This window comes from Arvicola amphibius, chromosome X (assembly GCF_903992535.2).
Source record: "Arvicola amphibius chromosome X, mArvAmp1.2, whole genome shotgun sequence".
NCBI lineage: Eukaryota > Metazoa > Chordata > Mammalia > Rodentia > Cricetidae > Arvicola > Arvicola amphibius.
Window position 1 is genome coordinate 90,337,579 of NC_052065.1, and position 72,089 is coordinate 90,409,667.

The following is a 72,089-nucleotide window of genomic DNA, read 5'->3' on the forward strand; positions in this document are numbered from 1 at the left end:
CTGGAATTGGACCTATGTCATGGCCTATGAATCTAGATTTTTTTTTTACTTTTATACCTAACCCAAAACACCAACACACACCTGGCTTCATCTTATAGCCCCAGGTTGCAGGCTTACCCAACATATTGGTCTCTGGGAAGCCATATTTCCCAGGCAACGCCAGAACCTCTAAGTTCACGACCCTAGAAGCCTTAGTTGTCAGGCCATCCACAATATTAGGACAACATCCACAAGCACACTCATGCTGCAGTCTCTTGAAGGCCCAGACCATTTGTAGTGGATGTACCTACATAGTGTTTTGCTCTTTGGATCTGTAAAGGCCTGACTCATTTCCAGGCTGAATCATAGATGTGAGTCATCAGTCAGATACCTGGGAATGCAGAGTCTGGCTAGATCCAGTAGTTACACACTCTAACTAACACTACCAAGTCAGGCTATGACCCTGAGCTCTAGGTTAATCCCAGGGGTCAGTTTACACAGACCCATGCTTCAGGCCCACCCCTAATGACAGGTTTATTCCTCTGGTCTTAGACACAAACATACAAATATTAATAAGCAATATGTAAAAGATGCAATTGACAATAAAATTTAAAAATGCATTGGAAAAAATACAACTTATTTCCATTTGTCGGATTCAGGGAGAAACTAATAACTGTAAATAACCACATTTAAAAAGAAAACAACTCAATAATGATTATTCAAACAAATAGTATAACATTTGGAGCAAAGTGCAAAAATATACTTTTTTGCTTTTATAAAATATATTTTTAAATTTTCTCTCACTTATGATAAAATAATAAATACATTTCTATATTTAAAAAGTCAACAACTCCAGCTTTTCAAGGTATGCATGCCTGCAATCGCAACACTTAGGAGGTGAAGGTAGGAGGATCAGGAACTTAAGACTATCTTTTGCTATTTATGAGTATGAGGCCACTCTTAAGCTAATTGTAACCATGTTAAAAAGAGCGCATATGGGGGAGGGATATCTCCAAATCAATTCTTTAACTTAATTGAGAGATTAAAATAATAAGATGAGCTTGAAACTACCCAAAGGAGTAAAAGAAAAATATATTTGGAGGAGACTGCTCATTCGTTTTCCAGCCACCTAGACCCAAATAATAACACAGAAATTATATTAATTACAACACTGTTTGGCCTACTAGCTCAGGCTTCTTATTAACTACCTCATATCTTAAATTAACCCATTTCTATTAATCTGTGTCTCACCACATGGTCATCTGTCTCCTTCAGTAGCTATGTGGCATCTCTCTGACTCCATCTACTCTCTCTCCATATCTCTTCCAGCCTGGCTATATTCTGCCCTGCTATAGGCCGAAGCAGCTTCTTTATTATCTAATGGCAGTACAACATATTCATAGCATACAGAGCAGAATCCCACATCATCCCCCCTTTTCTGTCTAAATAAAAAGGAAGGTTTTAACTTTAACATAGTAAAATTACATATAACAAGACAGGTGTCAACCAAGAATTACAGTTACAACATTTATATTTACTTTATCTTTTATCATAACTAAGGAAAGCTATAATTATAACTATCTATTCTTCAACTCCATCAAAGACTCCAGAAGGATATAATATTACCTAAGTTAACAGGAAGTACATTATGAGCAACTTCCAAAACTCTAGAATTGACAGAGACAATGTGTTGTCTGGACAGTCACCCAAAGTTCTTCTGTAATATTCAGGTATCCATCTTCAGCCTATAGGCCCATATATCTAGCAGACTTTTAAGTGAAACAGGAAATTTGAAAGGCTGTTTTGCCTATGTTGGCAGTTTGTCAGTCACTTACTTCTGTATCCTGAAGAATGTCTGGAGTTTCTTCTGTAAAGCAGGAACCCTGAAGACTATCCATCTTTTGGAAAGTTTAGCAGTCACTTTTCTGAGGTTCCTGCATGTCCAGTTCATACAGCATACCATAAAACAGTCCAGGAAAGAGCAGTTTCTTGACCAAATGGCTAGCCTTGTCACACTAAAGGTAAATTCCATAATGAGTTTCTTCAATGCACATCAACCTCTCTGAAGTAACTGGTGCTGCCAGAAGCAGACATATCTCACTGTTCAAAAAAGTCTATGTTCTTAGAACATTTTAGATGCCATTCTGTAGGTCTTTGAAGTACTGAAGATTATCTATCTAACTGAAATATATTTCTGTATATCTAGAAAATCTAACTAATGACTACAAGTTTGACTTAAAAATGAGTATCTAAAGCAGGGCAGTGGCAGCACATGCATTTAATCCCAGCACTTGGGAGACAGAGGCAGGTGGATATCTGTGAGTTTGAGGCCAGCCTGGTCAATAGAGTGAGTTCCAGGACAGGCTCCAAAAGCTACAGAGAAACCCCATCTCGAAAAAAATGAGTATTTATTAATCTATAACTACATTACATTTTTAAATTAGCTATATAAACATAATACCTTAAAGAACAATAGAAATACACATATAACATTTTTACTCCTTTAATCTATTACTGTCTGTACTCTGTCTCTTTAAAGACTTTGCTTTATTTTTAATACTATTTATTTCTTTTTATAACTGTTTATACTATTTTTCTTCTATCTCTCAAGCCTACATACATTTTTTAAACACATACTGTGACCCGTTCAGAGGTTTGTTTCTGTCTGAATCTGTCTTTATTGTGTATCTGTAATCATTTTCTGACCAGGTGTGCTTTTAAAATGCTAAGTAGCTTGGTTGAAGCAACCTTGGATGGGGACTCTGCCACTCTTAGCCTTTCAATATGGTGGTTATGTACCTTTCCTCCCAGCTCTAGGACCCCTGGATGCGAGCTGTCCTCACCACCTCAACTGGGAAGAGTTGACCCATGCTGCCACCAAGTAACTTGCATCATGCTGCCCACAAACCCTATTCAAGTACTTGGCCTCCTGAAAGAGCCAGAGCTGTTTGTGCAACTAGTATGAACCAGGAAGCCTTCTTAAAGGAGCCGCACAGTTTTGGCTGATTGCTGGGTCAGGAAGCCTTCTCTTAAAAGAAAAAATGCCTCTGCTTGATTCTATCAAACAGAGCCCACCCAAGAAAATACTGCAACTGTGAAGCCGTGTTTAACTCTGTTTTGACTGTGTGTGTGTGTGTGTGTGTGTGTGTGTGTGTGTGTGTGTGTGTGTCTACAAATCCTTTCCAAGCTCTCTCAGGTTTTATGTGGATATAGCTGGCCCATGTTGGCCCATTTTGTAGGCGGAGACTGTTCCTTTGTGTCCAGGCCAACCAGACACAAATAATCACACAGAAACTATATTAATTACAACACTGTTTGGCCAATGGCTTAGGCTTCTTATTAATTAACCCTTACATCTTAAATTAATCCATGTCTTATTCTGTGTCTCACTACAAGGCTGTGGCTTACCAGGTAAAGTTCTAGCATCCTTTGGCAGCAAAAAGGGGAGGTGATGTAGGATTCCCCTCTGTATGCTGTGAATATGTTTTATCGCCACTCATTAATAAAGAAGCTGCTTTCGACTAATGGATTAACAGAGTAAAACCAGGTATAAAATTCAAACAGAGATGGGGGGGCAGAGTTGTGGAGATGCCACATAGCTGTTGAAGGAGACAGATGCCAGAACTTTACCTGGTAAGCCACAGCCTTGTGGCAATACACAGAACAATATAAACTGGTTAATTTAAGATGTATGAGTTAGTTAATAAGAAGCCTAAGCCATTGGCCAAACAGTGTTGTAATTAATAAAGTTTCTTTATGATTATTCATGTCCTCGAGGCCAGGAAACAAAAAAGCAGTCTCTGCCAACAAAATATCATAATGAAGATACATAAAACAGACACCAATGTAAGAGCAAACTCAGAAGTGGATCCCTTCAAATATCAACAAATTGATGTGGTTTTGTTTTGGTAAAGCATAGACCCTAAGGGTTAAAGATTCTTCAGAGATTGTGTGATAAACAATATTCCAGGGTTACCTTGGCATCAGAGAAGAGAAACCTTTTTCCTCTGGAGGAGAAGCCAGGTACCTCAGATTAGTGGTGAAATCCAAACACACACACACACACACACACACACATTTAAAATCCAGACACACACACACACACACATTTAAAATCTTGACAATGTGTTTGAGAGAAAACATGTTTATGTCTACTATATTAAACATAATACCTAATTAATATATAGTTTTTACACATTCGTGTAAGGTGAGAACACTTTTTAAAAGAAAGAATAGCTATCTGTCCTCCGACACTGACAATGTAAAAACAAACCCTTTAAGGCCATTTGTATCCTGGGAGCAAAATAGTCCATAATTTTAAATTTGACCTTGGCTTTTTAGTTCTCTTATTTAAAATTAGATCCCTTGACTGGAGCCCCTCCAACCAATGTCAATAACATGCTTCCACATGCAAATATGACAATCCCTTATTTTAGAGTCCCCTGGAGACTACTAGTATACAGAGACTTTTGCCACCCCTTCTTATGCCTCCTATAATCCTCTGACCTGAGTGTCTCTTCTGCATGACCCCATCCTATGTGGCCTGTATGGTGAAGCTGGTGGAGGTGAAGGGCGAGACTGAACCACAAATCCTTTGCAGCAGCCCTGGTGTCTCAAAAGTGGCAGGCCACGTTCAGCACCACAAGTTTTGCTGAGCGATGGCCAGGAGCATTTTTAATACCGCTAACTGTCCAAAAAGTCATTGAAATGTATTTGCAGCTGCCCAGCAGGCAGGGGGCCGCGGGTCCCGAGAGCAGCCAGCCCTAGGCAGGACCCGGGCGCACCACAAAGCAGATCTCCAAAGGTGGCTGGTCCCCTGGGCATCCCCAGTGGCTAGCCATGTGGGCGGCAGGTAGTCAAGTGGCAGACAGATAGGCACACCATGCAGACAGTCCCAAGTAGGGACGGTACAGGAGACCACGCGGCAGGTCTCCATGTGTCTGCGGCTGGCTGGCAAGAGAGATAAACATACAATACAGAGTAAAGTTAGACATTTATTAGATGGGTTATGGAGGGGAAGTAAAAAGGGGAGGGGGAGAGAGGGGGAGAGAGAAAGAGAGAGAGAGAGAGAGAGGGAGAGGGAGAGGGAGAGGGAGAGGGAGAGGGAGAGGGAGAGGAGGGAGAGAGGAAGAAAGTTGGGAGCCTCTCAGAGAGGAGACAGGAAGAGGAAGAGTGGGGCTCTGAGGCTGCAAGCAGGAAGGGAGTGGGCGTGGCTTGTCTCTTAAAGAGACAGGACAATCATTATATTCCCAGCTCTTTTTATAACAAAAAGCGAGGGATTAGGCACCCACAGGTTGAAGCATTTGGGGCAGCAGATTCTCAAGACTGCTTCTGGCTTATTTGTGGGCGTTGTCTTTGAGGGGGGACCTAAAAAGGCTGGGCGCTAGCCACATCCTGGCATAGCTGGTCTCTTTGTTCCTGTCGGATGTTTGTGGTATGGACATGTCTGGTATCTCTTACATCTGGTTAAGGTATTGCCAGAACAGAGGACAAAGTTAAATTAAGGGAAAAAATTAGGACCAGGGAATTGAGGGGGATATATCTGACGTGTTTAAGGTGGATCCTTTAATTCGGCTCTCTGGAACTCACAAGAATTTTCGGGCTTTGTGAAAACAGAAGTTTTAGACATATATATTGTATAATGACTGTGACATATTTTTGTGTGATGAAAAGGATTTTTAAGACTATGGAAGGCAGCATAAGAGAGAAATTTGATATGAAATTTGTTTGGTGAGATTTTTTTAAGTGACAAAACCTTTTAGCTATCAAACTGCATCAGAGATCTTTGAGAAGGATAAAATTTCACTTGAGTTACTGATTAAAAAATGACAGAGAACTTACTTGGTTGGCACCCAGAGCTATTCTTCAGGGTCCTCCATGGTTGCTGAAGGTCACATTTGCCTTTTGCTGTTTAGTGCAGGGCCTGCCAGGCTCCAGAAGATTCTGTGGGCTAAGAAATCTGTAGGAAGACAGGCCTACCTTGACCTGAGCAGCTAGGCTGTTGATTCCAGCGATTCTGTCCACGTCAGGAGATCTTCAGTTTAGATGAAAGGCAGCTTTGCCCAGTGGTCAGCACTTGGCAGTTGAAGCGAACTGCAGATGGACGTTCCTGTGTGTCCTTTTTTCTTTCGTCTTCTTTGGAGGAAGCAGAGTGCTGTTGCTAGCAGCCAACCTGTCTCTTTTTGTTATGAAAAGTTTTTTAATAATTAAATATTTAAATATCACATTCCCCAGATCTCTGAGCAGTTGAGGGCTATTTATCAGGTATAACTATAGTGTAGAATCTGTTTGGAGAGCTGGGTCTGAGTTTGACTGTGCTGGCTCTTAACAGGTAAGATTTACACTCGTAAAAAGGCAGAAAGAAGAAGAAACTGCATGCAATAGAAGGTTAATAGCCGAAGTGACAATAGTAGAGAACAGCTTAATATATTTTAAATGAGGGTTGGATTAAAAACAAAGTATTTTTGTGAGAGACTTAAAAGTACATACCAGTTTAAAACATGAGACTTACTGTTTTTGTTGTCTGAAATGAGATGAAATGAATAATTATAACATTTAATAGTAAACATGGGTGTATTTAAGTTACATGTACAAACACAAATACATAGAGTGAACAAGAATTGGGCAAAGTAGAAGCTCTTGGTAGGCCCTACCAAAGGCATGCCACTTCACAAAACATAAACCAGGACACAAGGGTATATACTTCAGTAAAGATGGGAGAACCTGGTCACCTGACCTGGCTTGGTGGTAAGGTCATCCATGTAACAAAGTTAACACTGGAGTACAAGACAGGGAATATCTCAGTAAAAATGGAACTTGGTCACCTGACCTGGCTGTCAGCCAAGATGGCTGCGAAGTCACCTGACCCCAATCAAAATGGCAGCAATCACAAGCTGTATGAAAGAGCCACCATTTTTGAGCTGTAAGGATTTTAAGCTTAATAAGAGAGACCTAGAGGTGTGATCCGCCCTGTGGCTGAGCCGCTATGTCACAAGCTGCAGTGGGGAGCAAAAGGCTGGAACTGAATAAAACTGCACCATGCTACGGTTAGAACTGAAAAAGCCGGGGGACGGACATGGATGGTTGCTATCCATAGCTGAAATTGTGAAAACCCACAAAACACACCTAGGCACACTGTGAGACGTCTCTTGACTGTGGCGGGGTGTGAATCAGCATGAATACCGCAGGGACCCATGGGCTGGGCGTCCCCTGACCCCAGGTGGGGTGCTATGGCCTGGCTGAATCTGGTCAGGGTGACTCAGAAGCCAGAGAGGCCAGAGGCCGCTCCTAATGCCCTTTTACAGTGAGAGAAAAAAAGAAAAGAGAAGAAATGGAAAAAAAGATAAAGAATCTGAGGGACCCTGGGTCCCCAGTTGAATGCACCGCACAGAGTTTGCAGTGCTAGAGCTGGATGACTGACCCCGGGTCAGTCCAAACACAATTTTAGTGAAGGGAAGCAACCATAGCAGAATGGGGGAGACTCACCAATCAAAGCCTGGAAGCCGGTGGTGGGAGTAGGACGAAAACCTGGTTCAGGAGCCTCTCACAGCACCAATGAAATGGATTTGCAGCTGCCCGGCAGGCAGGGGGCAGCAGGTCCGGAGAGCAGAGGGGGCAGTGCGTCCATGAGCAGCCAGTGCCGGGAACAGGGCCGCACCACGCAGCAGGTCTCCAAAGGTGGCTGGTCTCCTGGGCATCCATAAGCAGCTAGCCATGTGGGCAGCAGGTGGGCAAGGGGCAGACAGATAGTCATACCATGCAGATGGGTTTGCTGCAAGCTGCCGGGTCCTGAAAGCAGCCAGTCTGGAGCAGGGACAGCGCACGAGACCACGCGGCAGATCAGCGGCCAGCGGGCAAAAGAGACGGATAAACGTACCATACAGAATAAAGTTAAACATTTATTAGGTGGATTATGGAGGGGAAGGAAAAAGGGGATAAGGGGGAGAGGGGGAAGAGAGGGAGAGAGAGAGAAAGTTAGCAGCCTCTCCGGGAGAGGGGACAGGAAGAGGAAGAGTGGGGCTCTAAGGCTGCAAGATGGAAAAGAATGGGCGTGGCTTGTCTGTTAAAGAGACAGAACAATCATTATAGTCATTCTCTTTGGGGTATGAAGTTTGGGGACTGTTAGTAATATATAGCTGTTTCCTCATGTTAAAAGCCTGTATCCTTCCTGCTACAAGATGTCCAAAAGTGACTTGAGTACCCCAGTGTCTGTACAAAAGAACCTGGTATACAGAAACAATAAACAGCAGTTCTATTGTCATGGGAGAATAAAACGAACTCTTAGCTCCTAAAACACCAGAAGTGTGAAGATCCTGATCACTCTTTGGGTATGTGAACTTTGTGGAGGCTTATTTCTCAGCCAATGAGCTTAACGTTCTAACGGAACATTTTTGCAAGTCCCGCTTACAGCTCTAGCATATCTTTTCCTTCCTGCTTTGTACCCTCCCACCTGAGAAAGTAGTTCCTGTTTACTCTGTTCTCCCTGGTTCACCCTCTCCAGTTCACTCCGCCCACTCTGCCCTCTCTGCTGTCTCCACCCTCTCCGCTGTCTCCGCCCTCTCCACCATCTCTCTGAGCACTTAGAAATCTTCCTAGGAGGGAGGTCCTACTTTCCTCTCTCCCAGCATGCAATGTTTCAACCGCATAAACCTGTACAGATCTAAGAAGTGAACTGCCGAACTGCCGTCCTGTGACTCGCAGGAGTTATCTTCACTTAGGTTAGCTTCTTGCTGGTTTCTTTTGTGCCATGTTTGGTAACAAAAAGCCAGACCGAGGCCCTAGTGGCTAAGATGGTAAACGAGATGGAAATAGATGCCGTTTACTGGAGCGGTACTCCCTGGAAGAAATCCTGGTGTCTTTGGCAGGGTTGATCTTCATTGCTGCCACAGCAGGTTTTCTGGCGTTCCAGTTCATCGTAAATGCCATTTATGAGGAGGAGTATGAGAGAGATGTGGCCTGGATAGCCAAGCAAAGCAGGCTTTTGTCCCCTACCTATGAGGAGGATGAGGACACTGAGGATGAAGACATGGATGATGACATGGAGGATGAGGACCAGGAAGAATTGGAGAACCAGATGGAGGAGGCAGAGGAATACAGGGCAGAAGATGAGGTGCGCATGGAAGAGGGTGCCAGAGCTACCTTCCTCATTGACTTAGCAACCTTTACCTGTAAGTTACCCATGGCCCTTAATCTGGATTCAGGTTGGGTGTTTTCTTAACCACATCCAGAGTAAACACCACATCAGAGTTGGGCTCATTTCTCAGTACCATTCCTGACTCTTAACCCTCCCCCTCTCCACTCAGCTACCATCCTCCTCCCATTCCTCAAGCTGCACCCCCACCTTCCCTTTATGCACCTTTGCTCTATCTACTCAGCTTCCTTCCCTGCACCCCTTAAGCAACTTTCCACTCCCTGCACCCATCCCCCTCCATACTAGCCTTTTCTTACCATCCCTCTCCCAGCTCCCTCCCCCTGTCATTTTAGCTTGTTCTCCCTGCTACCATCCAGCTCCCTGTACCCATTTTGTATTTTTCTTCTCCCTGCCCCCATCCCCGACTGCTCCCTTTTTGCAACTTTCTTCTCCCTGCCCCCGCCCTTGCACCTGCTCCTGCCCCCCTTTTCGCGCCTTTCTTCTGCCTGCCCCATCCCCCTGCCTGCTCCACTTTTCACAACTTTCTTCTCCTTCCCCCATCCTCCTAGCATCTCCCCTTTTTGCACCTTTCTTCTTCCTGCCCCATCCTCCTCCCTGCCCCCATTTTTGCACCTTTCATCTTCCCGCACCCATCCCCCTCCCTGCTCCCGTTTTTTAGTTTCTTTCTTCTCCCTGAACCATCCCCCTCTCCTCTCCCTTTTTTCTGCCTTTCTTCTCCAAGCCCCCATCCCCCTCGCTGTTCCCCTCTTTCCTCTTTCTTCTCCTTGCCATATCTCCCTGACTTTTTCCCCTTTTGTCCCTTTCTTCTCCCTGCCCTGCTCCCCTTTTTGTACCTTTCTTCTCCCTGCCCCCATCCCCTGACTGCCCCCTTTATCTGCACCCGCCTTCTCCCTTCCCCCATCCTCCCCCACCTCCCCTTTTTGCTCTTTTCTCCTCCAAGCCCCACCCTCCCTACTCTTTTATGCCTTCCTTATCCTTGCTCCCATCCTTGTCTGCCCCCCTTTCCCGTACCCTCCTTCTCCCTTCTCCCTTCCCCCATCCTCCCAGCTCCCCTTTTTGCCCTTCTTCTCCAAGCCCCACCCTCCCCCACCTTTTTATCCCTTCCTTATCCCTGCCCCCATCCCTGTGTTTGTTCCTCTCTTTGCAACTTTCTTTTCTCTGTCCCCGCCCTTGCACCTGCTCTCCCTTTTGTCCCTTTCTTCTCCCTGTCCCCATCCCCCTGCCTGCATCCCCTTCTCGCGCCTTTTTCCCTCGCCATCCCCCTCCCCGCTCCGCATTTTAGTTCCTTTCTTCTCCCTGCCCCATCCCCCTGCCTGCTCCCCTTTTTGCAACTTTCTTCTACCTTACCCCATCCTCCTAGCATCTCCCCCTTTTGTGTCTTCCTTACCGCTGCACCCATCCCCCTGCCTGCTTCCCCTCCTCGCGCCTTTTTTCCCTGCCCATCCCCCTCCCCGCTCCGCATTTTAGTTTCTTTCTTCTCCCTGCCCCATCCCCCTGTATGCTCCCATTTTTACCCCTTTCTTCTCCAAGCCCCACCCTTTTATGCCTTCCTTATCCCTGCCCCCATCCCCGTGTTTGCTCCTCTTTTTGCAACTTTCTTTTCTCTGCCCCTGCCCTTGCACCTGCTCTCCTTTTTGTCCCTTTCTTCTCCCTGCACCCATCCCCCTCCCTGCCCCATTTTTACACCTTTCATCTTCCAACACCCATCCCCCTGCCTTTTTTCTCCCTCCCCATCCCCCTACCTGCTCCCTTTTTCCTCCATTTCTTCTCCCTGACCCAACCTGTGCCTACTACCCTTTTTGTGCCTTTCTTCTCTCTGCCCCTTCCTCCTGCATTCTCCCATTTTTGCACCTTCTCCCTTACCCCATCCTCCTCTTCAATCCCATTTTTGCATCTTTCTTCTCCAAGCCCCATCCCCCACCTGCTCCCCTTTTTGCGTGGTTTTTACCCCTGCACCCTTCCCCCTGCCTGTTCCACTTTTTTGTGCCTTTCTTTTCCCTGCCCCCATCCCCCTACCTGTACCTCTTTTTCTGTCTTTCTTCTTTCTCCCCCAACGCCCTGCCTGCTCCCCCTTTTCGGCATTTCTCCTCCTGGCCCCCATACCACCCTGCTCCACTTCTTGTGCCCTTTTTCTCCAAACCTCATCCCCCAACTGTTGCCTTTTGTGCCTTTCCTTTCTCCGCTCCCTCCCCCACAGCTCCCCCTCTGTGTGTCCCACCTCTCTTTCCATCCTCCTATCCCCTTCCCTGCTCCCTTTTTTTGTGACTTTCTCCTCTGCTCCCCACCCCCTTCTTGCTCCCATTTTTGCACCTTTTTGTCCCTCTCTTTTTCCCAGCTCCCCTCCCCATCACTGCTCCCCTTTTTGAGCCTTTTCTCTCCCTGCTCTGTCCTCCTTCCATTTTAGCTTCCTTTTCTACCTCCTAACATCCCCTCCCTGCTCCCCTTTTTTTTGTGCCTTTCCTCTCCAGCACCCATCCCCTTACCTCTTCCTCTTTTCCTGCCTTTTATCCCTGTGCTCCCATTCCAATCCCTACTCTCACCCCCTCCCTGATCCCCTTTTCCTGTCTCAACTCTTCCTTCTTCCCTCCCCCTTCCTGCTCATCTTTTTGCATAGTTCCTCTCCCAGTTCCCCTTAACCTTCCTGCTCCTCTTTTCCAGCCTTTCTTCTCCCTGCTCCCTCCCCTCCCTCGTCCAGTTTTCATACCTTAGTTCTTCCAGATCCCCTCCCCTTCCATGCTTCCATTTTTGCACTTTAATCCCCAGTTCCCCTCCCCCTCCCTGCTCTCCCTTTTTCGGCCTTTATTCCCCAGAGCCTCTCCCCTCCATACTCCCCTTTTTTGTGCTGTTCAGCTCCCTTCCCAGCTCCCCTGTTAGTGATTTCCCTTCCTTACCTCTCCCTGATCTCTCACTCCCCTGCTTCCCTTTTGGGCCTTCCTTTCCTTCATCTCTTCTACCTGTACCCCTTTTAGCCCCTTTCTTGTCCCCTCCCTGCCTTCATTTTTGCCCCCTTTTTTTTCCTGCTCCCTCCCTCCCCCTGCTCCCTCTTTCCATGCCTTTCCTCCCCTGGCTCCCATCTCCCCCTTTTTTACACACTTCTGCTCCCTGAGCCCTCTCTCTCATGGCTCCCTTTTCTGTGCCTTATCTCTCCCTGCTCCCCTCTTCTTGCCTTTCTTTTCCACATTTTGCTTCTTCACTTCCCTCCCTTCACTCACCTGTTTCCCTGCCCCCTTCTTGCTTCTCTTGTCTCCTAATTCCTTTACCCTTATCCCTCTCCTCTTCCTATCTCCCTCCCACTCCATACTACCCTGATTTCCCTGCCCCTTCCTGCTTCTCTTATCTCCTAAGTCCTTTGCCCCTATCCCTCTCCCCGTCCCATCTCCCTCCCTCTCCCTACTACCCTGATTTCCTCACCACCCTGCTCTCTGCCTCTTTTCTTTTCCTTTTCTATCATCTCCTCCTCCCCTGTCAATTCCCTCACTCCACTCTCCCTCTTACCTTCCCCTCCCCCTCCTTGTGCTCCCTTCCTGCCTCTGCTCCCTGTCCCATCTTACCACTCCAATTTATTAAGCCCTCTTCCTTTTTCTCTCCCCATCCCTCCCCCACCTCTGCTCTTCTCTCTTCCTGCCCTCCACCTCCTGCCTCTCCCCTAGACTCATTCCTTTTTTCCACCCTTCCCTCTTTTCCATCTTTCCCTCCCTGCTCCCTCACTTACTGCTCCTTCCTCCTTACATCTCTACTTTCTTGCTGCCTCTCCTCCTTTTCTCTGTCCTTCACCCCCTCTCTTCCCTCCCCCTCTCTGATGTCCTGCTTCCCTCTCTATCTGTGCTTCTACTTCCTGCCTCTCCTCCTCTTTGCTCCTCCCCTCTCCCACTCTCGGCTCTCCTTCACATCTTCCTTACCTCTCCTTATTCCCCCTCCTCTTCTTACACCTCCATATTTGTCCTTTCCATCCCCTTTCCCCATCCATCAATCATCCCCTCTCCCTCTATGCTCCCCTCCCTTTCCTGTTCCCTTTGCTGTCTCTCTTCCCCCTCTTCCCTTTCCTCTCCCATCCCTTGCCCCACTTTGTTTTTCCTACTGCCTGTTCCCCTCCTCCTGCCTCATTCCCTTACCTACTTCATGCCTCCTTCTGTGTATGTCTCCTCTCCTCCTTTCCCTCTCTCCACTTCCTTGTTACTCTCTGATCCTTCTTCCCTTCTGTCACCCACTTCCCTTATGCTCCATCTCCCCTGTTCATCACCCATTTCCTCCCTTCCCTCTCTCCTCTGCTTTTCCTTTCTCACTCCTCTTTCTTTTTCACCCTTTCCTCTCCCATTCCCCTCTATCTTCATCCACATCCCCTTTCCCCTCTGGATCCCCCTTTCCAGTGGTACTCCCTCCTCCCATTTCTCCCTTCCCTTTTCCCCTTTTGTTTCCCTCCGTCTTCCATCTCCCTTCTTCCCTTCTTCCCCTCTCCCTCCTCCCTTCACTCTCTCCTTCCCATCCCCTCTCCAAGTCCTCTTCTTTTTCTCTTCCACCCTCCTCTTTAAAGGGAGGTCCCATCTAGGAGGCAAGGAAAAGAGCAGAATGGGAAAGTCAGAGCTGTGGGCAGACAAAGCTGAATTCAGATAAGGCTAGGTATCTGAGGATCCTGGAATCCAGCCAACAGGGGCTTATGTAGCCCTAGGTAACCAGGAAGAACAAAGTGGTAGTGAAGTTCTTTGCCTCTGTTGGAGCATCTTTCTCAAATGCAGGCCGTGTCGAGAGCTTGCCTAACCTTGTTGAATAATAGTAGAGTCTGAAAAGTAGATGCCAGTGGTTTTTTATTTATTTTTTTAGACAGATTAGTACTTTGTTGGTTATATTCTGCTAAAAATACAAAAAATACAGACTGGAGATTTTGATACCCTTCTGTCCCATGGGTTATGAATAATGTATACAGGAAAAGCTGTCAACATGCATATTTATTTTAGGATGAAGACATGTTGGGACATAGACATGTTGCTAAATTGTTCTCTCTTGTTCATGTTTATGTTCTCCAGGTGTTCTTGACTGTAAACTAAGGAAGAATATAATCAGGTTTAATGTGTTTAATTTCTTCCGTGAGCGTAATTTCCTGGTGTCTATACCAGTAGAATCGGAAGAGCCAATTGAATGTGAGTGTGAAGATGCTGACGAAGAAGCTGCTGAAGCTGCCCAGGAGAAGGAAGAGGAAGGAGATGAAACTGCAAAACTGGAAGGGGAGTTGAAAGAGGACCTGGACTCCACAGAGGACTCCCTGCCTTAGGAACACAGGTACTGGCTGCTCCCACTAACCATTCCTAACATAGCTCTGGGACTAAGAGCTTCATGGTTTTTGAAATATGTTTTTGGCAAACAAAACAGTTGTTAAATATTCATATTATTAAATATTAAATGAAATATTAAATTTATTTAAGATTAAACTAAAATAGTTTACCATCCATAATGCGCTCATATGTTAAGCAGGAGTCAGTTGTTTGTAGATGCAAGTACTTTAGACTAACTAAGAGATTGCTTACTATGGATGGGAAATTTTAGACTTGGTAGTAAAAGAAAATGAAGAGAAATTCTGTCTGTTGTTCTTATGGTGCTGATAAAAGTTGGAAAAAAATTTAAGTGTTTCAAGTGAAATCGCATCTTACGATTCATTTGTAAATTCTCAGCCTAGTTTTGATTTTGATTTTACTATCTTAAATGACATAAAACTAAAAAATACATACAGTTTTTACTGAATTGGGAATTAGGCATTATATTTCCTGTGTTCATCTTTGACTCTTTTTGTCTTTCTGAATTTTCCCATTTCTAGGTCTGGCTTTAAAAAGATGAAATTTTGTATTAAAAAAATCTTTTTCAAATTTAATTTTTGATTTAAACTTTTGATTCAATTTTAGCTTAAAATATTTTATATTTATTTATTTATTATGTATACAATATTCTGTCTGTGTGTATGCCTGCAGGACAGAAGAGGGCACCAGACCTCATTACAGATGGCTGTGAGCCACCATGTGGTTGCTGGGAATTGAACTCAGGACCTTTGGAAGAGCAGGCAATGCTGAGCCAATGAGAGTTTTATTTTATTTTATTTTATTTTATTTTTGGTTTTTCGAGACGGTTTCTCTGTGGCTTTGGAGCCTGTCCTGGAACTAGCTCTTGTAGACCAGGCTGGTCTCGAACTCACAGTGATCCGTCTGCCTCTGCCTCCCGAGTGCTGGGATTAAAGGCGTGTGCCACCACCACCCAGCTAAATGAGAGTTTTAAAGAGATGAAAATCTCATTTTAAAGAGGTAACATCTAAGTAGCTGGGGGCCTAAGGAGTATGCAGGGCTGATATATAAACATATAAAGTTTTGTGCTCTGAGAAGCAATAAAGAGAAAGACAAAACAGGCCTTTACAGTGATTGACAGTAGGATAGTGAGGTTGATAGGACCAGATTACAGAAGCTATCAAACTTATGGGAACTCTGATAACTAAAGATTGGTTAGGGAAGAACAGAAAGGAAGTGTTTTAGTTTTTACTTGTTGAGAGACAATGGCAATTCATAGAATTGGAAGTCAGCAGTGCCTTTTAAAGGGATACAAATATTGCTTGTCTCTTACTTCCTCCTACAGTTGCAAAGCCCAGAAGAAAGAAATGGATGGAGGAAGAGGAAATGGTTTTTACTTGTTTTCTCAGTTTTAGTAGTCTAGACAACTGATTTTGTTCTAAAGTTTATTATGCCGATGTCATCAACAGACATCTGATCACACAGTAACCTTTTATAGATAAATAAGGCTATGTTTGTTCATGTTAAAAATAAAAGTTTGACTTGCATTAATTACAGTCCTTTTATGTTAATGTTAATTCACATTTTTAAAAAGCTATTCGGTTTTGCCCCATTTTGAAAAAGAAAAGCAATTAGCTTATCAGGATACTAAATAATACTGATGGGTCACTCTGAACCACCAGCAGCAGCAGCTGAAAACTTGCTAAGTATACATTCTCAGACTCTACTCCAGACTTACTGAATCCGAGATCCTTAAGGCAGACCTTCAGGCAAGAATTCCTAAGTCCTCTAATACTTCTGAGCACCTGACCCTCAGAGTACCACTGGCTTGCTGCAGTAGGGGAAAGACTTGGTAGAACAAGCCTTCCTTAGCTCCAGATGTAAGTAAGAAGTAAGTGGGAACATTTTTTGGAAAGATGTTAGTACTTTGGGGATGTGCCCTTAAAGGAGATATCAGGACCCTTCTGGCCTCTTATATTTTTGCTTCCTTACTGCCATAAGGCAAGGAGTTCAATCCATCACATCTTCCTTTGCTGGTATAAGTTGCTTGCCACCAGCGAAGACAGAGTTCATGAAAGAATGCACTTATTTCCCAAGGCAGCTGCAACAAAAGCACGAACTGTGTAGCTTTGAACAATAGTTCATTTGCTCATAGTTCTTACCACTGTAAATCTACAATAAAGTTGTTAGCAGAGTTATTCCTTCTGGGGAAGCTGAGAGAGAAGCTTGTCCTTTCCTCTATGCTGTCTCCTGGAGGTTGACACCAATTTTTGCTAACAACTGTTGAGCTGCAAATCCATCCTTCTGATATTTTTCTCCATCCTTGTGTAGTATTTTTCTTTGGATCTCTGTCTCTAGGTTTGTTCTTTATCAGGGTGTCAGTGAGTGAATTGAGGGTCCACCTTTATCCAGTATTATTTCATCCTAGCATTCTATTTGTAAATATTCTTAGGTCACACCCATGGAGTCTAAGAGGGGCTTCTGCAGCACATCTCTGTGCAGGACACCATTGAACTCATTTGTAGTGAGGGGCTGCAGGCCAGCCTGCTTTTCGTTCCGCCAGGCTCCTGGCCGCCTGACTAGCTCAGCCCCAGAAATAACAACACACAAACTGTATTCTTTTAAACACTGCCTGGCCCATTAGTTTCAGCCTCTTACTCACATCTTGACTAACCCATTTCTAATAATCTGTGTAACACCACGAATGGTGTCTTACCGGGAAAGATTCAGCACGTCTGACCTTGTGGCTGGCTTCATTGCATCTGTCTCCCTGAAGAGAGGCATGGCGGTCTGGCTCAGAGAGCAGAGGCATGGTGATTTATTAACTTCCCTTCCCAGCATTCTGTTCTGTCTACTCCGCCCACCTAAGGGCTGGCCAATCAAATGGGCCAGGCAGTTTCTTTATTAGCCAATGAGAGTCCTCCATCACTCATTAAGGTATGATGGGGAGCCCACCCGGTCATAACCATTCAGACACAGTTTATAGCCAACTGAAGTCTTAATTTGAAGCAACTGTGACACCCAGGCATACCGGGACCCACGTGTATCCCTGAATATTTAGAAAAAGAAGTTTTAAGGGCAAAAAGCTACATCCTGGTATCTCATTTTGCAGCTCCAGCAGGGACGCTTTACACAAGCAAGTACCTTAACAGAAGTTGAGATAAGCAGCTACCTGGAGAAGGTTCTGCACATGCAGGCAGTTTAATGGAAACTAAGTTATCTGGGGTTTCTTGATTTCAGTTTTCTCGAACAGAGTTGGGAAATTTTCTATGGGATTCTCCATCAAGGAAATCAAATTCTAGTTAAACCTAACATAACCTCAGCAAGAATACAAGATGGAGAAACCTTTGCAATACCTGCCCCGTCACAAAGGAACAAAGATTGGGTGGTGGTCATAAAATACAGATAAAGGGAAAAACAGGGGAAATGTAAAACGATAACTTTATCATGTTTGTGGTGAAAGGCGCATGCACACGTGTGTGTGTGTCTGTGTGAATTTCCTTTATATGCTGCTTATCTTCATAATTCTTTCTGAACGCTAATTGCATCCTTCTATATATGTATATGTACATATGTATGTGTGTACAAATATATGTATTTATGTACAAACATAACATTCAGAAAGAATTATGAAGAAGATAAATACCATATTAAAGACAGAGTTCTTTTAAATTTCCTCTTTAATTATAAAAAGTTCCGAACCTGCAAAAATGTATGTATACTATTATATCCATGTGCTCATCATCCAATCTATCAGCACACCTAGAAAAAAAGGATTGAACTAAAGCTGAATTCTACCTTTTGTTCTACAAATGCTAACTACTGCCTTTAATATGGTATTTATCTTCTTCATAATTCAATTCTACGTGTGCTGACCTAAGGAAAATGAGTGGCATTGCTGAACAGAGTAATGGGTTGGAAATGATAAGGATTTTATTTTAAGTAGGAGTCTGGTTTCTACATTTAGATAAGGCTGCCTAGATTCCTGCTTATTGGCCCCAATAGTGCAATAGCATTTTGCATGTTATATAATAGCATATTTCATAGCCTAGTTTAAATTGACATTTTTTGTATGTGACCATCTCTTTACACCCCATAGAAAGTGACATTTTCAAGGTTTCAGATTACACATGCATTTACATGTTTCTTCTAAACAAGCTACACTGCATTTTTTTTCCTTAGGAGTTGCTTGAAATGCTTGATAATAAGCAGTCTGCTTTTTGTTTAGATGTCTCTTCTTAACTCCAGCATCCTGTTACATTTCCAGGGTATTTGGGGTATTATTATATTGATGAAGGTGAGCAACAGGGATATGTAGGATTCTTAATTACTTAATGCAGCTTAGCAACATTTTCTAATAAAATATTTTAAATTAAAATTGTAAATTAATAACAGAATTGCCCTAATAAAGAAGATCTGTTTAAAGAAAGTTATAGATGGAAGATCAGTGAAGGGGAAAGGACAGGGCACAGACAAGGATACTAGCAGGCCTTATTATACTTTAATACAAGTTTGTCTCAATGTTTTGAGCATAGCCTTACTATCTCCCCACATGTTCTTCGGTAACACATATAGGCTGTAATTCTTTTAGAGATTGATGTAGGTGTGTCTTCTATCTATCTGATGATTTCATTGGATAATTAATAAAGAAACTGCCTGGCCCATTTGATAGACCGCCCCTTAGGTGGGTGGAGTAGACAGAACAGGAAGAGGAAGTGAGGTAGAAGGATCAGTAAGATGCCACGCCTCTCCTAAGTGAGACAGACTACTGTGCCTCTCCTGAGAGAGGAGACAGACGCGATGAAGCTCCAGCCCAAGATGGACGTAAGCTAGAAACTTCCCGGTAAGACACCACTTCGTGGTGCTACACAGATTATTCGATATGCGTTAGTCAAGATGTGAATAAGAGGCTGAAAATAATGGGCCAGGCAGTGTTTAAAAGAATATAGTTTGTGTGTTGTTATTTCGCGTGTAAAGGTAGCCGTGCAGGAGCCAGGGCAGCAGGAACGCAGCCCATCTGCTCCCCACTACAGAACGGCGCCCAACGTGGATAACTGAATCCACAGAAAGCCTGAGAAAGCTTGGGAAAGACTAGAGTAAAGCATGTTTTCTTGATAACAGCAATTTCTCGGGTCTGAGCAAGCGCTCTCATCTAAGAGAGGCTTCCTGACTCAGCTTCAGCTGCAAAACCCTGCAGCTCATTAAGAGGTCCTGCCACAAAACACTTAAATGGTGTTGATGAAAAGCTTTTCAGTTTTCAGCCATAGCAGGAAAAAAGCTGTGCTGTTTTAAAATGCCGGCTTTCTGGGTCATCCTACCAGGGCAAACTCTGACTCTTTCAAGCAGCCGGTCCTGACTATGGAGCTTTTGAGTGTTGTTTAACACTATTGCAGCTTGCTTGCTGGCAGGGACCTTGAACTGCCACAGAGTTGTGGTGATAAACATGGGTACAGCTGGTACCGCTGCCATGAGTCTGGAAAGCTAAGGAATGGGCTGGATCTAGCTGTCAAAGACACGGCTCTAGTCCTACCGATATTGTTTGGTAAATTAAAGACTCATATAATCAGAAAAAGAGAGATATACAATAAAAGAAAGATTCAAAGTCGAAGAAAAGTCAAAATGGTTTACAATGTGTTGGAAATATATGCAGACTAAAAGTTAAAGTTCTTAAGGAAAAAAGGAAGCAGTTGGGTGTGATAGCACACACCTTTAATCCCAATGCCTGGGAGGCAGTGACAGACAAATCTCTGTGAGTTCAAGGTGTGGTTGCATACACGTTTAATCCCAGCATTGGGGAAGCAGAGGCAAGTAGATCTCTGAGAGTTCAAGGACAGCCTGGTCTGCAGAGTTATTCCAGGTCAAAGATATACAGAGAACTTGTCAAAAAATAAAAAATAAAAGTAAAAATAAACGAAATAGAGGTTAAAATAAAGCCGTACAAAGATGGAAAATACACAAAGAATCTTGATGCTGTATACGATTATGCTTTCTTTGAATTGTTTGAATGCTGAGGAAGAAGCAACAGCTGCTAAAAGATATTTGTTTATAAATGCTGCTGAACTAATCCAAGATAGATATTTTGAAAATACCTTGACTTCAGAATTTGGATCTAAGGATATAATACTTTGGAAAAGAGATTCTTCTTTTGTTTTTACAGAAAATAAGACCCTATGGATTGCATCTATCCCAATATGGTATGATAGACCACGCCCTCCTGAAAGGTTGCAGTGAACACCTTCAGAAAATTACTTCACCCAACTGATGACTGAGATGAACCTGGCACATGTTACACCATGAAGATCTGATTAACAGCGCCCCCATTCAGCAGGAAGCAGTTTGGAGAGAAATAACTGCGCCCATGTTCCCAAATATTGTTTATAAATGTTTTTTTTACATTTAAAGGGGGATATGATATGGAGATGAATAATTTGCATTGATATGGATTTTGCTTTAGTGATTTAAATTTAAGGTAAATTTTGTTATATGTATGTGTATTTCTGATACTGATTAATGTATTGTGATTGTGTAGTTCATTTAAAAATGTAATGTATATAGGTTGTTAATGGATAGTTATCAATATTAGTAAAACCTGTAGTTATGTTAGATTTTCTAGCTATATAGAGATATATTTAAGTTACATAGGCATTCTTCATATCTTTCAAAGACTACAGAATATCGCATTTTAGATGTTTTAATAACTTAAGGCTTTTCATGACAATGAGACACGTCAGCTCCTGGCAGCACCAATCTACTTAAAGAGGAAGATGGGCATCGAAGAGGCTACTTATGGAGTTTGTTAGCCATTTGGGCAAGAAACTGCTCTTGCCTGGACTATTGCATAAACTGAACACAGAGAACCCTCAGAGAGAGGACTGCTGAACTTGCCTAGAGGTGAGATGATCTCTTTGGGTTCCTGATTCATGAAAGAGTCTGCGAGACATTCTGCAGGACACAGCAGATAGTGACTGAACTGTCTTTGAAATTTCCTGCTTCACGGGAAACTCTGCTGGATACTGTGGGCCTATAGGCCGAAGATAGATGCCCCAACAATACAAAAGAACTTTGGGTGACTGTCCAGGCAGCGAGATGTCTCTATCATTTCTAGAGTTATATGGAAATTGCATATTTCTTATTTACTTAGGTAATATTGTGTTCTTCTGGAGTCTTTGATGGAGCTGAAGAATAGATAGATAGTTATAGTTGTTTTCCTTTGTTATGATAAAAGATAAAGTAGATATAAATATTGTAACTGTAATTTTTGCATGATAACTGTTTTGTTATATGTAATTTTACTATGTTAAAGTGAAAGCTTTTCTTTTTTGTTTAAACAGAAAAAGGGGAAATGATGTAGGTGTGTCTTCTATCTATCTGATGATTTCATTGGATAATTAATAAAGAAACTGCCTGGCCCATTTGATAGACCGCCCCTTAGGTGGGTGGAGTAGACAGAACAGGAAGAGGAAGTGAGGTAGAAGGATCAGTAAGATGCCACGCCTCTCCTAAGTGAGACAGACTACTGTGCCTCTCCTGAGAGAGGAGACAGACGCGATGAAGCTCCAGCCCAAGATGGACGTAAGCTAGAAACTTCCCGGTAAGACACCACTTCGTGGTGCTACACAGATTATTAGATATGGGTTAATCAAGAAGTGAGTAAGAGGCTGGAAATAATGGGCCAGGCAGTATTTAAAAGAATACAATTTGTGTGTTGTTATTTCGGGTGTAAAGCTAAGCATGTGGGAGTAGGGCGGCCGGGAATCCGGCCCACAGCTCCTCACTTCAAGAGATGGTCAGTCAGTGGTGGCCACAAAAGGAGACAGTAAAGAGGCTCAGGAAAACACTTAATGCATTACTCCATTATGCTCACAGGTCTTTGAGACTGGAGGTGTCCTGTTACCAAAGTATTAGGCCCCACTCTGAAAGCCCCATGAGACTAGATTCGGCTACCTACTACCTCAAGAGATGCTAAAACAAGTGTAGATGGTCAGAGCCGGAAAACATGTGGTCTAGAAAGCTTCCTACTCTGTTCAGAGAATAGCTCCAGAATAAAAGTGGGGGAGCCAACAATTAGGCATCTGCATAGCCTTTTTAGTCAGACCTGCAAACCATGAGAGAGAAAGAGAGAGAGACAGAGACAGAGAGACAGAGAAGCAATGTGGGTTCTGGTGCACATTGGTTGCAGGTAAGGATTTGAGGATTCCTCTGGGGTCCTCCTAACATGCTCTGGGAAGCCAGGGCTTGGAAGGCAGTTTATGTTCAGGTTTTGTTACCAGTATGAGATGGTGGCCTTCAGGAAGCCTGAAGAATGGCATAAGTTAAATGGACTGGTTAGAGAACACACATAAACAATTAAAGTCATTCAAAACAATGCCAGTCATGCTTTTAATTGTCATGATTAGGGCTGGAAAGATGGCTTAGCAGTTAAGAGCATTTGTTTCTCATGCAAAGAATCTGGGTTAGGGGTTCAGTTCCCAGCAACCATGCAATATTTCATTACCTTCTATAACTCTAGTTTCAGGGAAGCTGGTGCCCTCTTTCTCCTCTGAAGTCACACACATGCTGCACAGACACACTTGCAAGGCCAACTCTCATTTGCATACCTGGCTCTAGGTGGAGATAGGAATGGTTCTTGCAGCAGTATGGTCTCAGGTCACCACCAAGGCCTCAGGTTGCATCCCCAACCCTGGGTTTCTATGTGACCATTAGTGGCAATGTAGGACCCAGACTTGAGGTCAGAACGCCCAGCCTTGGTAGGACCATGGAACCCAACATGTAACTTAGCAGCAGCTGGGTCTGGATGTGACAATTGCCCCCAGCAGCAGTATGGCCCAGTATGGCAGTAAGACACAAACGTGGCCCGTGATCTTGGGTGTCTTCAGGGTCTTTGATGGTAACAAGAGAGGAGCAGGAGAGATAAGGCTAAAAAAGGGGGACAAAGGGAGAGGGATCAGGGAACATATATATGCAAAAAGAGGAGGAGGATAGGAAAGGGGAGGAAATACATGGAAAGGGGAGCCTGGAGGGGAACAGACAGAAGTAAGACATGGAAAGGGGAAGATAGAGGGTAACAGATAGAGAAATCAGATATGGAAAGGGGAGCCTGGAGAGGAAGAAACAGGGAAGTAAGACATGGAAAGTAGACCCTGGAGGAGGGGAACAGACAGAGGTAAGACATGGAAACGAGCCTGAAGGGGAAAAGAAAGAGAAATAAGACATGGAAAATGGAGCCTGAGGGGAACAGACAGAGGTAAGACATGGAAAGGGGAGCCAGGAAGGGAACACAGAGAGAGGAAAGACATGGAAATAGGAGGCTGGAGAGGAACAGCCAGAAGTAAGACATGGAAAGTGGAGTCTGGATTGAAACACACAGAGGAAAGCCATGGAAATAGGAGGCTGGAGAGGAACAGACACAGTAATCAGAAATGGAAAGGAGAGCCTGGAAGGGAACATACAGAGAAATAAGACATGGAAAGTGGAACCTTGACAGGGAGAGACAGAGGTAAGACATGGAAACTGGAGCCTGGAGGTGAACAATAAGAAGTCAGACATGGAAAGGGGAGCCTGGAAAAAAAAAACAGAGAGAGGAAAGACCTGGAAATCAGAGGCTGGAGGGGAACAGACACAAGTAAGACATGGAAAGGGGAGCCTGGAGAGGAATAGACAGGAAAGACAGGGAAATCGGAGGCTGGAGGGGAAGAAACAGAAGTAAGGCATGAAAGGGGAACCTGGAGAGGAACACACAGGGAACTAAAACATGGAAAGTGGAGCCTGTAGGGGAACAGACAGAGAAGTAAGACATGGAAGGTGGAGAAGAGAGGGGAAGAGACAGAGAAGACATTGAAAGGGGAGCCTGGAGGAGAACAAAAAAGTAAGACATGGAAATGGGAGCATGAGGGGGGAAAGACAGAAGAAAGACGGGGAAATGGGAGGCTGGAGGGGAACAGACAGAAATCAGTCATGGAAAGGGGAACCTAGAAGGGAACAGACAGAGGTAAAACAAGAAAAGGGTCTCCTGGAGGGGAACAGACAAAAGTGAGACATGGAAAGGGGCTCCCCGAGAACAGACAGAATTAAGACATGGAAATGGGAGCATAAAGGGGAAAAGACAGAGGAAAAAGAGGGAAATGGGAGGCTGGAGGGGAACAGACAGACAGAAATCAGACATGAAAAGAATAGGCTGGAGGAGAAGAGACGGAGGTAAGACATTGAAATTTGGAGCCTAAAGGGTACAGACATCGAAGTAAGACATGGAAAGCAGAGCCTGGATGGGAACAGACAGTGGAAAGACAGGGAAATGGGAGGCTAGAGGAGAACAAACAGACTTAAGACTTGGAAAGTGTAGCCTGGAGGGGACAAGACAGAAGTAAGACATGGAAAGTGGATCCTGAAGGAGAACAAACAGAGGTAAGACATTGAAAGCAGAGCCTGCAGTGGAAGAGTCAGAGGAAAGACAGGGAAATGGGAGGGGAACAGACAGAAGTAAGACATGGAAAGTGGAGCCTGGAAGGGAACAGACCAAAGCAAGACATGGAACATGGGGCCTGGAGAGGAGCAGACAGAAGTAAGACATGGAAAGCATAACCTGGAGCAGAAAAGACAGATTAAAACATTGAAAGGGTAGCAGGTAGGGGAACAGACACAGAGGTAAGACATGGAAAGGGGAGCCTGGAGGAAAACAGAGAGATGTAAGATATAGAAATTTGGAGCCTGGAGCTTACAGACAGAGAAGTAAGACATGGAAAAGGATCATCAGGGAAAACAGACAGAAGTCAAACGTGGAAAGTGGAGCCTGGAAGGGAACAGACAGAGGAAAGACAGGGAAATGGGAGGCAAGAAGTGAACTGACAGAAGTAAGACATGGAAAGTGGAGCCTGGAGGGGAAGAGTCAGAGGAAAGACATGGAAAAATGGAGCCTGGAAGAGAACAGACAAAAGTAAGACATGGAAAGCAGAGCCAGGAGGCTAATAGACAGATGTAAGACATGGAAAGTGTAACAGGGATGGGAACGGACAGAGGTAAGACACGGAGTGGGGAGCCTGGAGCAGAACAGACAGAAATAGGACATGGAAAGCAGAGCCTGCAGAGGACCAGAGAGAGTTAAGACATGGAAAGTGGAGCCTGGAGGGGAAGAGACAGAGTTAACACATAGGGGAGCCTGGAGGAAGGCAGACAAAAGTAAGTCTTGGAAAGCAGAGCCTGGAGGGGAAAAAGACAGAGGTAAGACATTGAAAGGGGAGCCTGGAGAGGAACAGACAGATATAAGACATGGAAATGGGAGCATGGAGGGGAACAGATAGAGGAAGGAGAGGGATATTGGAGGCTGGAGGGGAACAGACATAAGTCAGTCATGGAAAGTGGAAGCTGGAGGGGAACAGAGAAGACATGAAAATGGGAGCCTGGAGGGGAAGAGACAAAAGTAAGACATGGAAAGTGGAGTCTGTAGAAGAACAGACAGAGGAAAGACAGGGAAATCAGAGGCTGGAGGGGAACAGACACAAGGAGGACATGGAAAGGGGAGTCAGGAGTGGAACAGACAGAGAAGTCAGACATAGAAAGGGGAGCTTGGAGAGGAAGAGAACAGAGGAGTAAGACACGGAAAGTAGAGCCTTGAGGAAAACAGACAGAGGTAAGGCATGGAAAGTGGAGTATGGAGGGAACAGACACAGAGGTAAGACATAGAAATTGGAGCCTTTTGGGGGAAAGACAGAAGTAAAACATGAAAATGGGAGCATGGAGGGGAACAGAGAGAGGAAAGAGAGGGAAATGGGAGGCTGGAGGGGAACAGAGAGAGGAAAGAGAGGGAAATGGGAGGCTGGAGGGGAACAGAGAGAGGAAAGAGGGAAATGGGAGGCTGGAGGGGAACAGACAGAGGAAAGAGAGGGAAATGGGAGGCTGGAGGGGAACAGAGAGAGGTCAGACATGGAACTAAGAGCCTGGAGGGGAACAAACTGAAGTAAGGTATGGAAAGTGGAACCTGGAGGGAAAGAGACAAAGGAAAGACAGGGAAATCAGAGGCTGGAGGGGGACAGAAGTCAGACATGGAACGGGGAACCTAGAGAGAAATAGACAGAAGTCAGACATGGAAAAGGGAGCCTGTAAGGGAGGAGACAGTGGAAAGACAGGGAAATGGGATCCTGGAAAGGAAGAGACAGAAGTAATCATGATAAAAAAAAAAGTGCCAGGAATGGAACAGAGGTAAGACATGGAAAGTAGAGCCTGGAGGGGAACAAACTGAAGTAAGACAAGGAAAGCAGAGCCTTGAAGGGAAGAGACAGAGGAAAGACATGAAAAGGTGAGACTGGAGGGGAGCAGACAGAGGAAAGACATGGAAAGTTGAGGCTGGAAGGGAACAGACAGAGGTTAGACATAGAAAGGGGAGCCTGAAGGAGAACATACAGTAGTAAAACATGGACAGGGGAGCCTGGAAGCAAACAGACAGTGGTAAGCCATGGAAAACATAGCCTGGATGAGAACAGACAAAAGTAAGACATGGAAATAGGAGCATGGAGGGGAACAAACAGAGGAAAGAGAGGGAATTGGGAGGTTGGAAGGGAACAGTCAGAAGTCAGACATGGAAAGATGAGCCTGGAGTGGAACAGAGAGAGGTAAAGCATGGAAAGTGGACCCTGGAGGGCAACAGACAAAAGTAAGACATGGAAAGTGGAGCCAGGAGGGGAACAGACAAAGGAAAGACAGGGAAATGGGAGGTTGGAAGGGAACAGACAGAAGTAAGATGGGGAAAGCAGACCTTGATGAGGAACAGATAGAAGTAAGACATAGAAAGTGGAGGCTGGTGGGGAACAGACAGTGGTAAGTCAAGGAAATGGGATCCTGGAAGGGAAGAGATAGAAGTAAGTCTTGGAAAAAGGTGCCAGGAGGGGAACAGACAGAGGAAAGAGGAAAATGGGAGGATGGAGGGGAACAGACAGAAGTCAGACATGGAAAGGGGAGGATGGAGGGGAACAGACAGAGGTAAGACATGGAAACTGGAGCCTGGAGGGGAACAGAGAAAGAAGTAAGACATGGAAATGGGAGAATGGAGGTGAACAGACAGAGGAAGAATAAGAAAATGGGAAGCTTGAGGGGAACAGTTAGTACTCAGACATGGAAAGGGGAGGCTGCAGGAGAAGTGACATATAAGTAAGACATGGTGGTGAAGTCTGGAGAAGAACAGAAAGAAGTAAGACATGGAAAATTGAGCCTTGAGGGAACAAACAGAAGTAAGATATGGAAAGTGGAGCTGGGAGGGGAACAGACAGAAGTAAGAAATAAAAAGGGGAGTCTGGAGGAGAACAGACAGAGGTAAGACATGGAAAGGAGAGCCTGGTGGAGAACAGACACAAGAAGGAGAGGAAAATTGGTAGCTGGATGGGAACAGACAGAAGAAATACATGGAAAGTGGAGCCTGGAGGGGAACAGATAGGAGTAAGAGAAAGGAAGCCTAGAGGGAAACAGAGAGAAGTAAGACATGGAAAATGGAACCTGTAAGGAAACAGACAGAGTAATCAGACATGGAAAGTAGAGCCTGGAGGGAACAGACATAGGTAAGACATGGAAACTGGAACCTGGAGTGGAACAAAGGAAAGCCATGCAAAGAAGAGGCTGGAGGGGAACAGAGAAAGAAGTCAGACATTGAAAGGGGAGCCTGTAGGGAAACAGGCAGAGGTAACACATGGAAACTGTAGCCTGGAGCAGAACAGATAGAGAAGTAAGGCATGGAAAGTGGAGTCAGGATGGGAACAGACAGAACTAAGACAGGGAAAGGGGAACTTGGAGTGGAACAGACAGAGGAAAGACAGGGATATGGAAGAATGGAGTGAATCGACAGAAGTAAAATATGGAAAGTCAAGCCTGGAGGGAAACAGACAGAAGTAAGACATGGAACGTGGAGGCTGGAGGGGAACAGACAGAATTAGGAAATGGAAAGAGGAGCTTGTATGGGAACAGATAGAAGTAAGAGATGGAAAGTGGGGAACAGATAGAGGTAAGACATGGAAAGTGGAGCCTGGAGGAGAAAAGACAAAAGTAAGACCTGGCAAGCAGAGCCTTGAGGGGAACACACAGAAGTAAGACATGGAAAGAGTAGCAGGGAGGGGAACAGACACAGGTAAGACGTGGAAAGGGGAGCCTGGAGGAGAACACACAGATATAAGACATAGAAATTTGGAGCCTGGAGGGTACTGACAGAGAGCTAAGACACGGAAAGTGGAGTTTCTAGGGGAACAGACTGAAGTAAGACATGGAAAGGGAAGCGTGGGGTAGAAGAGAGACACGAAAGATATGGAAAATGGAGGCTGGAGGGGAAGCAAACAGAGGTCCTACATGGAAACTGGAGGCTGGAACGGAAGAGACAGAGAATTAAGACATGAAAAGAGGAGCCTAAAGTGGAACAGAGAGAGGAAAGACATGGAAATGGGAGTCTGGAAAGGAAAAGACAGATATAAGACATGGATAATGGAGCCTGGAGGGGAAGAGACAGATGTAAGGCATAGAAATTTGGAGCCTGGAGCTCAGAGACAGAGAAGTAAGACGTGGAAAGAGGAGCCTAGAGGAAAACAGACAGAAGTCAAATATGGAAAGGGTAGCCTGGAAGGGAACAGACAGAGGTAAGACTTGGAACTGGAGCCTGGAGGGGAACAGAAGTAAGACATGGAAAGGAGAGCCTGGAGGGAAACTGGGAGAGATAAGATAAGGAGAGCAATTCAGGAGGGGAACAGACAGAAGTAAGACACGGAAAGCAGAACCTGGAGGGAAACAGACAGAAGAAAGACACAGAAATAGGAGGCTGGAGGGGAAAAGACAGAGAAATAAGGCATGAAAAGTAGAGCATAGAGGGGAACAGACAGAGGTAAAACATTGAACAGGGAGCCTGGATTGGAACAGACAGAGGAAAAGGGGGAAAGCCTGGAGTGGAACAGAGAGATGAAAGACATCGAAAGTGGAGCCTATAATGGACCAGACAGAGGTAAGACATGGAAATGTGAGCCTGGAGGAGAACAGTCAAAAGTAAAACATGGAAAGCAGAGGCTGGAGGGGAAAACACAAAGGTAAGACATGGAAAGAGGATCCTGGAATTTAACAGAGACATCAGTCATGGAAAGGGGAGCCTGGAAAGGAAGATACAGAGAAGTAAGACATGGAAAGTGTAGCTTGGAGGGGAACAGACACTCGTAAGACATGGAAATATGAACACGGAGGGGAACACACTGAGAAGTAAGACACAGAAAGTGGAGCCTTCAGGGTAACAGACAAGTAAGTCATGGAAAGGGGAGGCTGGAAGGAAACAGACTGAGAATTCAGACATGGAAAGGTGAGCTTGGATGGGAACAGACAGTGAAGTAAGACATGGAAAGTGGAGCCTGGAGGGGAAGAGACAGAAGTAAGACAGGGAAATGAGAGGCTGGAGGGGAACAGACACACATAAGACATGGCAACGGGAGCCTGGAGGGGAACTGACAGAGAGAGGTAAGACATGGATAGTGATACCTGGATTGGAACAGACAGAGGAAAGACAGGGAAATTGGAGACTGGAGGGGAAGACACAGACATAAGACAATGAAATTGGAGCATGCAAAGGAACAGACAGAGGAAAGACAGGGAAGTGGGAGGCTGGAGGGAAACAGACAGAAGTAAGACATGCAAATGGGAGCATGCAGGGGAACATACGTCGGAAAGAAGGGAAATAGGAGGCTCCAGTTTAACAGACAGAAGTGAGACTTGGAAAAGGACCCTGGAGGAAAACAGACAGAGGTAAGACATGGAAAGTGGAGCCTGGAGAGGAACAGAAAGTGGAGCCTGGAGAGGAACAGACAGAAGTAAGGCATGGAAAGGGGAGCCTGGAGGGGAAAAGACAGAAGTAAGACATGGAAATGGGAGCTTGAAGGAGAACAGAAGAAAGTAAGACATTGAAAGCAGAGCCTGGAGGGGAACAGACAGAGGAAAGACAGAGAAATGGGAGGTTAAAGGGGAACAGACAGAAGTAACACATGGAAAGTGGAACTTGGAGGGGAGCAGACAAAGAACTAAGACATGAAAAAGTGGAGCCTGGAGGGAACAGACAGAAGTCAGACATTGAAAGGAGCGCCTGGTGGGGAAGAGACAGAGGTAATACATGGAACAGGGAGCCTGGAGGAAAACAGACAGAGGTAAGAAATTGAAAGAGGATCCTGGAGTGGAACAAACAGAGGAAAAGCAGGGAAATGGGAGGCTAGAGAGGAACAGACAGAAACAAGACATGGAAAGTGGAGACTGGAGGGGATCAGACAGAAGTAAGGCATGGAAAGTAGAACCTCAAGGGGATCGGACAGAGGAAAGACAGAAAAATTGGAGGCTGGAGTTGAACAGACACAAGTCAGACATAGAAAGGAGAGGCTGGAGGGGAAGTGACATAGAAGTAAGACATTGAACTTGGAGCCTGGAGAGTAACAGACATAGAAATAAGACATGGAAAGTGGAGCATGGATGGGGAACAGAAAGAAGTAAAACATGGAAAGATAAGACTTGAGTGGAAATAGAGATGAAAGACATCGAAAGTGGAGGCTGGAGGGGAAGAGACAGAAATAAGGCATGGAAAGGGAAGCCTGTATGGGACTAGAGGTAAGACATGGAAACGGGAGCCTGGAGGAGAACAGACAAAAGGAAGACATGGAAAGCAGAGCCTGGAGGGGAACACACAGAAGTCAGACATGGAAATGAGAGACTGGAGGGGAACAGACAGAAATAAGTCATGGAAAATGGAGCCTGGAGGGGAACAGACAGATTTAGGGCATGGAAAGAGGAGCACAGAGGGGAACAGACAGAGGTAAGACATGGAAATGGGAGGCAGGAAGGGAAGAAAGAGAAGAAGGACATGAAAATGGGAGGCTGGACAGAAACAGACAGAGAAGTAAGATATGGAAAGTGGACCCTATAGGGGAACAGACAGAGGTAAGACATGGAATGGGGAGCCTTGAGGAAAATCGACAAAAGTCAGACATGGAAAAGGGAGCCTGCAAGGGAGCAGACAGTGGTAAGACAAGGAAATGGGATCCTGGAAGGGAAGAGACAGAAGTAAGACATGGAAAAAGGCGCCAGGAGGAAAGGGGATGGGAACAGACAGAGATAAGCCATTGAAGGGGAGCCTGGAGTGGAACAGACAGAGGTAAAACAGGGAAATGGGAGGGTGGAAGAAACAGAGAGAAGTAAGACATGGAAAGGGGATCCTGGAGTGGAAGAGAAAGAAGGAAGTCATGGAAAGGGGAGCCTGAAGTAGAATAGAGAGAGGAAAAACATGGAAAGGGGAGGTTGAAGGGGAAGAGACAGAGAAGACAGACATGGAAAGTGGACCCTGGTAAGAAGAGGTAAGACATGGAAAATGGAGCCTGGAAGGAACAGACAGAGGTAGGACTTGGATTTGGTGCCTGGATTGGAACATCAGAGGAAAGACAGGGAAATTGGAGGCTGGAGGGGAAGACACAGATGAAAGACATGGAAAGTGGAGCCTGGAGGGAAACAGACAGAGGGAATACAGGGAAATGGGAGGGGTAAAACAGACAGAAGTAAGACATGGAAAGAGGATCCTCGATGGGAAGAGTCAGAAGTAACACACAGAAAGGGGCGCCTGGAGGGGAAGAGACAGAAGTAAGACATGGAAAGCAGAGCCTGGATGGGAACAGACAGAGGAAAGACAGGGAAATGGGAGGCTAGGGGGGAACAGAAGTAAGACATGGAGAATGGGGCCGGGAGGGGAACAGACAGAGGTAAGACATGGAAAGGGGAGGCTGGAAGGAAACAGACTGAGAATTCAGACATGGAAAGGTGAGCTTGGAAGGGAACAGACAGTGAAGTAAGACATGGAAAGTGGAGCCTGGAGGGGAACAGAGAGAGGTAAGACATAGAAAGGGGAGCATAGAAGAGAGTAGACAAAAGGATGACATAGATAGCAGAGCCTGGGGGGGGGGACAGACAGACATAAGACATGGAAAGTTTAGCAGGTAGGGGAAGAGAAACAGAGGTAAGACGTGGAAAGGTTAGCCTGGAGGGGAACAGACAGATGTAAGAGGGGAAATGGAAGGCTGGAGGCAAACAGACAGAATTCAGACGTGGAAAGAGGAGCCTGGAGTAGAACAGACAGAGGTAAAACATGGAAGTGGAGCCTGGAGGGGACCAGACAGAGGTAAAGGGGAGCCTGAAGGAGAACAGACAAAAGTAAGTCATGGAAAGCAGAGCCTGGAGTGGAACAGACAGATGTAAGACATGGAAAGTGTAGCAGGTAGGGGAACAGACACAGAGGTAAGACATGGAGGGGCGCCTTAACGGGAGCATAGAGATATAAGACATAGAAATTCAGAGCCTAGAGCGTACAGACAGAGAAGTAAGACATGGAAAGAGAAGCCGGGAGGGGAACACACAGAATTCAGACATGGGAAGGGGAGCCTGGAAGCGAACAGAGAGAGGTAAGACATGGAAAGGGGCGCCTGAAGGGGAACAGACAGAGGTAAGACATGGACAGTGGAATTTGTAGGTGAAGAGACAGAGGTATGACATGGAAACTGGAACCTGGAGGGGAAGAGACAGAATTCAGACATGGAAAGTGGAGCCTGGAGGAATATAGACAGAGGTAAAACATGGAAGTGGAGTATTCTGGGGACCAGCCAGAGGTAGGATATGGAAAGGGGAGCCTGGAGGAGAACAGACAAAATAAAACACGGAAAGCACAGCCTGCAGTGGAACTGAGAGATGAAAGACATCGAAAGTGGAGGCTGGAGGGGAACAGACTGAAGTAATACATGGATAGGGGAGCCTGGAGTGGATCAGATAGAGGTAAGACATGGAAAGTGATGTCTGGAGAGGAACAGACCATGAAAAGACAGGGAAATGTGAGGCTGGAGGGGAACAGACAGAAGTAAGACATGGAAAGTGGAGCCTGGAGGGAAATGGACAGACATATGATATAGAAAGGGGAGCCTGTTGCAAGCAACACTCTGTGGCAGATGAACAATAAATACTGTCTGACACAATTTGAGCTTGCTATAGCAAGAAAGTCTTACCTATTCCAGTGTTCTCTTCCTCATGAGACAAGCCGTTATATAGGCTCAAACAATATTTAAGAAACAAAAATTGCAATTATGGGACAATAGGCAACAGTGTATGACAAAGAAACCACATTTTAGGCTAGTCATGAATGGAGCTAGCTGTATAACGTGGAAGGAAGATAGTCATGTTTCATGAAAGATTTTCTCTGGCTCATCTTTGGAACTTTGCTGTGCTTTTTCCTATGGTGACAGAAGGTTTTCTGCCCCCATCCTGGGCTTACTTTTATTTGATTGGAGGACAAGTCCAGTCGAAGCTAGGTGACATCTAGGTCGTTAAAAATGAGGCTGGCTAAAATTTAGCCTACCCAACCCCCAGGGTTTCTCTGTAGCTTTGGAGCCTGTACTGGAACTTGTTCTTGTAGACCAGACTGGCCTCGAACTCACAGAGATCTGCCTCCCGAGTGCTGGGATTAAAGGGAGCACTGCCAGTGCTCAGCTTACTTAAGCTTTTTAAAAACATAACATTAGTCTCATTTGCCTCTCACTACATTATGATCCTAGAGAATCAATCTAGTACATTTACCACTTAATTTGCTGACTCCCATCTGGTTCAGAGAGGACGAATTCACTGTCTCCATCTACTCAGTAGAAGCCCCAAGCCCCATGTAGTGAGGCGCTGACTACAAAAGAATACAGATACAACGGGCGACACTGAGCCTTTTCAAACACTGGCAAGGGGGGCTCAACGGGCGATACTGAGCATTTAAAACACTGGTGAGGGGGGCTCACAACCCTCTTCTGCAATCTGGGCACCTGCATACGTGGCATTCGCTTACACAGGTGCCCAAGAATTGTTTTTAGATTTATGAGTATGAGTGCTTGGCTTGCAATTAATGTCTGTACTGCACGCGCTCCTGGAGGCCAGCCAGTAGAGGGCACCGACTCCCTGGAAGGACTTGATGGATGGATGTGAGCTGCCACGCTGGAGAACTCAACCTGAATCATCTGTAAGAACAGGTGCTCTGCAGTGCTGGGCCATCTCTAGGACAAAGACTTGTTTACTTGATCTGTATGAGTGTTGCTCGCATGCATTTAAGTGCACCATGTTCATGCCCAGTGCCCAAGGGGGCCAGGTGCTGGTGCTGGCTCCTCTGGAACTGCATTTAGAGGTGGTTGGGACTCATGTAGGTGCTCAAAACAGTCTTCTGCAAGAACACCAAGGGCACTTAGCCACCAAGCCATCTCCAGTCTTGCTCTAAAAAAATGTATATGAGAAATGCATTGCTGGATGGTGATAGCATTTGCTTTTACTCCCAGCTCTTGGGAGGCAGAGGCAGGCGTCCAGGACAGCCAAAGCAATAAAGGAGAAGAACCCTGTCTCAAAAACCAACAAATAATCCTTTGAGATTTGTTAGATATGAATGTACTCAATTCTCTGACAACCCAGCAAGACAGTGCTGCGAACCTGATTTTACAGATGAATAATACGAGCTTACAGAATCAGCAGTGAAATGGAATACAAAATGCTTAACCAGTTGCCAGTGCAGCTGGCAAGCCCAATGCAGACAACACATTGCAGACAATAACAAAGCTAAGAAGTATCTTAGATTAAACTACATAATTTAGACATTCATTAAAACTATTATAAACAACTTATAAAACAAGCACCACACATTGAAAAGAAGTTAGTTTTAAAAAAGATGTCCATGTGTCTTGTCTATGCATGCCCATTGGATCCCTTGGAGCTGGGAACCCAGTCCGGCAGCAAACGCTCTTAACTATTGCATCCAGTCCCTGGTCTGTAGAACATGATGCCTTGGCGGTAGGCCTTTGTTTCTCATGGAGCTTTCTTGTGCTGTGTGTGGTTGTGCCACGGAGGGAGCTTGGATAAAGGCCAGGCAGTATGGGCATGGCTTCTCCCTCAATCTTTGTCGTGAAAACATTCTGAGTTAGAGCATTTACACCGGGGAAGATTCTTCAGATAAAATGGAGGCCTGGGAAATCATTATTGCACTCAGCTCGCCTGTGGGAGGACATTTGATGAGAACAAAGTGTCAGTATAAGACTCATCTGAAGTATTTTGGAAAAACAGATGTAGCCTAGATGGGAAGCTGTTACTTGTTAAGTGCCTTCTTGAAGTGGTCTGCACATATATATCTCCTTGAGCTGTTGATTGTGTCTGTTCATAGAAATTACTGAAATGCTAGACTTTGGATTTTTTCTGACAGGATCTCAGTATGTAGATCAGGCTGTCTTTGAACTCATGAAGGTATACCTGCCTCTGTCTCCCAGATTGTCATTGACTTTTAAAATTGATTTGAGGGCTGGGATGTGACTCAGAGAGTGGTTTCCTCACATGCGTAATCCTTAGCACCACATAAATCTGGTGTGGTGGCACATTTCTGTAATCCCAGCACTCAGGTGAGGCTTGAGGACAGCCTGGGATACATGAGATACAATTTAACAACAACAAAAAATTAGTTTTGGGTTTCACTATGGCTTGGTAGGAATTTTGGAATTTCTGCAAACAAATAGCATTTCTGTGGTATGGACTACCCAGTGACTCAGTTCTGATGTTTAGGCTATTTCTAACTTGTTGCTTTTGCACCCTAGTGACTCTGCTCTGCAGCTCTCTCTCTCTCTCTCTCTCTCTCTCTCTCTCTCTCTCTCTCTCTCTTGCATATGTTAAAAGCCATTTGGTTTGAAGCAAATGGTATGGCAGCTGCTATCATTACAGGTCTCTATTTCCAGAGCCTGCTCGTGTACACTCCCTAGCAGCCTGTAAGAACCTGTATTTCTGCATTGGTAGCCACCGCTAGTCAGAGAGTGGTTGTACCAAGCTCACGAGCTAAAAAAATAAAAATAAACTTGTTTCATTTGGGGGAAAAAAAAGAAAGAGGAGCCTGGAGGAGAACAGACAAAAGTAAGACTTGGAAAGCCGTGCCCAGAGGGGAAAAAGACAGATTTAAGACGTGAAAAGGGTAGCACATAGGGGAACAGACACAGAGGTTAAGACATGGAAAGCAGAGCCTGGAGTGGAACAGGGAGAGGAAAGACAGGGAAATGGGAACATGGGAGGGAACAGACAGAAAAAAAAGAGGGAAAATGGAAGGCTGGAGGGGAACAGACTAAGTTCAGACATGGATACAGCGGGTTGGATGAAAACAGACAGAAATAAAACATGGAAAATGGAGCCTGGAGAGGAACACACAGAAGTAAGACATGGAAAGGGGAGCCTGGAGGGGAACACACAGAAAAAAAAAGACATGGAAAGGGAAGCCTGGGGAGAACAGAGATATGAAAGACATGGAAAGTGGAGGCTGCGGGGGAACAGAAAGGAAGGAGAGGGAAATGGGAGGATGGAGGGAAACAGACAGAAGTAAGACATGGAAAGTGGAGCATGAGGAGGAACAGACAGAGGAAAGAGAGGGAAATCAGAGGCTGGAGGGGAACAGAGAGAAGGAGAACATAGAAAGTGAGCCTGGAAGGTAACAGACAGGGAAGTAAGACATGGAAAGTCGAGCCTTGAAGGGAACAGGCAGAGGGAAGACATGGAAACAGGAGCATGGAGGGGAACAGATAGAAGTAAGACATGGAAATGGGAGCATGGAAGGGAACAGACAGAAAAAAAAAACGGGAAATGGGAGGCTGGAGGGGAACAGACAGAAGTCAGACATGGAAATTGGAGCCATGAAGGGAACAGATAGAGGTAAGACATGGAAATTGGAGCCTGAAGGGGAAGAGACAGAAGTAAGACATGGAAAGAAAAGCCTGGAGGGGAACAGACAGAAGAAAGACATTGAAAGGGGAGCCTGAGGGGAACAGACAGAGGTAAGACAAGGAAAAGGGATCCTGGAGAGGAACAGACAGAAGTAAGACATGGAAAGGGGCAGCTGGAGGGGAACACACAGAAGTTCGTCATGGAAAGGGGAGCCTCGAGTTGAAGAGACAGAGGAAAGATATGGAAAGTAGAGCCTGGATTGGAACAAAGGGATGAAAGACATCGAAAGGTGATGGAGGACTCGCATTGGCTAATAAACTGCCTGGCCCATTTGATTGGCCAGCCCTCAGGTGGGTGGAGTAGACAGAACAGAATGCTGGGAAGGGAAGTTAATAAATCGCCATGTCTCTGCTCTCTGAGCCAGACTGCCGTGCCTCTCCTCAGGGAGAGAGATGCAATGAAACCAGCCACCAGGTCAGACATGCTGAATCTTTACCAGTAAGACACCACTTCATGGTGCTACACAGATTATTAGATATGGGTTAGTCAAGATGTGAGTAAGAGGCTGAAACTAATGGCCAGGCAGTGTTTAAAAGAATACAGTTTGTGTGTAAAGCTAGCCGGTGGCCGAGAGCCGGGCAGGATGAAAAGCAGGCCTGCCCGCAGCCCCTCACTACAGAAAGGGGAGCCTGGAGGGGAACAGACAGAGGTAAGACATGGAAAGAGTAGCAGGTAGGGTAACAGAAACAGAGGTAAGACATGGAAAGGGGAGCCTGGATAGAGGAAAGACAGGGAAATGGGATCCTGGAGGGCAACAGACAGAGAAGTAAGACATGGAAAATGGAGCCTGGACGGGAACAGATAGAAGTATTCCTTGGAAAAGGGAGCCTGGAGGGGAACAGAAAGAGAAGTAAGACATGGAAATTGGAGCCTCAAGGGAATCAGACAGAGAAAAGTAAGAAATGAAAAGTGGAGCCTGCAGGGGAATGGGCAGAAGTAAGACATGGAAAGTGGAGCCTGAATGGGAACAGACAGAGGTAAGACATGGAAAGGGGCGGCTGGAGGGGAACTGACACAGAAGTAAGACATGGAAAGTGGAGCCGGTAGGAAGAGGGAACAGGGAAAAGAAAGGCTCTAAAAGGGGAGCAGGGAAGAGGGAAGGGGAGTTGAGCTGCTGGGGGGTGGGGGAAAGATGTAAATAGAGAATCAAGTAATGGGACACAGCAGGGAGAAGGAATGTACAATAAAGGGTGGGGAGAAATGGAGGGGAACAAAACAAGGGATGGGAGCAGATCCTTGCTGCATTGGAGCCATAAACCCTGACATAGTCATCAGCTTCAACTTCTGTCCAGAAGTCACCATATCATTGAGTAGCAGCACCGGCCTTGGTATCCTGGTCCTAGGTCACCAACATGGACTCAGGTTGCTGGTTTGACACCGAGTTCTTCATAGTGCTCTATGGCAACTGGAACCATGTATGTCAATCCAGACCCTGGCTGCTACAAGACCAAAGACCCAGATATGGCCCTCTGCACCAGCCTGGGCTTGGATGACACCCTGATACCGGATGGGCACAGGCCACCATATCTGTATGGCCCCTGCTGTGGCATGCCCCCCCCCGACTCTACCCAAGCCACAGGCTCCCGCCCAGATCCCAGCCTCCGTATGGGCCCTAGTGGTAACCTGTGACACAGTTCAAAGCAGAGCCTGGCTGCAGCTGGGCCCTGGGCCCAATGGCCTCAGACAACAGCTTCGTCTGTTTGACATCCTTGTTCCGGGTGGTAGCTCCTGGCACTCAGATCAAGATGGCTGTTAGGATTCTTTGGAAGGGGGAATCTTGGCAGCAAGTGTGAGCCCACAGCAGGTAAGGGACAGACAAACAGACAAATACGCTATGCAGACAGAGCTTTAGTGAGTTTTATTGAGTTAAAGGGATTGGTGAGGACAGAGAGAGAGAGAGAGAGAAAGAGAGAGAGAGAGGGAGAGAGGGAGGGAGGGAGGGAGGGAGGGAGGGAGGGAGGAAGGGAGGGAGGGAAAGAACTGTTTGCCTCTTCAAGAACAGAGGGAAGAGAGAGAAGTAGGAGGAGTTTCACCTTTTAAAGAGACAGGATACTGCCTGCCTGTGTGTAGGCGTAATGCAGAACATGATGTACTCTGTCAGGTCCTCAAGGGGTGGGGCCAGTTTCGACTGGATGTTAATAATGGCTCTGACAGCAGCATGGCCCCTGGACATCAACAAGGCCACAGGATGTGGTCCAGACCCCAAGCTTCATGTGATCTTTGCTGGCACCATGGGGACATGGGCATCAACATAGACCTCAGCTGCAGTAGGATGAAAGACACAAACATGATCCTTGGCATCAGCCTAGGCCTGGCTGTCACCATGGCCCTAGCGATGACAAAGGCCACCCAGATCAGTACTGCTCCGGTGGCAGCATGGCTTGTGAACCCGAACTCGGCCCAGCCCACTGGAGTCAGCATGGCACTCAAAGGCCATGGAAAAAAACACAGACCCTGCCTACTGTAGGACCAGAGACCCACACATGGCCCTTGGTAGCCACCTGATCCAGGCACTAAGACTTCCTCCTTGTCTACTCCTCACCATAGTAACCAAGAACCCAGGGGCCAAGCTGGCCCCCAACATCTGCCTAATCTCCTACATCTTCTGCCTTTCTTCCTTTATGTGTCTTTGCATGGCACCATATGAACCATTCCACTTCTCTAGCAATTCTCTGCCCCTTGTTTACTTAAAATCAGGGGCCCCTGACTGTCTTTCCACCAGCCTGGGTCCTCGGGCCCAGGCTGGCTTGCTTCTGCTTGCTGGGAAAGTCCCAGCGAGGCCCCATCAGCAAGAAATGTGCATCGGACAGGTAGGGTGTTGCTGTCCTCAGGCCCACCTGGCTAAAGCAAATCTTTATTACAGGCACCCGTGAGCCACTGGAACTCGGGTCCTCTGAAGGAGTTTATCAAGTGACCTTTATCATTGAGCCATTTCTCCAGCATCAAAATAAATCTCTCCACAAGTCTCCCTTAGTCAAGGAGACTCTGTTACAATGCCAAGCAATGCCAGACTACCATGGAAAGACATTAATGTTGTCACCAGGCAGAAAACGGGAAGGGCCGAGCTCCTAGGTTAACAATTTTCTTCGTGTTTCCATAAGAGCAGCAAGGGAGGGAGGTTCAAAGTGCCGGGTTGCTTTCTTTCAATAGTTTTGTGATTCGCTACGCTATGCGCATTTATCTGCCTCTGACATGACTAAGGTGGAGGAATATTTCCTCTTGGGGTGTAAGTGTCAGAGAGAAGAAGGACCGTTATTGCTTGGTTAATTTATATATTAAAAGGCAAGCTTTGCTTGGACCTTTATTAACTTTGAGAATTGGCTACCCCAGGGAGGGACTGTTTTGTTTCTCCCAGGCAGTGAGGTGTATGACTTTATATTTTCTCACTTGTCAAAACATATAGTGGTTTTTTTTAAAAAAAAAATGAAAGTCTTTGTAATAAAATTGATTTTCTAATATTTGGCATCATGATGGAGGACTTAGAGACTAGAACAGAAATTTCACTAGTACTCTAAATATTTTATTATGAGACTTGAAAAAAAAGAAGGCACATGAGTAAAAAGAAACTTCTGCAGGCTGATTCTTACCACATGGCCCATCCTTACAGCATTAGCAGAGTAAAATAAGTCTGCAGCTTTGTGGTGTGTGTTAGGAAGCAATCAGACAAGGAGGTCAGGACTACCAATTAGGTTGTTAAGGGTATGAAATCATAGGGTAGGAAAATGCATGTAAATATGAATGATGTTTGAGTGCAAACCAAGGGAATAATGGTTTGGTTGGAGCTATAAACAGGAATGCGTGCTGGGAGTCTAGGAGGGTTAGTAGGAGAGAGAAGTGGCGAATGGGTGATCCTCTAGGAAAGGAGATGTGTGGTTGACTGATGTGAGACAGGAGTATCCCAGGGAAAGCATTTTTTTTAACATCCAGGAAATTGAACCTAAGGCCTCATATATGCCAGGCACGTGCTCTACCACTGAGCTTCATCAGGGTCTCACTGTTTCTACACTGGCCTGGAACTCACTCTAGCCAGCTGACCTACAACTTGTACTCCCCCAGCCTCAGCCGTCTTGACTCACTGAGATTACAGACTTATACCATGAGGCCAAGTAGTCGACAGTAATAGCTTCAGATATCCCTTTGTGTATCGGAGCTGCAGGGCAGAAAGGATTTCTCAAGTCATTAGTTTCATGGCTAACAGACACACCCGTAACAAAACATAGATTATCAAAGTAAAAGTGTACAAATTAGTATACATTTTATATGACGCAAGAATCTCCAGAAATTAAGACTCAAATCATCAATGAAACGTGTGTATTTTTGTACTTACATGTGTCAAGAGTGGATGGTAATGTAGAAGAAGAACCAGACATAGGGAGCATGAGCCAATGGTAATCAGGTGGGGGAAATTCAGCAAGGCTTGCTATTTTTGTTTTTCTGATGAAACTAAGATCCATACACTTGCTAGATAAATGCTGAAGCCCTGAGCTACATCCTCAGCCTGCATTTGTGTTTGGAGGCAGAGTTTTGATAAGTTGGCCAGGTTGGCCTTGAGCTCAGGCTGAGGACCAGGCAACTCTTAAACTTTTGATTGATCCTCTTGCCCTAGCCTCCAAAATAGCCTGGAAAACAGAATTCTACCATTATGCTTGGTGCTCCTTGGCTTCTACTTCGAATTTGTAGCTAGTTGTTTGGCCTTTCTAAATTTGTGAACTTTCTCATTTTACAGCTTCAGCAAAACTATATTTAAGAAAGTGGGCTAGAAATGCTTTCATAAAGACATTTTATGAAATTACCTTTTACAAACTAAATGCTCCTATTACTGTGCTTGTGTACTTCAGGAGAATTTTAGTATTAGTTTTTTGTTTGCTTGTTTGTTTGTTTACAGACACTTCAAAGACATTTCTTTATTTTCATGTGTATGAGTGTTTTGACGTTTTCGTTTGTTTGTTTGTTTGTTTGTTTGTTTGTGACAGGGTTTCTCTGTAGTTTTGGAGCCTGTCCCGGAACTAACTCTTATAGACCAGGCTGGCCTCAAGCTCACAGGCGGATGCCTGCCTCTGCCTCCTGAGTGCTGGGATTAAAGGCTTGCACTACCACCGCCCAGCTTGTATCTGAGTGCTTTATCTGGATATATGTTTATGCACCACAGGTCTGCTTAGTGACTGTGAAGTTCAGAATTGGCCATCAGACTAGCTGGGACTGGAGTTACAGACAGTTGGTTGGGAGCCATCATGTGGGTGCTACCAGTCTAAGGTGGCTCTTCTGCAAAAGCAGTATGTACTCTTAACAGCCGAGCCATCTCTCTCACCTAAAAACCACTTTTTAAAATGCATTCAGGACTGGTATTAAATTTGTATCTTTAGAATGCTTTATCCTGGTTTACTACTAAGGTCATTTCTAATTCAGGTTAGGTTATTTTACAGATGATATTGCTTAAATATTTATTTGAAACTGAAAATTCATGAAATTACTCTTCTAATGGTAATAAATAAATTAGACTTGCTTCTTGCTTCCCAAACTATCATATGTACACTAACTCATATTACCAAATTTAATCAGTACTGAAGCTGTGCCCCTATATTTTTTTCTGAACCATAAAACAAGTCAAAGTATCTATTCTCCAAAGAATATATCTTCACCTTAAAAGGGACATATACGAGCACATGAGAAAATGGTCATGGTATCTGAATTCGACAGTGATATGAGGTCTCAGAACAAACAAACCAAACCAAACCAAACAATGTTTCATCATGCTCCCTTTGAAACCTCATTTATTTCACAAACTCAAAATCCAGCCTAGTGTGCCAATTTTCTTTCAAAGCTTCTCTTGTAACTTTCCACTAACCTATCATAAGGGAAACATTCAGCATTTTTCTTAACTGCATACACACACACACACACACACACACACACACACACACACACACACACAGTGCTTTGGGCTAAAATCTTACAAATAGCTTTAATAGCTTTAAGTTTTCCATAATGTAAGGCTTCTATGATTAGTAATATCCAAGGGAATGAACATCATGTGTCTTCCCTGAACTGTTGATAGCCCTATATGGTATATAAGGATAAGGAGTTTCTTATGCCCCCAAAGTAAATAATCTCACTGTAATTTATTGTAACAAAAAATGGATATAAGAAAGACTGAAAAAAACCCAATAGCCTATCACAACAATACATTATTTAATCAATGAAAAGTATTATGTAGAGTTAAATATATTAACATAATGATAGAGTCCCATTCTGCATATTGCTTGTATTGATTAATGAATAAAGAAACTGTCTTGGCCTGATAGGGCAGAACTTAGGTAGGTGGAGAAGACAGAACTGAATTCTGGGAGGAAGAAAGCAGAATCAGAGAGATGCCATAGATCTGCCACCAGAGTAAGACATGCTGCCAAAACGTAGCCAGTAAGCCAATGCCATGTGGCAATACACAGATTAATAGAAATTGGTTAAACTAAAATGTAAGAGTTAACCAATAAGAAGTTAGAGCTAATGGGTCAAGCAGTGTTTTAATTAATATAGTTTCTGTGTGATTATTTTGGTTCTGGGCAACCGGGATGAACAAGCAGACTCCTTGCAACAATGAAGGGCGGGGTCAGGGAGAAGCCATAGATCCTCTGCCTGAGACAGATGCCAGTTAGAATCTTTGCTGGTAAGCCACTTCCATGTGGCGATATACAAATTAATAGAAATGGGTTAAATTAATATAAGAATTAGCCAATAAGAAGCTAGAGCTAATGGGCCAAGCAGTGATTTAATTAATACAGTTTCTGCGTGGCTATTTTGGGGCTAAGCTAACCAGGTGGCTGGGATGAACAAGCAGGCCCTCCTTGCAACAATATAGTTTGAAAATGCAAGTAAAAATCAAGTTAAAAGACCCAAAAAGTACAATTTCTTCATGTAAAACATTGACATTTAAACAATGGCATATTTTCTTTATTTTTATTTTTTTAAAGAAATCTTTCTATTTTATTTTTAATTCATGTGCAGTGGTATTTTTTTCCTGCATGTTTGTCTGTATGAGCATATTGGATCCCCTGGAACTAAAGTTGCAGACATTTGTGAGCTACCGTAATGTGTGTGCTTGGAGTTGGACCCACGTCCTCTGGATGAGCAGCCAGTGCTCTTAACCACTCATCCATCTCCACAGCCCTTTATAACAACATAATTAAATAAAGTTTTGGGTGTTATATTATAGCATATCTCAGTTTCCTTTGAAAATCTAGTATGGCTTCTAAAATAATATTTTAAGAGCTTTCATTCAGTGTCTATAATATATCCTCAGGAAAAAATTCTTATGACACAATAAATATAAAAATTGTGTGTCTCAAATATTATGAAGTTAGGAAAAATATCCAGTATGGATTTTATAAGTAAGTTAAATTTAGCATTATCAGTATCTCCCTACTCAGGGTTGCCTTGAACTCATTATATGACCCAGGCTGAGCTCAAATTTATTGTCTTCCTGCTTCACCCTTCTAAGTACTGTGATGACAGGCATGCCTCATGAAACTTGGCTTAATAATGATATTTGATTGTGTTTTGTTTTGAAACAAGATCTTGCTGTAAAGAACAGACTGACCTAAAACTTAAAATAATCTTGCTTATACACAAATGCTTGAATGACAGGCAGGTACAGCTACAATGGCATATTTTTTATCCTAGATAAAAAGGAAAACATATTTTAATGCCAAATAGAAATTTCCTAATTGAATTACACCTAAAAATTATAAAAGAAGAATGGAATTCAGTGTGAGGAAATATGAAAGTCAGGAAATGTGTGAGCAAGTGTTTTTTATTGTTTTTATTGAGCTATATATATTCTCTGTTTCTTTCCCTTCCTCTCCTCTTCCCTTCTCAGAAGAGGTAGAAGCTGATCAAGTGTTTAAATGTCTTTACAAGAATATAGGCTTGTCTTACATGTTAATGAATTTGAGAGCACATTAAGTGAATATATATGTTTTGGTAGCATATGTGAAATTGTCTATACTATACACATGCAACAAGCATCTACATATCACTGAGTGTAATTATATGTATGAGTATGTGAGTGGTTTGTGAGAGTTGTGTGATTATAGTTAGATGCATGAATCATGTGTGTGCTGGTTAATACTTATTGTAAGGTTGACAGGATCTAAATTCACCCAGCAGACAAACCACTGGACAGACCCATAAGGAGGTTTCTAGATTAGGTGAATTGAAATGAAAAGAAGACATGCTAAATTAGGGCAGCATCATTTCATGGGATGGGGTGTCAGACAATGGGCAGCATCATTCCATAGGATGGGGTGCTAAACAGAATAAAAAGAATGAGAACTGAACACCGGCCTTGATTACTCTCTGCTCCTTACTGCATGTGCATTGTGACCAGATCCCTTATGAACCTGCCACCAAACCATCTGTGCAGTGAGGTACTACTATATCCTCAAACTGAGCCAAAACATTTGCCTCCCCTCCCCAAACAAATTTTCTTAGACATTGTGTCGCAGTAGCAAGAAAAGTAATTTAAATACAGTGCAAACATACTGTTTTGTGACAGTAGCTTTTGTGTGTGTTAATGAGGGACTATGACTCTGAAAGCATGTTCATGTGAGTGAGTGAATGTGTTCATGTGCTCATATGAGTAAAAGAGTAAATGAACATGGTGTAAAATACTTGTAATATTGTAAGCATAATGACTGAAATTAGTCACTACACTATTGTTTTCATTATTTTAAGATTTATTTTTATTGTACTTGTCTTTTCTCTGTAAGTGTGTATGTGTAGTCTGTGTGTGCAGTGCCCACAGAAGTCAGAAGACAGTATTGGATCCCCTGGAACTGTTGAACTGTTGCTACAATTGGTTGTATAGTACCTTACCAGTAGGCCACAAACACGTGACAATACACAGATTAAAAGAAAAGGGTTAATTTAAGATATAAGAGCTAGCCAATAAGAAGCATGAGCTAATAGGCCAAGAAGTACTGTAATAATACAGTTTCTGTGTGATTAATTTTGGTCTGGCAGCTGGGAAACGAATGAGCAGTCTCAGACAAGAGAATGGTGCCCAACAAATTGGCATGCCAACTTGGGGCTGACTACATCCACATAAAACCTAAGAAAGCTTGGAAAGAAGTTCTAGACACAAAAGAACAGAGTTAAGCATGGCTTCTTGGTAGCCAGACTTTATATATGTGTGTTTCTATGTATTCATATATATGTATATGTATATTCATATATACAATGTGTATGAGTCCTCTATCTGCATGTATGCCTTTATTCCAGAAGAGGGCATCAGATCCCACTGTAGATGATTGTGAGCCATGATGTGAATGCTGGAAATAGAACTCAGAACCTCTGAAACAGCAGTCAGTGCTCTTAACCACTGAGCCATCTCTACAACCCCTCTATTTTTTCTGATGGGCTCTGTTTGCTGGCTTGACCAGGTGCACTGTGGCTTCTTTAAGAGAGGTCTCCCTGATTCAGCATTAGCAACAACAACAACAATAACAAAAATGTGCAGCTTCTTTAAGAAACAGTGGCTTCCTGGTTTGTAATAGTTGCATGAACAGCTCTGGCTCTTTCAGGAGGCCAAGCACTTGAATGGGGTTTGTGGGCCTGGGTACTTGTATGCCTGCTCGGGGTTAGGAGGAAAGCAGCTAAGAGCATACCTGCCACTCAGCACCCCAGCCTGGGAAAATATCAGGACTGGGTCTGCTAGGAGTGCACAGGCAGGAGAGCATGGAGGATTCCTGTTGCTATGCACAGAGATATTCCAGGCCTTGCAGTGCACTGCATGGCAGATTTAGCTTTTACTCAGATAAAAAAAGAGTTTATATGCTACACCGTGTGACCCAGAGTTGAGGTGGTGAGGATGGCTCCCACCTGGCAGTCTCAGAGGCAGTTAACAGACCTCTGCCATGTTGGACTGGGCAGAGCCAAAAGGCAAAGCAGCCTTAGTCCTAGCCATGATGCTTAGCATTTTAGGAGGTGGTTCTAGTCAGAAAAGGATTACAGATATGCAATAAAGACAAATTCAGATGGAAACGACCTCTAAATAGGTCACGGTGTTGGATAAATGTACATAGGCTTGAGAGAGAGAAGAAAAAGAATAAAGAAAAAATAAAACAAAGTCTTTAAAGAGACAGAGTACAGACAGTCATAGATTAAAGGAGTAACGAAAAATAAGCTACATAAAGATAGAAAATACACAGAGAGTCTGGATTATATATATTATTGAATTTTCTTTGAATTGTTTGACTGTGAATTAGCTAAGTACAGGGAGACATTTCATTGTCTCTAAATGAACCAACGTATATGTTTTAAAGATATCTTGACTTCAAAATTTGGGTCTAAGGATATGTTGCTTTGGAAAAGAAGTTAACTTGTCTATTTGGTCCAGAGGATCCAGGAAGTAAATCTTGGAGGTGCAGAACTGGTTGTTGCTGGGTAGGATATTACAGGAATGGTCGAAATGATATCTTTCCAGATTAGTTTATCTACAGTGGTTCTCAACCTGTGGGTCACAACCCCTTTGGGAGTGCATATTAAAGATTTACCCTATGATTCCTAACAGTAGCAAAATTACAATTATGACATAGCAATGAAATAATTAGGTAGTTGGGGTCCCCACAACCTGAGGAAATGTATTAAAGGGTTACAGCATTAGGAAGGTTGAAAACTACTAAGCTAGTGTCTCTTGTTGCTCAGGCACCCATTGAAAAGTGGGTGACCCACTGTATAGAGGCCAGTAAGTATTAGAGATGAAGAATGTATTTATTGTTGTAAGTTATGTTCATAGAATTAGCCAGAAACCCTTGATTTTATTGGTCTTCCACAAGTCTATTAAATCCAGGGCAGTATGAATTCTTCAATTGTCTTAGCACTCTCCATCTCTGCCAGTAAGAAGGGGTTATAGTTGTCAAGAACCCCTTGAGAAACAACTGGGTGGACTAGTTCGATTCATCTTCCTCCATACTTACCAATTTACCATGTTGTATACCATCTGCTGCCTAATAAGCCCGTCCCGATATCCCAAATGATGGGAAGTTAATACTTTCCCTTGTCAATCTCCTAAGGACTGTTACAAGACCTAAGATAGGAACCCTGATTAACCATAAAAATTCACATCAACAAGTTTATATTTCTGTGGACTAGTGTTCAGATTCTCTCCCTCCTACTTTCCCTATTGTGTGGACACTTTTAGGATACTATCTGTTTGCATATCATAGGATAGCAGTGCATTATTCAGTTTTGGTCCCTGTTAGGTAGAGCTTGCAACCCAACAGGCACATTCTACACAGCTGGGACCTAGGTAATTTCTTCAGGAACTAGAGCCAGGGCCTTAAGGACAGACTGAGTCTCAGGGAAAGAAATGTCCTCCTCCAGTCAAGGTGTGGCTTCACATTCTTGGCTCTTCACTTTTGCATGTTCTGTTTAGTACTAAGTGATCTATGAAAGTAGAAAGCAGCTGGGCAGTGGTGGCACACGCCTTTAATCCCAGTACTCGGGAGGCAGAGGCAGGTGGATCTCTGTGAGTTCAAGACTAGCCTGGTCTACAAGAGCTAGTTCCAGAACAGGCTCCAAAGCTACAGAGAAACCCTGTCTTAAAAAAACCAAAAAAAGAAAGAAAAATAGAAAGCAAATTGTCTTCATCAGTACCATAGTGGTATCATACTGCCCTTGCTTCTGAAGGGCACCAGAGTCCTTTCCTCTATCTTAACACCTGCAGGTACTTGGATTCCTATCTCTTTTTTTGTTTTGTTTTCAAAAAAGGGTTTCACTGTATCTGCTCTGGAACTTGCTCTGTAGACAAGGCCAGCCTCAAACTCACAAGATCCACCTGCCTCCGCCTCCCTAGTGCTTGGATTAAAGGTGTGCACCACCACCACCTGGCAGATTCCTACCTCTTAACCTGGCAACACTTTAATTACATACCACACCAAGCAAAGTCATGTCTTTCCCGTTAGAGAACTTGTTTAGTAGGATAACAACTTAATTGAGAAGATTAAGAGGGACAAGAATATAAACTGCTTTTTATTTAGTCACTGGCTTAGCCCAAGGATTTGGATATGGATACACTTTGAAGGATGCATTAGAATGAGACTTTCTTGCCACAGATTAGACAGCAGTAGGGTGACGCCAACCATTTATACAGATAACTCTCCAAATTATAATTAGAAGAGAAGCCTTGACCTGAAAAAAAAAATAACTGCCTTGTAGGCTTATTTACATCCCACAGCAGTAACTAGGAACAAAGACATCTTTTTATCTGCAAAGAACGCAAATATCCAGGGAGTCAGGTATAACCTATTTTTTGGCTCTGAGGTTTACAGCCCTGCCCTTTCTCTATTTGAGCCTACAGTGTAGGCTGCCATTCTTACGATTCGAAGCGCCATGCTTCACACTTCCAATCAGTTGCAGTAGGTGGGAGTTCTCTAAAATGCCAGTGCCACTGCCTCATTAGGAGTCACAGGAGTGTTGACTGAGAACGTTGTAAGAAGGTGCACCACAGGAGGAGGCCATAACAAACACAAAGTTGCCAGTGCGGAGGAGTGATGCAGCTCTGACCTGGAAGTAGTCCAAATTTCGATTCCCTGCCATATAACACCGCCTACGAGAAATTTGTCAATTGATTGTTCTGTTGCCTGGTTAACTTCCTGATTAACACCCAAATTCTCTCCTTTCCTCATCATCGCTTGCATTGGCTTCAAGGGATTTAGGGCTGATGGAGGCGAAACTTAGGACCTCTGGGGTGGCAATGGCACACAAAGAGATTTACTTAGATGACACTTTGACAGGTTTACATGAGGTGGGTATCCCATGTGATCAAAGCCCTCCCAGAAAACTAAAAGCCCAAGAATTCCCAGAGGATTGGGAGATCAGAGAGTGGACCTATATATCTATCTTAACAACAGTGTTTGGCAGCCAAATGGGAAGTCAAGGAATACAGAAGAACAGCAGTGTGATTGAGGGTCTTTTGTAACTATAGGCTGTAATTTATCTATGGGTAACAGCTGTTAGGTGCAGTTTGGGAGGAATGCAAATCAGGCAGGCACTCGGTGGCTAAAAAATCTGCTTATTTTGAATATATTTAAAACAATTGAGTGTGTAAAATTGAAGTTTGGTGCCACCTGGCTTTTGAACTAATGGGTCCCAGCTTGCTGTGAAAAAGAAAACAACAGAGTCAGTTTGCAGAAGTCTCTGGTATTTTTTATATACCAACATCTATGTTGTAGCGTAAATAAATGGGTCTATTCCAGTATGACTGCGCATAGTTGTGTGATTATGTGGATATGCATATTTATGTGTGTGAGTAAATATATAAGCATATATTTGGGTATTCTCTTGTGTGTAGGAGTATGTATTAACATGTTTTGTGTATTATTGTGTGAGCCTGTTTGAGCCAATGTGTACACATGTAAGAGTCAGTTCCTAATCATGTGCAGTGATGATAGTATGTGCTCATTTGTGCATAAATGTGTAAGATAGTTAATGTACAAATATATTAGTCACTGGATGTAAACAAAACCATGTAAGCACACAATATGTGTATGTTTATGAATATGTAAGCATAATTATTTTATTCACATGCAAAAATAAATATGTGCTTGTATGAAAATAGCAACAGAAGGATGTCTGTGTGTTTGTGTGCAAGTGGAAGGGAATAAGCATATAAGTCACATGAATTTGTTTATAGATGGATAATTATGTGACTAAATCACCCTACTGTGTGTTAATAAGCAGTCAGTTCATGTTTCTGAGTGAATGCTCATTTTTCTGTGTCTAAAATCCTAATATGGATATGTGTATAGTTATAAACATAAAACCTTGTGAATATATAAAAAGATTCATACATAAATTATTCTGTGAATTTTTCATATGCCTTTGTATATTAATGTTTTGTATGTTTTTATGTTGATCAGTTTTGTGTGAGCACAAGTATCTGTGAAGAAAAGTACAAGAGTATTCATGTTTTGTTTATGTAATGTGTGTGTTTCTGTGAATGAATTCGTAAACATAGTTGTATGGGTGAATATATAAGCATGTTCATTGCAGGTCTGCATACATATTCTAAGAATATATGTGCTGATGTATAAATGAGCTCAGCTTTGGAGAGTTGGATCAGTGGTTTAAAGCACTCTCTGGGCTTGCAGATGACCTGGTTTCATTCCCAGCACTCAGATGGTAGCCCACTCTCACCTGCAACTCCAGTTCCCAGGGATCCAATGCCCTCTTCTGACCTCCACAGGCACTTCATGAATGTGGTACACAGACACACGAGCAACAAAACCCTCATACACATAAAATAAAAATACATACCTTCAATAATGTATAGAGTTCATGTGTGTGTGTGTGTGTGTGTGTGATAATGTGCAGTTTTAAGTGAAGTAAAGGTATATATAAGTTTAAATATCTATATGAATTAATTTGCAAATATGTTTCTATAAGCATGTTATACCTTCCCTGTCCTTGATTTTGCTAAAGTCTTAGTCTCTTCGAGAATCAAGTTGTGACTCTCTCCCCAGGTCCTGTTCCTGTATATTATATGCCTTGAGCAAGTTCACTAACTACTATTGCTGACTAGACTAGCTCCAAGAACAAACTCTCACAGCTCAGCTTTCTGTGTTATCCTCTGTTCTCTCCACATTCCCCCCACAACTCTATACAGAGCACAAATATTCCCTCCACTAGCCTCCCTCCACATACACCAATGCATAAGAAAAACCCTGGATTTAGAGCTTGTAGTACCTCTTACATTTCAAGAAGGTTCTGAGTTGGCCTTGCCTCCCTACCTTCCTCTACATTTGGCCAAATCAATCAATTTGGCTCACCTTTTCTCAAATGTCCCAGGTCTTCATGCCAAAGATATGACGCAGTGGAGTTTTGTCTCCATGAGACAACAGGTATAAATAAATCAATCTCTTTGAAAGTCGATTATAAAGTTTCTTGGAGAAAATGTAGACAATTGCAATTTCTAAAGATTGATCCTTGCACTGTTCATTGCCCTTGACACTGAATGACAACTCATATGTTAAACTGACCATACGGCAGCAGGGTAGAATATGCTATGCTTAGTGTTATTAACTACTTCTTAACTTTTTCTGAGAGATGGCAACAAGAATAAGGCAAAGAAGTAATCTATCCAATTCTTCAACAATGCAGGTTGATTCAAATGCCAGTGTCACAAGAAAGGAATCTGAATGTGTCCTAACATTTAAATTTCTATTGGCCCAAGCTTCTTTCTCTCAAAAGTCATTGCCTCCTACCTGGGAAGCCCACCTAAAAGGAGAATGCCTATCCCTGTAAGATAAGGTTATTGAAAGAGCCTACCTTCTGCTCTCTCAATCAATGCCTCCCGGTCTGCATATACACTATGGAACATGTGGTCTGTATCTTATGTGGTGCAACTTAGAAAGAATGATAAAGGGGATATAACAAGTGAACCATACTCAAATTCTGAGCACCTTAGGTTTTAGGGTACAGTGATTTAAAAGAATGTTTCCCAAAGCCTGATCTGGGGAATTCATAATCACTGGAGTGACAAAGTGTTGGGACCTTTTCCAGAAGTAGAGCCACTAAAACTTGATGGGTGTTGAAGGCTTGGAGATAACCAAGGAAGCACCTGTAGCTTGGACAGAGAAAAGCATTTTCTTAGTTAGGATTTCTATTGCTGTGATAAAGCATCACGATGAAAGGGAAGACAGGGTTTATTCTAGCATCTAACTTTCAGGTCACAGTCCACTATTAAAGGACAGGAACTGAAACACAGGACAGGGACCTGCAGGCAGAAGCTGATGCAGAGGTTATTGGGAAGTGCTGCCTACTGGTTTGCTTCCCACGGCCTGCTCAGTCTGTTTTCTTACAGTACCCAAGACCACTAGCCCAGGGATGGCATCACCCACAGCGAGCTGGATCCTTCCACATCAATCAAGAAAATGCATTACTGGTTAATCTAATGGGAGCATTTTCTCAATTGATGTTCCCAATTTAAAAATGACTTGAGCTTGTGTCACGTTGACAAAAACTAGCCAGCACAATTGACCCCTTGTTAACGTGACACACAAACCATTACTATTTAACTGCAACCTTTCATTTCTTGATCACCCCTAAAATCTCATGTAAAATATAACACTCCAACTTTTAAAAGTGCCACAGTCTTTACAATTTCAAACAGGTTAAAAGTCCAATCTCTTAAAGCTTCCAAGGTCTCTTTCAAAGTTTGTCTCTATAAAATAGTCAAAGACCCTAAAATATCCATGGCTTCTAAATAGCCATAGTCTCTAAAATGCCCATACTCTCTCCAAAATCCTAAAATGTCTTTTATTGTGGGCTCTTGTAAAACCAAAATAAAAGTACTTTCTTATTCCAAGAAAACATTGAATGAAATGAGGTCATGCTGCCCCTGGATATAGTTGAAGGGGTTTTTATTGTCAATATGAGGAAGAGTACATACAACCAGGGGCATCTGGAAGAGTGCAGAGCAGAGAGACTGCAGTCAACTACACATGACCAGTAGACTGAGCCAGGCCATGAGAGGAAAGGGAGGGAGAAGAGTGAGATAGGAACGGGAGGCTTAAGGGAGGAAGAAGCCAAGAGAGGAGCGAGAAAACAGGACCAAGGGAGGAGCTGAGGGAACCAGGAGAGCACATGGCCGAAATGGCAGGGTTATATAGGAATCAGAAGCTGGGGGAAGGGTAGCAACACCCACGGGCTGGAGAGGTTTAGAGACGAGGACAGGGTGAGAAGAACTGAGAGGAACCACAGATACTGAGTGAGCCTGTAAGCCTGCATATGCTTTGCTATGCTAACCACAGTTAGCCATTTGTCCCCAGTTTCTTTTGGACCTGACAGAAATAATCAGGGCCCGGTCATGGTTATGGGGAGCCTACCAGAGGTGACCACTCAGACACAGTTTACAGCCAGTTGAAAGTCTTTGTTCCAGCTGGCTTGGACTACATTCAGGTACTCAGGACCTAAGTATAGCCCTGAGTGTGCAGAGCATGAGAGTTTTGAAGGCAAAAACCACAGCCCGGTATCTTGTTTGGCAGCTAGCTGCGAGGGACTTCACAGAAGTCAACAGTTTAGCAGAGGCTATGATAAGCAGTTATTTGAAGGGGTTTCCAGACCAGCTGGCAGTTTAACAGACCCTAAGATAAGCAGTTATCTAAAGGGGGGGGGCTTGCACAAGCAGGCAATTCAACAGAAGCTAAGTTAGTTAGGGCCTCTTGACCTTGGGTTCCTAGAATAGAGCTGGGTAATTTCCCATGGAATTCTCCATTGAGGAGATCAAATAGTTAATTCTGAAATGCCCTCAGTAAGAATACAAGATAGAGAAACCTCTGCATTGTCTTGCCCCGTCACATCCTAATCAAATCAAAGCCCAACAATATAAACAACTGTGTCAGATATCCAGCATTCACTCACAGTCTTCCGGGCTCGGGAGGACTCACCACAGCACACTCAAATTGCTTCCTGGGCTCGGGAGGACTTGCCATGGCACACTCAAATTGCTTCCTAGGCTCAGGCTGGCTCCACTCCACAGGGCTACTGTCCTTGGTAGGATCCCATGACTGGCACCTCCAAAATGCTTGGGTCTCTGCAACCCGGTCTCGCCTTCATCACTGGCCTTTCCTGGGCTCTCTTAAGGACCTCTGGACCTGTCACATGTTACCAAGCCTCAGCCTCTCTCCCTGACCCCCTTCCACCCTAGGGTTTTTCACTGTTCCTGAAACTGTATCTTCAAAACCTCAGCTGCTCTCCATGTCCCCTTCACTCAGTCACAAGAGTACCACCTGGGAGACTCATCTATACATTACGATCATAGCAACGATGCTGGCCTCTTCCTAACAACCGCTGCTAATTCTTTTCAGCTTCAGCTAACGAGGATCAATTGTTCCCATAAAGGCAAGGTTTGACTTTAGTGGATCTGATCTCTTGTTAACTACAGCCAATTTTTAAGCCCCATTTGACCTGGACACGGATTCTTAAATCTCAAACTACCAGACGTCCCTGATAGTCTTTTAGGAACTCTTCGACTTTCCTCTGAAACATCACAAACCCTGCCTCTTTCATCTGTACTGCTCTCAGCATTATTTTCTAAGTTCCCACAAACAGTAGCTCATTAAGCTCTGAGCAGTCAGAGGCTTTTCTAGGCCGAAGTTCCAGATGCTTCCACAATCCCCTTAAAATGGCCAGGTGCGTCACAACAGTACCCCAGAACCTGGTACCAATTCCGGTCTTAGTTACAGTTTCTGTTGCCCGAGAAGGAAAGGGTTTATTTCAACTTACCAATTGCATTTCCCAGTCGAACACTAAGTGAAGTCAGGACAGGAACCTGGAGGCAGGAGCAGATGCAGAGGCCAGCAGCTTACCGGCTTGCTCCTCATGGCCTGCCCAGCCTGCTTTCTTATAGCATCCAGCACCACCAGCCTAGGGGTGCCCCCCTCCACAGTGACTTGGGCTCTCCCACACCAATCAAGAAAATGTGCCACAGACTTGCCCACATGCAAATCTCATAGGGGAATTTTTCTCAACTGAGGTTCCCTCTTCCAAAACGACTCTAGCTTGTGCCAGGTTGACATACAAACCAGCCAGCACAACCACACTCTCACTTTTAAAGAAACTAAACCGGATGGGTGCCTTGGGTATAACGCATGTGTGCCTAAGTGCCTTTGCTAAAACACAGGACAAGTGGAGCAGAAGATTCTAGCCTGAGAATAGTACCCTACAGACCTAACTCTGCGGCTTGTGCTACTTCTACACACAAGCAATAGGCTCGGTACTTTCAAAGGAGTAGAAAAAGTGCTAAAGGCCTTAAAAGTTTACATACTTTCCTATGTACATAGGAAAGTAGAGGTATGGGAGAAACTCGAGAGGTGGAGCAAAAGACCTAGAGATTGGCGGTCTGGGTGTGCTCTACTTCAGGTCTCTGCGGTTGCAGGACGCAGGCTCTGGAGTGGCAGAGGTGCCTGGGGTGCACCACTGGTCAGGTTATTGTTAAATGGTTTACTGTGCTCCGTTCAATTCCAAGGCCTCAAAAGTCTAGGTCTGACTGACAGAAAATTTGCAGTCTGCTCTCAGATGGAAGCCACAGCCTGTCAGTGCTTGTCTAACCCTCGTGAACCGTGGCCTCGATGGTAGCCTTTTGTTTTTACTTCCATGGGAAAGTCACTCGTCATCAGTAAAAGCCGCATTACTTCACAGGAAATGGCAGGCAACACCTCAGTCATCAACTTCCCAAGCCCCCCACCCACTTCTGCAGACTTTGTAGACAAGCCCAGTCAGAGATATTTGTGCTTTTTACCTCTCCCTTCCATTGAAGGAGCTAGACGCACAGCAATCAGGCAGAATTATCGTTCCCACGCATGCCTCTTTTCAAGAGGATGGAAAAAATGATATTGTGTGTATTACCAGATAGGATGTGGCACTGAGGTACACACATTCTAAGAACTAGAGAGGGAGAAAGCAGTCAGGTGGGAGCTTCAGAAACGCATTGTTTCAGCTCCCTAAAGAGCACAACATGAAGTCAAAATAAGCAAATTCTCCAAATTGGTGGGATCTTCCCTCAGGGGCACCCGATTCATTTAAGAGAAGGAGTCTTCTACCTACAGTGCCCTTCTGAGGTGGCCATTCAATTTGCCTTCTCTGTCTTAAGTCACATCCCCTTAGCCTTGGCTGGACTGTATACATTGTTATCACTTCTGTCTAAGCCTTGCTCTTGGACATCAGTTCCCAGGACCCGACATGTGGCAGAAGATGCAGAAAGACCATCTTACGCACACGGCAAAGATTTCTGAGGTTTACTCAGTAAAGCAACTTCACATTCCTAAGGGTTAGGGCTGTCTTCACAAAGACATATGTTCAGTGAATTGGCATTGCACTAATCATGTGTGTCTGGCCTGGAGAGGCCATAGGTAATGTCGCATGTAAGCATTCAGTGGTAGGGCAGTGGAAGCTGGCTTTTTCAGGGTTCTCTGATTTATTCACTCAAAACTCCCACGTTTATTATGATTTCTATTTTCTTCCAAAGAGCAGCTTATAAATAAGAATGGGCTCCAGGCATTCCTAGGAGGTATGATTCTTTCCTATCATGACCAAGGTCTCTGTAAGAATGTGTGTGTGCATGCGCGCACACGTGCATGTGTTCGCTAGCAGTCTCCTGCAGGAGTGCAGATACTGCATGAAAATCTGCATCCAACGAGCACAACATGAAGTCAAAATGAACAAATTCTCCAAATTGGTGGGATCGTCCCTCCAAGGGTACCTGATTAGTTTAAGAAAAGGAGTCTTCTACTTATAGGGCCTTTCTGAGCTGGTCCAACTACCCACTTTTTTCTTGTTTCACGTTCACTTTTGGTGTGCCTTAAACAAACGTGTTCTTAATTATTTTTAACATCAGATTTTATTTTTATTTACTGCAATGTGAGGTGGCTGGGAAGATGAATCAATGGGTACGAGCACTTGTCGTACAAGTATGTCGTCCCAAGTTTGGATCCCCACCATGCATGTAAAATCCAGGCATAGTTCCACGTTGGGACCTTAGAGACAAGTGGATCTAGGTTCAGCGATAAAACCTGTCTCAAGTAAATAGGACAGAGAATGATTAAGCAGGACATCTAACATTCTCATCTGGCCTCTGTGCACAGGTGGGAACATGCCTGTACATACATGTGCACTCTCTCTCTCTCTCACACACACACACAAGCACCACACATACAAATATTTCAAAGTGAGCACAAAAAATATCTTAGTTCTGGATCCTGTGGCTATAATAAAATGTCTGCCCTGACAAAAGCAACCGAAGAGATTGACATAGTTTATTTGGATCATAATTTCAAGGTACAGCCCACCATTGTGGGGAAGGCAAGGTGGCAGGGACTTGAAGCAGCTGCTCACATTATAGCCACCATCAAGAAAAGAGAGCAATCAAAATGACAGTCTGCTAGTGCTCCACCCCCTTTTCTCCTCACTCAGTTCAAGAGCCTAGCCAAGGAACTGGTACATCCCATGTCCAGGGCTAAAATTCAAACACAGCTACGTGTCTCCTGTCTGTGTTTTGTGCCTTGCCCACCATGTTGAATTGCCCTAACCACTTCCTATCACCAGAACTTGACATGCAACACAGGGCAAACAAAACCACAGCACCTTCATCCCTGGAAAGTATCATACAAAGCCATATGATGTTGTGCCCAGGAACACAGAGGACAGTCAGAGTCTGTAGGGGAAAGGCAAGCATTTTAATGTAAAGAAAATGAAGTACTAAACTTTCTGAAGAAAAAGAAATATGTTAAGATTATTCTAGATTATTTACATAATTCTACAGGCTGGAATTTCATTGAGGATAAGCAGAGACCATGCCTGATCGACTTAGTAAGGAAGATTGTTTAGTTAGGGAAGAGCCAAAGGGCCTAGGGTGGTATAACTGGATGTTCCTCTCCTTACTACAAACCCTATCTCTATAATCCTAAAGCAGGGCAACCCCAGTGGAAAGGATAGGAGGTGAGTCGATTAGTACAAGGCACCAAGCGGTCAGGAGAACACTCATGTTAAGTTTGGACTCAAACCAATTTCCATGGTGTATGTTAATGACTTTCGTTTACTCTTTAGAATGCCCCATATGCACAGTGATAACACACAGCCTAGTGTTGTGGAGCACGGGAGAAGGGTGTTATTCGCCCTTACTCTGAAAATAATGTCTCAGGCATGAGTTATAATGCTGTTACCCATAAGTTCAATGAGAATAAAGCAACAGTGTGTGCCAACCATATAGATGTAAAACAATATTATATGTTTTTTGATACTTGTTTGAATTGATGCATGTTACTGTGTCTATCACATGTGTACAACTGCCTGCAGAGGCTAGAAAAGGGTGTTAGATCCACTGGAGTTGGAATTACAGGCAATTATGTGCTGGTCTACGTAGGTAGTGGGATCTGAACTCAGGTCCTCTGGAAGAACATCAAGTGCTTTGAACTACTGAGCCATCTCTCCAGGGCAAATAAAACACCTTTTAAAGCTATCTTTATATAGAAACAAGCATATAACAAAGTTGCCTCTTGACAGCTGATTAAAATGTTGTGACAAGGCCTTAATCCACAGTGGGTAAATAATTTAAAATTCATAAAGTCATGACACACAGAAAACAAAAATACCACAAATATGTTACTACACAAGTACAAATACCTGTTGTGTGGCACATTGATTAGATAGACTGTCATTATCACTCTGACACTATAAAACATAAGGCAGAGAATAGTTTCCTATATTGGAAGCCCTCAGTCAACTTACAGCCATCGTGGGTGGTCTAGAAATCCCAGGGGCCATGGTGAAGAACACCCAAGTTTCTATAAGGGCAGAATATCAGCAGTGGTAGCAAAACCCTTCATCATGTTAAGGGCAATGGTAAACACTTTCTCTCTGAAAATTCTTAAATGAGTATGTCAGACAAATCTCTTTTGAGAAGGATGCCATTCACGTCATCTCATACCAGTCCCTAGAGGAGATTGAATACAGTTATGACAGTCCTAGCAAAGACTGTGCAATGGAAAGACCACTGAGATAACCCATGGGGTATGATACATGTTTCTCATTTCCCTTCAGAGGTGAATACAACCTATAGCCACAAGGCTGTTAATATAGGAAGAGAACAGACTTGTTTATGTTGACTGGATCCAATAATCTATATAATATTGGATTGAAAGGTTTAATGGATGAAGTCATAAGATTTAAGGCTGCAATAATAAACTGTGAGACAATTCATTTATTTTAGGAATAAGAACAGGATAAACCACACTATTAAATGGACTCTGTGGGAGATAATCACTTCTTCACTCTCATTGGGTCTTATAGAACCGATTTCAATCCTTGAAGGTGCTTAGCTTTAATTTACTTTTGGCCATATTAACTGTTTTAATTGGCAGTTCATGGGGCCTCATTTTGTCAAGCAATTTGTCAAGATTTAATTTTAGTTTATTATTGATTGAGAACAAATATCTACCCACTCTGGGATATTTTAGGATAATATGTGTTATGGCCATAGTTCTGATGGTTAAAGTAAAGTACACCAATTCTCTCTGCAATTTATGTTTAGTGGTTTGCATAATGTTATAGAGAAGGATCATAGTTAAATTTAGAGAGATCCCCAGATACAATAGTTAATTTAGATTCAATGGTAATTAAAGCCTGAAGACTTGCCAGTTGATGTATCTTAACAGATGTTAGTTAATAAAGAAGCCATGTTGTAGAAGAACAAAAGACAATGTGCTTTATCATTTTGTTGCAAAAAAAATTGTATGTCTTGTTGTCTTTTAGCAATTTTGGATTTCCCGTTAGGTAAGGTTTTGAATTTTGTTTTTACTGCAAGTTTTGTTTGTTTCCTCGTAGATTCTAATTTGCTACTTTCCTCCATTTCTTCTTGGTTGCTAGTTATTGGATATCCTTCAGAGGGTATCCAGCTTCTTTGTTCTACTCATATTTATAGATTTCCTCATCCACAGAGCCTCACATTAGTATCTTCAGGATTAGAAGCTTTCTCTATATTGTTGTGAAGGGTTTAAGGACTCTAAGTTTAATCTGGGTGAGAATTAAGCACATTCTTGTGCCACAGGGATGTCATGGATGTTTTCCTCTGTACCTATGATAATTAGGATTGTTGTTGTAACAGGATCTAGGCAGCGAAGTACAGTGAAACTTTGCTGTGTCTGCAACTCAAAGGTCAATGAACTAGAACCACCCCCTTCTATGGATATTCCATGAAAAATTCTGTAAAAATTTCTTTATGATATTTTATAGCTTTATGGTATTTCTAGTCAATAATAGATTTGTGAGTTTGGGGTTTCATCTCCAGTCAATCACATGTGGTACAGACTTTCTGGATAGTTACAGAAAAAATATTGGGCATGCTATATCCCACTTTGGTATTATTACATGTCATATATGTATATAATATATCCTTCTCCGTGGAGTTCCAAATAACCTCTAATGTTCACACAGGTCATTTATCTATGGATTGGATGGAGTCCATTAATCTCTTGTTTTCAAGATTAACCCTTTTACTTGCTGGAAAGTCACAAAAACAAATCCAGCTAAAGTGCACTGAACAGAGGTGGCTTGTATTGGAAGATAAGTTTATTATCAAATGTGTCTTCTCTTTTCTTTTCCTTTCTTTTCTTTTATCAGTAACTCAGCCACAGATCACCTTGGATGTGGACTTCAATAGCTCTGGTGCCAGTAGAGTGTGCATAACAGTGGTCAAGGAAGCAGAAGCACGGGAGATGGGGAAAGTCACTATTTTACCTGAACAACTATTAAGAAAATGGCAATGCCATGGTTAATTCTCCCTGAAGTAGTACCTCCTTTTTTTATAGAAACATAGCAAAAGGCTATTTCAATCACAAACAATATATGCACATCTGCCCCCAAGCAGTCAGCAGTGGTCACAAGGCTAGACACACTGGGTATTTACTGAGGGTTACTAGTTCAAACCACAGTAATCAGAATTCAAGCAGTGTCAGGCAAAGGGATATATCGACTAAGGGCTCGAGAGATGACTCACATGTACTGCTCTTTCGAAGGCCCATGCTGAGTAACTCACAGTTGCCTGATTCCAGTTTCGTGGGTTCAAACAAATTCACCTGACCTTTGTGAGTACTTGCACTCACACACTCACACCCACACACGGACACGCATATGCATGTAATTCAAAACAATTATTTTTTGAAAAAGTAATGGAACTGGAGAGATAGCTCAGAGAGATTAAGAGCACTTGCTGCTCCTGCAACAGACCTGGGTTTGGCTCTCCGCAGCTACATGGCAGCTTGCAACATGCGCAACTCCAGGAGATCCATGCCCTCTTTTGTCATCTGTGGGCACTAGGCATTTACATTGTGTCCATATATACATGCGAGAAAAAAAATCATACATATAAAAGAAAAATAAATTCATAGACAATATTTGAAAAAGAAACAGACAAAAAAGGATTCTGTTGTCTGCTCTTTGTAGGTAAGAGCCTCAGAGATCACCAAACAAATTCATGCCAAGCTTGATGACATGTCACAGTAGGGTATAATTATATATTATTATATATTACGTACTGTAAATTAATATGTGATATATTGCATATTAATATAATTATTATATGTTATATAATAATATATTATATGTAATATATAGCAATATAGTGTCACATAAGTCAAAACATAGACCCACCAGCAGTTGGTAACTCCATTTCAGGTAACCGTCTCTATTATCATGGAACCATTTAGTTAGCAGTGGAGCAGTCACATAAAGCTGACCAGACTTGACACTTTGGCCATCAAATATTGTCTTAGCCAATATTCTATTGCTGTGAAGAGACACTGTGACCACAGCAACTCTTCTAAAGAAAAGCATTTAATTAGGTCTGGCTTAAAGTTATCAGCGTGATGGGAAGCATGGTGGTATGCAAGCAGACATGGTACTAGAGGAGCTTAGAGTTCTACATCTGGATCGGTAGGCAGCAAGAAGAAGAGACACTGGGCTTGGCTTGAGCATTTGAAACCCCAGAGTCCACCCCCAGTGACACACTTCCTCCAAAAAGGCCACACTTCTTAATCTCTGTCAAATAGTACCACTCTCTAATGACCAAGCATTCAAATCTATGAGCCTATGGGGGCTATTCCTATTAAACTGCTATATAATATTGACAGTTGTATTACTAACTTCTTATTCTCCCCACTGGTAACTGAGTCATTATAGTTCTACTTTGTTTTAGGGTTACAGTTAAATTGGATGGCCAAATACACAATGAACAGAAAAGGTCCATAACAAGTTAGTGGCCATAACAAGGGGAGAAAAGTCTGTAGCACAAATAATAAAAACCCAAAGCCGGATACTGGGGTTCAATCTGAAGATCATAAAAAGCAAAGCAACCAAGCCACTAGAGAGATTTTGCTTCTACCAAGACTCAGACAAAGGGTCCATCCTGCAAATGTTCTCCACCAACCTCAGACTTCACACTCCATTGAGTTCCTGTCTCTTCCTCTTTATATTGTTCTCTCTGCCTAGCCATATCACTTCTGTCTCTACCTCCCTAGTTCGAGGATTAAAGGCATGTGATCCCAAGTGGTGGGATCATCTTTGTGTGATCTGTTTCTCTTTTAGACATATTCAATCTTGTGTAGTCAAGGGTGGCCTTGAACTCACAGAGATAGTCTGCCTCTGTCGCCCAAGTCCTGGAATTAAAGGTGTGTGCCACCACTCCCTAGCCTGTAAGGCTGACTAGTATGGCTGCTTTGCCCTCTGATCTTCAGGCAATCCTTATTTATTAAAACACAAATAACATACCACTATGGAAGTCTACATGTCTTGAAGTGCTGTAAATCATGAATTGTGGGAAGCAGGCCATTAAATATCAAAGAGGTGAAGTACTGTTCTCTTTTGGAAAGAGGATTTAGTTGGTTTGCTTGAATAATTCTGTGGGCTGCCAAAGCACTGAAACAAATATTAAGATAAAGAAGAAAATATACAGTGCCCTTCTGACACAGAAGATTCTTTGACCAGGGGAGCTTTTCCAGGAGCAGAGCTAGAAGGGAACTGATTCTGGCATTTGACATTTTCAAATCCAAAATGCCCACAAAGCACATGGTAACCCTAAATTTCATATCAAACCCCCTTCATGCACATTCAGAGGCCGAAATAAGAGACTAGAAAAATCTGTCTTGCACCTTGATCCCACGAGATGGACCCTTGGACCTTGGGACATAACCATACCAGTGCCTAGAGCCATAGTAACTGGGCTTAAGCACAGAGCTGTCTGAAATGGGCACTAGCAGTCTCACTCCAAACCCCTCCAGGGACTGACAGACAGGGAAAGTATATCCTTTAGCCAATTTCTCTAAAGCTGTGGCTAGTCTTTCCTACACAACACAACCTGGCTGGTCTGCCTACTAATAGAAGATGTCTGGAAAAGGGTGATCTTCCATAGAGAAGTGGAGGCCTGTATTTGTCAGGGATCTCGAGAGAACATAATTTATAGGGGGTAAAGTTGGATATGTTCAACCAGGAGCCATAGCCCACAAAATAGCCCAGAAGATGTCAACTTCAGTGAAAGCACATCTGGTCTCCCCATCCTTCTCCCCTTCAAGTGGCAAATAGGTACACAATAACATGGGCCAGTGTCTAGCACTACCCAACCTGAATGCAGACAGACTAACTCATTTTGTAGGTGCCCTGGAACCATATAAAGTCATAGACGGCACTTAGTGCTGCCTAGACTGCATCTTCCTCTGCTCTCTCCTTCCTTAGACTGCTGTATTTTTCTCAAAGCCAAGTCTCTTGCCCACAAGAAGGTTGGACTGGGGATAAGCAACCAAAAGTACCCTGTCCTGTTCTCCTGAAGAATTGTGAGATGCTTTTCTGTTGGAACAGCATATGGCCTTGAGGTTTGTTTCTTTTGATTACAAAGAATGCAATTATTTCAAAATCGTGTCTCCATTGACATTCTAAAATACTGGGCACTTTGTAGAGTCAGGAGGTATGACTCTTCTACTCAGTCCCATGCCTCATCTAATCAGATCCATGAGCCTCCTATTGCATGGAAGGTGCTTTTGGTTCCCTGCTGCCTGGCTAGCTTAGACCCGAAATAATCACACAGAAACTATATTAATTAAATCACTGTTTGCCCCATTAGCTCTAGCATCTCATTGGCTAACTCTTAAATATTAATTTAACCCATTTCTAGTAATCTGTGTATTGCCACATGGCAGTGACTTACTGGCAAAGTTTCAGTGGCTCCATGGCTTCCCTCTGACTCTGCCCTTCTTCCTCCCAGCATTCAGTCTAGCTTTTCCCATCTAGTTTTGTTCTGTCCTTGCCTTAGGCTCAAAGCAGCTCTTTATTCAATAATGGTAATCACAGCACACAGAAGGGACTCCCACATCGGCAAGCAGCAAATTAAGCTTCTTGCTCTTGCAGAGGTTAGGAGGAAGTTTGAAGGAAGATCACCAATGGGTTTTATAGCAGGCATTTGTTCAGCAAGAGTTCTCTATCAGATGCTTGAAATTTTAAATTTCTCCCAGTGTATCTTTTCCCTAAGATAAAGCCCGAAGAGCTGGCAGAGTAGCCTGAGTGATTAGGGCCACCCCCGAGATGAAATCCTGTCTTTTATCCAGGAGATGCTAAATTGAAGTGAGATTTCTTTACTAAGAGTATAGAAATGGTGGGGAAATCAAAAGTCAATATGTTCTTCCAGAAAATCAGTAGCTAGAAAAACTGGCCACTCCAATGTTCTGCTCTTCTAGCCCCATCATGTGGAAAAGACTGGCAGTTTTGATTTGTTAGTACAAAAATAATTCTGAAACAAATCATATAAACCAACACCAAAGATTATATACTTTGAGAACACAAACTCATGTTAACAACATGAGCTCAAGAAAGACATGGATCCCTCTATAAATAGATTGCACAAATGGATTGCACAAACCTTTTGTAGTCCCAGGAAGGCAGTAGATGGGGTCATCAAGGAGACAAACTATAAAAAGGTAGAGACATCCTCCACAAGATTCCAGTAGCCTCTCCTTCCCAGTTGCTGGGGGAAGAAGAATCTTTCTTTGGCTACGGGTAGGTTTTGTAGGCTCCAGTGGATGGCCCTGCACCTTGCATACATGGACAGCACTAGCTCGACTCTGTTATTAAGAACTGAAAGAACTCATGGGGTTATATGAAAGTACTTTTAGGGGGAAATGGATATATATATATATATATATATATATATATATATATATATATATTTGCATATGCTATTGGATGTCTGTGTGAACACCTCAAAATTAAAGTTTAAAAATTTTAAATGGTAGCTGGGCGGTGGTGGCGCATGCCTTTAATCCCAGCACTCGGGAGGCAGAGGCAGGCAGATCTCTGAGTTCGAGGCCAGCCTGGTCTACAAGAGCTAGTTCCAGGACAGGCTCTAGAAACTATAGGGAAACCCTGTCTCGAAAAAAAAATTTAAATGGAGATCATAGGTCATTAAGCCTAACCTCCAGTACAAAATTCCAAAGAGAAGTCACATAAAATCACTAAGGCAGACACAGATCAGTGAGAACTGGCTGTCAAAGGAGCCTACAGAGTCCAATACAGTTCAGGTTTCTTAGTTTGCACTTCTTTCTATGGGGGCTCTCTTTCATGAAAGTTAAGCAGTTTGGAAGCTCAACACATGGTGTCTTTGGAAGAATTTCTGCTCACAAAGTAGAAGGCTCTTTCCACTACCACGAACAGTGCCCCCATGGAACAGGATAATCTCAGAGGATGAAAAAATGTCTCCACTTAATCCCATATTTTTTTATTTTAAGCCATGTCAAAGCTATTCAGAAACATTCCTTCATGCATAAAATGGATGATGACCAATCCAGCCCAACAGTGTTGACTATTGTTAGAGCCCCGAAGGCACGTCTGTGGATGGCTTGAAAGCAAAGTGGACTTTGAGTTAGTCCTTTTTTAACTAAACCATTTAAACAGAACATGTTCTCTTCTCCTTTTTTTGCTCAGTGAAAGTAATTGGCTTGACTGTGCCCAGCTTTGATGGCCAATCTGAATGGTCAATTAAATTGGATTAAGAAATGCCTTAGGAGGGATGGAGACATGGTTCTTTGGTTCAGAGCACATACTGCTCTTCCAGGGGACTTGAATTAGGTTCCCAGTAACCATGTTTGATAAATCACAACCACCTTTAAATCCCAGATTTAGGGTGATAATACATCTCTGGCCTCTGCAGACACCTGCACTCATGTGCATATACTATACACACACATACACACACACAATTTTAAAGAATAAAATAAACCACACACATATGCATGCACATATGTGCCAATTATGCACATTGACTATGTCTGTGAATGCATTTCCAGGGAGGATTAACTGATGGGGGAAGATATGCCCCAATGAATGTGAGTGACAGCATCCCTTGGCCTGAGGTTCAAGAGGAGAAAGTGAGTGGAACACCAGCATCTCCCATTCCTTGATTCCCAATTCACCCAGCTGTCAGTGAACAATCGCCATGTTTCTGCTGCCACAGCCACAAACTACTCCCACTGCCATTTTTTTCTCCAGTACAATTGGCTATAGCCTCAAACCATGAACCCAAATTCTTCCTTTAAGTTGCTTCTTATCGTACATTTGGTCACAGCAATGAAATGATTAGCCACTGTATCTACAACTGCAAATTCCCATGGACTGGGCGTTATCTGGCCTTTAAAAAGGCAGTGAGGAGCTTCATACTTTCTTCATCCCCCTTTCCTTTATTCTTGCAGTAAATTCTTCTTTGCCATGAAAAAGCAAGAGGAAATAAAAGAAGAGTGAGGGGAGCCATACACCACTGACCATAGAGATCCTGATCCCCACAAGAACGAATTAGGTGACCACAGCACTACTGTCCCTGGTTCCTGGTCACTCTGGCATCACTGAAGTCAGAGGCCTTGTCTGTCACAGAGGCAAAGGTTGTTTTATGTCATTTTTTCAGGTGCCAGATTTAAACAAATGGAGAAAACTGAGACCGAGGAAAGGAAGAAGAAAGGATTGACTCAAGATTTCTCAGCAGCAGAGGCCAAAATTAGTCTTAGAATATGTCTGAGTTGGCCTACTTACATACATTATTTTTCAGTGACACTCGTCTTTGGCTAGTATTTCAGGGAACCGCCACCAGATGGGGGTAGATTTGTTTGGAATCAGGCTGTTCCAAGTACAACCGACCCACATTTGTTAGACAAAACAAACCTAAGCCCAATTTTTTTTCATCTTAGGTGCTACTATAACTATGAAGATTACCTCAAATTAAATAACAATGGTAAACTCCCTTCCAGAACTTATATCCCAAACTCACATTGCAAATGGACCAAAACACAGCAGGAAGTATGAATACGCCAGTATAATTTGTATGTGTTCATTTTTGTATAGGCGATTTATTAGAATATCCCAAGTGAATAGACTTAAATATGAGTATTGATTTATTTCATAAAAAGACAGAGGACTGATAAAGTAGTTCTTCCATCTGTATTCTGACCTAATTCTGACCTAATGAGCACTAGAGTTTGTCTAGAGCATTAAGCAAGTTGGAAGGTAATGTGAGAAGTGCAAATCATTCAGTGGTAAGACAATAAGCAACACGTGATGTAGCCAGAGCCTCACATCCAGCACATGGCAAATGCTTACTCTGTGAATTAATAAAGCACCAAAGGAAGTTTGTGGTCCAGCTACCCAACCTAAAGAACTTAATTTCCATTAAAGAGAACTGTTAAAGGTTTCAATACATTCCTTGAAAATGCTATCACTAGAGGGTTATCTTAGGAAGAGACTTTTGCTGCTTTGTGGAGAGGTGATTGGAAAGGTAACTGGCCAGAAAAGGACAGCAGTTAGCAGAGTGTCACAGAAATTGTCATGTAGAAGTCTCAGGCTAGCTAATTTGAATAAACCGTTGCCATGAATACAACTACAAAGTAGACAAACTATTTAAAAAATATTAAGACCTGAGAAATGACTAAACAAGAAGACCCAGGAAAGCTCTGCCCTGAAATCTTCTTTTCCCTGAGGTCATTTGCTGACTCCAGAAGAATAAGTTCAGAAACTAAACTGTAAGTTTTGTGGCCTTACGCACAAAAGGGACGTGATGTGGAATGTTCTGTATGTGTTGCTTTTATTAGTTGATGAATAAAGCTCTTTTGGACAATGTCTTAGCAGAGTAAAGCCAAGCCGAAAATTTAAACAGAAATATATAAAGGGAGTAGGCACCGTTAAAGGAGCCTCCATGTAGCCGCTGACTGAGAAAGATGCCAAAACATTACCTGTAAGTCACAGCCTCGTGGTGATACATAGATAAATAGAAATGGGCTAATTTAAGATGTACGACCTAAGCTGGGTGGTGGTCGCTGACACCTTTAATCTCAGCACTCAGGAGGCAGAGGCAGGCAGATTTCTCTGAGTTTGAGGCCAGCCTGATCTACAAGAGCTAGTTAGTTCCAGGACAGCCAGGGTGACACAGAGAAACCCTGTCTCAAAAAATAAAAAAAAAGGTGTAAGAGCTTGCTAGGAATACACCTTACCCATCAAGCAAAACAGCTTCATTCATTACCCAATAAAACCAACACATATACAGAAGGACATTCCACATCAGGAACAGAAGTTACAGCTTAAGGCCCAGATGAATATCATATGTATTAAGTTCAGCAGCTAGTTTCCACTCTGATTCCAAGTGGTTACCTCCTTGGGATAATGGTGAACCAGTCCTTGTATAAATTTCTTGGCTAGCTGCCCCATCATCAGGTAAATCCAAAGAACCAGAAGTCTTGAGCTTAGATTAAAGTGACATTTAGATGATAGAATACCCCAGGTATCTCTCAAAGGCAAAGGGACCTATTTTGCCTGGAGGAAGGTGCTGCCTTCTTAGACACAGTGGGTAAATGAACTTGCCTTAAGGGTCTAATGATCTTAGTTTAACCCCCAGAGTCTGCCTGGTAAAAGGAAAAAATCAAGGCCTCCACAAGCATTCTGCAGCATGAGTATACCCAATCTCTCCTCTCTCTCTCTCTCTCTCTCTCTCTCTCTCTCTCTCTCTCTCTCTCTCTCTCTCTCACACACACACACACACACACACACAAATCATACACACACATAAGTAGACACTCAAAACTAATAAAATTAAACATTAAGTTTTCATGCTCTAGCCACCATGGGCTAAGGTGGTATTTCAGTGGGTGTGGTATAAAATGAGAACCTGAGTACAATCTTCAAATCTCATTAGCATGCTTTTTAAAAAATAAAATACAAAATGAGCTGGGCTTGGTGACGTCAACCTCAGTGCTGGGGAGGCAGAGATGGTCAGCTTGGGAGCCAGCCATATTAGCCTACTTGGAAACTTCCAGGCCAATGCTTAAAAAACAAAGTGAATGGCACCTAAGGAACAACATCTGAGGGGGACCTATGATCTTCCCAAGCAAAATCACACATGCACGTTCAAGTACAAACATTTTTACACTCACACACACACACACACACACACACACAAATACTATAGTCACATTATCAAATATAGCTTTGACACAGGAAAAAATGCACTGCCTGTAGACAAAAGAAAATGAAAATTCGAAGAGTTTAGATAGCAAAATTATAATATGAAAAGTGTAATAGTAACTGTGATTTCTTATGGCCTCAAAATTAAAAGAATAGTTTTGAAGTATCTTCAGGGAAAGAAAAATACAAACAGCAGAGCAGTTGGAAAAATAATCAAGTAGACTCCTGGAACTACTATTATAATGAATCCACTTCAAGCAAGAGTTTAGTGGAGGCATTTAATAGAAAGCTAGACACAATTAAGTTATGGTAGGTGTTATAGGGAAAAATTAACATGAGAGGGAATTACTCATAGATTAGAAGAACGAGAATTCTTCCAGAATGAAGGCATTACATGGAGGAAAAGAAAGAGGCTACTGACAGTAGAAGGAGGGTGGGCGAAGGTGTAGGAGGTGAAGGAGGAGGAGAAGCAGATCAACAATAACAGATTGTGGGGCCGGAGAGATAGTTCAGTAGGCAAAACACTTGCCTCACAAGCTTAATAGCCTGAGTTTGAGGCGCACAACCACAGAAGCTGAGCTCTTAAGGCCCGAGAAAAGACCTGCAGAACCTTGTTTTATTGTTTTAGATGGGGATCTCACTCTGCAGCTTGGCTGTCCTGGAATTCCCTATGTAGAACAGGCTGACCACAAACTCACAAAGATCCACCTGGCCTGTGTGCCTTTCTAAAAGAAAGCATAATCGTAACAAAGCTTTCGCTGTTGCTGTTCTTTTTCAGGCAAGGTCTCACTTTATATCTTAAGCTGACTTGGAACTCACTATTTAGACCAGGTTGACCTCAAATTTGTGATCCTCCCACCCCAACTTTCCAAGTGCCTGGACTCTAGGTTTGTGCCACCACACCCGGCTAATGCTTAATTTTTATAGAATTTCTTCCTTCTGCTTACTACCCAATTTTCATTCTGTTCCTATGTGGAAACAAATAAAAATGAACATTGTTATGATTCCCACACTGTCTCATTACAGGTTTACAACTACAATCTTGCCCACTTTTTCTGGGTGATCTATGCTTGGGGGTTTATATTCCGCAGGGATTTATATTTAGATACAAAGCTAAAACTTCAATGGTTCATCTTGAGAGAGGCAGCTTTGTAAAATGGGGAGGTATTCATTCAAATGCTCAATGGCCACTTGTCAGAATGGCCACTCTGGTCTGTGTCACTTGTTATTTTGTGGGCTCTGTAGTTCCCCGAATCTCAGAAATTTCCAGGAAGCAGTCTAAGCTAAAAGCAGCTCTCTGTGGCTTTCTTAAGGGAATTTCAAGGTTTTTTTCCTCCAAATACATGAAGTATTCATCATGTTTGAAGGACAAATAATTTAGATAGCTGTAAAATCCCAGCCATATATCCACCATAGAAAACTTCAAAGACAACTGGCTCCACAGAGCTGCGTTCTGACTTCCATGCACATTGCTGTGCTCACACATATCAAATGTGCACGCGCACACAGGCACACACAGGCACACAGTGTGCACACGTACAAAAATTTTTGTTTAATTAGATGAAAGCTGTCTCAAAGCAAGGATCTTGAGAAGGCAGAATCACTGTCTCTGTTGCCCGGGAGCAAGCCAGCCACAAGGCTGCCTAACAGTGAAGCTGTTTGTGGTTTCACAAACAGTGTTTGCTAAAATTTTTGGCTAATTGTCTCTAAAGGAAGAGAAGCTGAAATTTTCTCTGATTCTTTCCCCAAGGTTTCTCTTCATTTTGTCAGGCAGTCGCCATTTTTATAGGTCATAGTTCTCACCCCAGAGCCCACAGCGACCTGCGATTTCACACTTGCACCACCTTCTAGAAGTATTTTCCTCACTTGACATG

General features: G+C 43.4%; 1 protein-coding gene and 1 non-coding gene across 2 annotated transcripts; both read left to right on the forward strand.

Annotated features, from left to right (window-relative positions):
- The first annotated feature begins 8,725 nt into the window (after positions 1–8,725).
- Positions 8,726–14,396, forward strand: LOC119804368 (tumor rejection antigen P815A-like). The gene is given in 2 exon segments (XM_038315802.1): positions 8,726–9,146; positions 14,152–14,396. Coding segments are annotated over 2 exon segments (666 nt in total).
- Positions 14,397–33,343: 18,947 nt separating this feature from the next.
- Positions 33,344–33,473, forward strand: LOC119805633. The gene has a single exon (XR_005283948.1). It is a non-coding gene; the product is annotated as a small nucleolar RNA SNORA28 (small nucleolar RNA).
- The last annotated feature ends 38,616 nt before the right edge of the window (positions 33,474–72,089 follow it).